The sequence below is a fragment of the Lytechinus pictus genome, chromosome 9, assembly GCF_037042905.1.
Source record: "Lytechinus pictus isolate F3 Inbred chromosome 9, Lp3.0, whole genome shotgun sequence".
Classification (NCBI taxonomy): Eukaryota; Metazoa; Echinodermata; class Echinoidea; order Temnopleuroida; family Toxopneustidae; genus Lytechinus; species Lytechinus pictus.
The window spans coordinates 14952612-15024700 of NC_087253.1; positions in this window are offsets into that span (position 1 = coordinate 14952612).

Here is a 72089-nt window from a genome sequence, read left to right on the forward strand (position 1 = left end):
CTTCTTTAAAAAAAACCTACATCATCCGTCATCTTCACAAGTAGTCTTCTGAGGCAGAAGGATGTACTTTGAAACCAAGTCCAGTTTAAAATCTTTAGAGTTTTTGTCTTCATCCCTCTGTCTGTCTCTGTTCCTTTCTCTTACGCCCTCTCTATCTTTCACCCTCTCTTCACTACATTTATCTGCATCTTTGCATTCTCCGCACATACACTTTGTCGGTACCGTGCAATAAGGACTTTGTATTCCTGGGGAGCGCTCCATCAACATTTTTCTCCGACAAGAAGCTAGACCTGACAACTTTCCTTGATTGTGATTGGCCGAGAAGCACTGTTACTATGGTAACTGTCGGATGAAATTGGACGTGTTGGATCAAACGTCGACGAGTCCTTTCATGAAACGCTCCCCTGTATATCTTCCCCTCTGCCACCAAGCACGCGATAATAAGCTTTTTTCTCCCCATGTCCCCTACGTATACTTTCTGCCTGTTTTAGCGCTGTGAATGCCTCATTACGTTTCGTTAATAATACAAGTATTCCGTACGCATGTCTGCCCACCTATTGCCCATTAATTCTGCCTCTCTTTCCTTTTGTCATTCCTATCTTATTAGGATATTGCACTTCTTTTTCCTTTTCCACTCCAAATATATCTCTCACACACGAACACAAGGTGCTCTCTTTACAAATGTTTTTTCCATCCAACCTATCCTAAATTGAGAGAATACTCGCGTCTTTTGCTTTACATTTGTGCAGAAAAATGTTAGACGCAACAGTTCACCCCGTCTCTTTTTCTGTATTATGTTAGTGCATTAAGAACTTGAATTAAATTCTCTCCCATAATTGAAAGTACGTTCATCTCTTTTTAATTTGCACAAGAACACCAATCCATGTGCATATCTCTGTCTGTCACTCACTCTCTCCCACACACACACTTGAACATATTCTCTTTCTTGCTAAACGCTCTCCTCCCTCTCTTTCTCGCTGTCTCTTTCTCTCTTACACAGACAAAAACACAAACTTAGTCTTTCTCTTTTTCGCTATATACACGCGACCTACCACCCTCTCTAGCTCACTCTCCCACACACACATAATAAAAAAAATTCTTTTTCTTTTTAACTTAAAGCTCACCTACTTCCTTCCCTCCCTCCACTCTCTCTCTCTCTCTTTTAATTTCTCTGTCTTGCTCTCAAACACACACAGTCGTTCTCTTTCTTGGTATACACTCACTCCCCTCCCTATCCCCCTCTCGTGCACACACACACACACACCAACCCACACAAAAGGTTATTTTCTTTCTTGGTATATGCTCACCTCTTCCCTCTTTCCCTCCATCCCCCACTCTTTTTCTCTCACACTTTACACACAGTCTTTTTCCTACTTCCTATACACTCATCCCCCTTCTCCCCACCTCCCTCTTTCTCTTGCACACACACACACACACACACACACAGAGTCTTTCTCCTACTTGCAATACACTCATCTCCCTTCTCCCCGCCTCTCTCTTTCTCTCGCGCACACACACACACCCTCACACAATATTTCTTTCTCTTGCTTCACACCAGCCCATCTTTTTCTCTTAAACACACACACACACACACACACGGTATTTCTGTCTCTTGCTTCACACAGCCTATCTCTCTCTCTCTTTCACACACACAATACCTCACACACACTGTCCATCTCCCCTCCACTCTCCATCCATCCACCGTCCCCTCCACCCCGAAAGTGCTTTCATCTTTATCTAATTCGTGCTGAGCACGTCAAACGAGACCCCTTCCATTATTGATCTTCGGATGTCCACTCGACAAAAAAACACGCTTTCAGGTCAGTTTAACCCTCTCCGCGCCAGACACGCTGTACATCCCACACGCTCATCCCCAGAGCCCGCATCCTCTTGTCTGCTAATTGGCCTGCGGGCAAGCGTGATACAGCCAGCCTCTTCTCAAATTACTCCCGAGTCTTTCACCTAGTCCTATATTGTCATCGGCCATCGGTCAAACTGACCCCCATTAAGTAACCCAGAACTAGTTCTTATCTTAACCCTTTGTTTCAGAAACAAGTGACCTCATAATGATGATGATATATCCAACAGAATCAATTTGCTTCAATTGAAATGCTGATGATAAACAACTTTATATACAATAGCGTTAATTGAGTTTCCACTATTCTGCATTGGATAGCATTAGGTTGCCATGAAATTTGTATTCACATCAGTATGTAAGAAAGGCATATGTTGAATTCACAATGTCAATTTTATACAACATAAGAATATCTAATGATATAATCTCTCTTTGGTCAAAAATTGTGTGTAATTACAACATTGTGATGAGTATTACCCCCCCCCCCTCCCCTGAATGTGAGGATGAAAATATATCCCTCTATGGAGTGAAAACACTTATTCTTTTTCTTTCCAATTTATAATATTTTGAGTGAGAAAACAATTGTTGTTCAATTCTTTTTCTTTTTCATGTCTTTTTTGCATATCAAAAAACTAAATAAAATAAGCTTCATAAAAAGGTTCTATTCTCAGTCGCCCTACCCACTATAAAATTCTGGAGCAGCCTCGGACTACATTCATGTGGATAAAATACTTATCTTTGCAAAGTCCCCCCCTGAAAAAATAACAATAACATTAATAATTATGGAATATGAACCTGTATGCTATCGCCACTACACTGCTATCTAATACAGATATGAACGTAGGATAACACTGAATGCCGAAAATATGTTCTTAGAATGAATAATCAACATTAAGTAATAAATGACAGTGTACTGTTGGAAGACATCATGGATCTAAAACGTAGAAGATAAAATTTATTTTACATTTGAATGTAACGGCAAACCTGACATAAGCCATGTGTGTAAATTTATAATTGATTATGTAAAGTGTAAAAGCTATGGTGTTATGAACCATACCAATTGGTGTTCCAAGAGCACCACGCCCCATGTGTTTAAAATACACCACAGAGTTTGATTTGAACACAAAACAGTGATAGTATAACTGCATCCATCCAGGTATCAAACTGAAATTCATTATTAATAAAAATTGTTGTGCAAAAGCCAGGAGTAGGCAAACTCTACTCCACATAACACTTAATTGGAATAGAAATGCAATCCTTAGGTCAAGGATTTTAATCCATAAGGACTGAAATAATGTATAGGCCTACTCTATGATTGATTGTCTACCATTAAAAGTATACATCAGGTCAAAATACTAATTGCATTTTTACAAGCGTTCGTAATTATTTTACACTCTTGATTGATGTATTTTTTTCATCAGTTATTAATGTTGGTTCACTACTACTAACAGTTAAAACTGATCGTAAGTCAATTACTTATTTAATATGCAATAAAATAAGATGAAAAATAGCAAAGCTTTTCAAAGGTCTAGACAAGACTAAAACATCACTTGGTCAATGAAAGAAAAAGTTACGTCATTGTGACTACATCCAGGGGAGCATTTCATAAAATGACTCCTCAGACTTTTTATCCGACAAGTCCTGTGTTATCAGACCGTTACCATAGGAACAGTGCTTCTCAGCCAATCAAAATCAAGGAAAGTTGTCAGAACTTGTCAAGATAAAAACTTGGTTGCTCCAATACCTATTTCTGATTCATTCATTGACTAAGAAAGTTTATAAATCTTGTGGTTGGAAAAGACAAAAAGAGAAGAGAACGAAAGAAGATTAAATGGAAAGAGGATGACAGGAGAGGGGAGAGGAGAAAGGAAAAAAAAGAAGGATGGAGGAGAGAGGATGAAAGAGCAGAGAATAAAGAAAAAGAGAAGAGAATGGATGAAAGACAAGGATGGGGAAAGAGGGTGAAAGAGAGAGAGAGGATAAAGCAAAGGAGAGCAGAAAGGATAAAAGAGAAGGATGGAGGAGAGAGGATGAAAAATGAGAGAATAAAGAAAATGAGAGGAGAAAGGACAAACAAGTGGAATGCCTCTGGCCGTCTCACCTGCATCACGCGATTCAATATAGCAGCAGTGCTGATTTTGAAAACTACTATAACTCGCACAAGATGTTCAGTGATACTTGGTTACTCTTATTTCCACGTTTTATGAACTAGACCAATACACTTATAGAGATATGATGGCAATTCAACAAATACCCCCAACGTGGCCAAAGTTCTTTGACCTTACATGACCTTTGACCTTGATCATGTGACCTGAAACTCGCACAGGATGTTCAGTGATACTTGATTACTATTATGTCCAAGTTTTATGAACTAGACCAACACACTTTCAAATTTATGGCTGTAATTCAACAAATACCCCAATTTGGCCAAAGTTCATTGACCCTAAATGACCTTTGACCTTGATCATGTGACCTGAAACTTGCACAGGATGTTCAGTAATACTTGATTACTATTATGTCCAAGTTTCATGAATCAGATCCATAAACTTTCAAAGTTATGATGGTAATTCAACAGATACCCCCAATTCGGCCAAAGTTCATTGACCCTAAATGACCTTTGACCTTGGTCATGTGACGTGAAACTCATGCAGGATGTTCAGTGATACTTGATTAACCTTATGTATAAGTTTCATGAACTAGGTCCATATATTTTCTAAGTTATGATGACATTTCAAAAACTTAACCTTAGGTTAAGATTTTGATGTTGATTCCCCCAACATGGTCTAAGTTCATTGACCCTAAATGACCTTTGACCTTGGTCATGTGACATGAAACTCAGGCAGGATGTTCAGTAATACTTGATTAACCTTATGGCCAAGTTTCATGAACTAGGTCCATATACTTTCTAAGTTATGCTGTCATTTCAAAAACTTAACCTCAGGTTAAGATTTGGTGTTGACGCCGCCGCCGCCGTCGCCGACCCCGTCGGAAAAGCGGCGCCTATAGTCTCACTCTGCTATGCAGGTGAGACAAAAAGAAGGATAAAGAAAATGAGAGGAGAGGAGAAAGGGGAAAAGGGAGGAGAGAGAATGACAGAAGGAGAAAAGGGTAAAGAGGAGAGATGGTTAAAAGGGGAGAGCATGGAAGAAGAGAGAAAGAATGAAGATAAAGAGATATTGGAAGGATCTTGAAAATATATATATATATAATTTTGGGGTGAAATATCTTGCTCCTTTGACATTTTTATCCCTCTGCAGCTCTAAATAGTTTTCAAGATTGATGGCATGATATAAAATGCTGTATTTTCATTCTCATATTTTTGCCTTCTTCATTCTCCGGTCAAGGATAAAAAGATGAAGCAAGAAAAGCTCTTGATCCAGTCTCAAAACTGACAGAGAAAGACGAGAGTGACCAAGATATAGAAAGATAGGGCAAGTTCAAGAAAAGGACTGTATCACACTAAAAACAACTTTAAAAAAATCGAAAGCAGGTTGCAAGCCAAAACGTATCTAGGTAGGAAATAATTTCAATAAAGGGGGGGGGGGCTGGGGTGATTGAAATTGCCCTTATATATTTCCTACACCAAATGAATGCAGAGGACCAGATGACAAGATCAAAACGCAGGAAAAGGCATGACATTACATTCATCATTTCAAAAAAGCAATTATACAAGGTCTAAATGGGGTATCAGTTACTAGAAAATCTGGACGAAAAGAAATTAATCACTTGGTCATTCAAGAAGATTTGTCCGGATTGTTCATGGACTCTGATTAATTGCAGGGTCATTTTACCAAGAAATTTTATCGCTGATGCTTAATCCCTCCCTATTCATTATTCATCTTGCTGTGCTACTTTGTTACCCATTTACACTATGAAATTTCTTTATAATTTGGGAATTTTATTATCAAAGTTATACGTTATCAGTGCTAAAATTAATCAATGGCACCAAGCGTAGTCATTGGCATTAACTTAATGCCCCTCTTATTTGGCTTGGACATTCTAGGACATCTTTATTTTTTTCATTTCTGCTGTAATATAGAAATGAGCCTTCTGAACAAGTGGACTTGTCCTTAAAAATACATAAATTTAGGGCCTGAGTTGTAATTTTATCCTATGCTGAATGCAGTGTTATGAGACATTATTTGAAGAAACATAGAAGTATACCGCTGGTGTAGATCAAATGTATCACAATTTCAGAACACTTATAAAACACAGACTTTTGGACTAGTGAAAGCAATTCTAGCATATTGGATGGTTAGAACACTTGGTGAAAGAATTAAAAAGAAACATTGATAAAGCTTTATTCTTTTTATTTAATTATTAGTCTGTGAACAACACATCATGGAACATATTATCGTTCGTACGAATTTCACATAAATATTGCGGTTGTCTGAACAGGTTTATTAGTGATTTATCTTCGGACCCTACTTGACCCGAGAAATAGGATATCAAGACACCTATTATAGCTGGTATCTTTACCTATAAATAATATTTTGCTTTTAGGCAGGTTGGTGCACTGCACAGGATACTAACATCACGTTCATGAACACTAACAAAAATAGCTTCTTGAAGATGAAAATAATACATGATTATGTATCCACTGTAATAATAATAAAACGTTTTGCAATTAATAAAAATAAAAATAAGTACCTAGCACTGATGCCCAGCGCATACAATGCAATTTGTTGCGACCCAAATTTCAAAGAAATTGTATTAACATTTGATATGAACATTCCAACAAATAAAATCTTAGCAATCAGAGTGGTAGGACTACTGAAATCAAAATTCAGTCTAGTTTAAGCCTCCCTGTAGGAATAAGAGCAAATTCAATTCCAAATCGTAATGACATCATCATCAGCTGCATCTTGAAGTCGATTTGGAATTTACTCCGACCACAGGGCTTGCCGCAAAGCAGAATTATGATTTTATTATTGCTAACATTGTGCCAAACTCAAAATGAAATAATTTACTTCTTGGAACTTTCACATTTGAATGCAAAATATGATTTATTAAAATTGGCGTCGCATCGGATCGCATAGTGCACGCTGGGCTTAAATATGAAAAAGGGGGAAAACTCCACAGAAGTCGAATCCACTATGAAGATATACGCCTAAAATAATACATTGTACTAATGGCTTCAAACTTCAAAGCATTGGCAATGCCTAATATTACCAATATCACTTTCTGCTTTTATTCATCAGCATGTATAGATATAGAGTGAAATAGATGAAAATATGGTTAAACTGCAGTTATGAAAGAATAGGGTGAGGTCCGTGCTGCGATCTTTTGATCTTTGTTGGCTGTAGATGATAAATCTCATGTTTATGCAACAGAGTGTGACAACATATTCTTGGATTTGGAAAAAACGATGCAGCAATGAAATTTTGAGATTAATTGAAAGTAAGTCATCGAGACAACGAATTACAAGGGTCAGGAAAGCTAACGCGGGGGGGGGGGGGGGGGCAGTTCCATAAAACAGATGTTATAAGCTACTGCATGTGCTTCGCTGAGAGCAGGGGGGCAGAGCCAGGTCATTTTGATGGGGGGGGGGGAGGGTAAGATAACCTATTCTTTTTCTCCATTAAAATTGAATTAAAGGGGAAATACATGACCAGTACCTTCTCTTCCCCCAATCTTCCTTTTGAATCCTTTATTTTTTCTTCCATTTGTTTTCACTACTTGAAAAAATCATAGAGGGGGGGGGGTTGCGCCCATCCTACAACCCCCCCCCCCCCCATATAGAGCTACTCCTGTCTGGGGGCAAAGTAGGCAGTGGAGAGTTTTAGGAGCAGTGAACGTGAACGACGTAGCAGTCATCTGATCGTTCGAGTCAACGTCGTCGTCTGCCCTTGTTCACTAGAGATGCGAATACTTTAGATTTCACTCGACTTGTACGTGTACATACGTCCACATGAAACAGCGCGATAACCAGCGGGTCATGACACGCTGCCCGACCCGGAAGATCTGGCGCCCCATCGCTTGGCGACCCGGTCGGGTGATGCGAAGGTGCAACTTGTGCACATGTGCCCTTTCATTTGCTTTGATTCCTTTTTACGCGAGTTAGGATATATATATCGATGTATATTTTGGAGATCAGAAAGCAATTTCAAAGTTGATAAACATAGTGCATCGTACAACTTACATTAATTTTGTGAAAAGTCACTGAAAACTGTGTTTTAAAAGGGAAAGGTTGATCTTCATGCTGGGTTTGAACGGTCAAAATGACGTCACTCACGTACACGTCCACTATGATTTAGGAGAACCGCAAAATGGATGTGGCGAGGTTCTCGATTCTGATAGTGGACGTGTGTGAGGACCTGATGCATATAGCAGGCCAAAAAATGACGTCATCACGTACCAGTCCACTATGTGGACGTACATTTCTAAAAGTGCTCAGTGAAACACCCTGACAAAACATGTGATGAAATGCTCCCCATCAAAGTGTTACATGAAACAAAAGGTGATTTTCACTTTGTTAGTTATGATTTACAAACTCCATGTGAGACAGTTTCTTTGAATATTTTCAATATATACAGGGGCTCATGAAAAGTTGTATCATGAAATAATAACAACTGTTACATCCTAAAACTTATTAAAACTTCCATGGAAACCTTGAATGTGATTGGCTGCTGAGCCCTGTTACCACGGTAGTTACCATATATGGCACAGTTACAGTTGTAATTCTTTATGAATCAGGGCCCCAGATCTTGAATTTATCTTTAATCCAGAGATTTGCCCTCAACCTTGAACGTTTTACACAAAGGTCATCGTATCTACCTGGCAATGTAAACACACCTGGGTCAACACCCTGGTCAAGCTGGTCTGAGCAAGGAAACTGACCATTATCAAACCATGCGCCGGTCATGAGATTCCAGAGAGACTGACTACCCCCCCCCCTCTTTTTCATTCACCCATTTACACGAAGAGATTTCCTGTATAGCTGTATGTAAAATTCAAATGACAAAACAATTCTTCATATCCAGTCTGAATGATGAATGTCTGAAAGACGTTCCATGACATTTGCTCGGGCGACAATTGCTCCGCTCTAAAACCCACACACTAATGGAATGAGTTATGACCAAACTTCAACCCTGCATTTAACACTAACCCTAAGCCTTAACCACTGCCCTAAACCTTAACCACTACCCTAAACCCTAACCCTAAACCTTAACCACTAAACCTTAACCCTATTGCAACCCTGACCCTACATCTAGATGAAATAAAGCCTGGAGTATTTTTTGCAAGAGCATATGTCGTCACACCCTGAATGACTTTGTAATTGTATTCCATAAAGGGCGAATGATGAAATGACATTCTATTTCATTTATCAAACAAAAACATAAAATTCTATGTTAGGTATCCACTATTCAATCCATGAATGAGCATTGTCTACTTACAGAAAATTAACAAAATGAGTGCTAGAATTTCCCCTCTCTTCCTTCTGATGGAGGCAATTCTAACTGGCATCAGAATGACAAATGCCAAAGTGAGACTTATGCAATACAAAATAGATGATGATACACCAGAATGGAAGTCAGTTGATTTAAAATAATGGGAAAAGAATGAACTGAGCCGATCTCTAAGTTGGGTGAAAAGGTTTTGTTTGTTTGGTTTCTGTTTGAAGTTCACCTTTCACAATCTTTTAGCATTTTCTACAGAATTTGTATCCTAGTGTAAACAGGCCATGGCTGAATACCAAGTGTGTGACATTGGGCATCATGGTTATGGTCAGTTCATTGGTCTTGATTGACCGAATGAAACACATCCTTTTTGGTCATCCCAACTTGGTCGTAGTCTGCAGGCACAGACCCTTCGTTTTTGCAAATCACACCATGCAAAATCCAGAGTCTGAAGTAGTGAGACTAGGTTCACCATGTACTGTGGCTGCCCTGCTGACAGAGAGGTTGAAGACTAGTCTTCATTCTAGACAGTGTATCATTGGTTAAAGTGTCAAATTTGAGTCTGTGCTTGCAGACTACCCTGGTCAGAGTCTTAAAATGCAGACTAGCATCTGACTCTCAATTTCTTCTATTTACTAGGGCACACGCTTTTCTAAGATGAGTACTGTATTGCGCCATTACATGTAGGTTGTGATTAGTCTGCTGTGCAAACCCTTCACTTGAGTTAAGGGTCTGAATTGCAGCCTACTCATGCCTTGTGTACTGAAGGCCCTCTCGCGTGCTAGTCTTTGCGTGGAGACACACTTGTTGATCAAAGTTTCAATCAGGGTCTGTGCCTGCAGACTAGGCTGTGATCTCTATCAAACTTTGATTATGCTAATGGTAACACCATACATATTAATAATTGTTGTTGTGTTAATGGTTTCCCATAAACCATCTTTTAGGATGAAAGCTGATTGTTAACACAACTTTTTTGTTATCTATCAGCATATAAATGAAAATGTGAAATAATGCACCTGTGTTTTGAACGACATGCATAACAAAAACCTGATTTTGGCTTGTAATGTACCTTAACTAAAAAGAGAGAAAGGTGGCATGGCATAAACAGAGAGAGAGAGACTAAAAAAGAAAGAAAGACAAAGCGAGATGGATAGTGGGGGAGAGTGAAATAAAGAGAGAATGGAGGGGGGGGGCAATTAAATATCTATTTTGAAAGATATTTAGAAATATCCAATTAAAGTTTGAAATTTGAGAACAGGTCATACAAACCTGATCAAAGCATACAAATATTTGTATATCAACTGACCTTACTCCATTAATTAAATATGAATAAGATTACAGGTCACTACAGTTTGGAAATCCCTGAAAAACAATTTACAAACAAATAGTTGATGAGTTTCTCATGGAGTCCGATGTAAACTAGAATACAATGTAGCAAATTTGAGCTAGTGAGCCAGAAAAGAAACAAGCCATGGAAAAAAATAATTCATTTTTCTTTATAAGAGAAGATGGAGAAAATGCAGACAAAGGGAATAAGGGGGGGGGGGTCACTACATTCAACAAGACAAGATCAGTATATTAATAATGATAATATTCAGTTCTTGTATAGTGCATAACACATTATGAATAACGTCTCTATGTGCTTCCAAAGGACTTGGATATTATTACCCTGGCTGTAGCTCAAGCAGCTTTTACGCGCTCGGCATTTCAAGGAATAAATTCCTGCCAGGTACCCATTCACCTCACCTGGGTCGAGTGCAGCACAATGTGGATTAATTTCTTGCTGAAGGAAACGACACCATGGCTGGGATTAAGGTGAGATAACAAACCATATTGAAGAAAACAAATAAAGACAACTTTCATTGTAACAAAAATGTTTTTGGGGAAAAAAATGAACAAACATAACGAACTTAAATGGTCTACAGTCATATCAGCCTGAGATATTTTTCTCACCTCAAAACGACGAGCAGAAAATTATGCCCCTCTTGGGGAATGGTATGATCATCTGGGAAGGAGGGCTTCATAAATTATGTACAATACTATTCAGCAAGGACTAGCTTTAAAACTACTGACCCAAGGCAGTGTCTTGGAGAAAACCTTGAAACAGACAAGTCTGGTATATATTATTATTACTAACTTCATTAGTACATCATTATCATTATCATCGTCATCTTCATCATCACGATCATCACCATCATCATCATCACCATCACCATTATCGCCATCATCATCATTATCATCATCACCATCACCACCATCATCATCGTCGTCAACATCACTATCATCATCATCATCACCATCATCATCACCATTATCGCCATCATCACCATCATCATCACCACCATCATCACCATTATCCTCACCATCATCATCACCATCACCATCACCATCATCATCACCATCATCACCATTATCGCCATCATCATCATTATCATCATCACTATCACCACCATCATCATCATCGTCACCATCACTATCATCATCATCATCACCATCATCATCATCATCATCATAATCATCACCATTATCATCATCTTCACCATCATCATCACCATCATCATCATCATCATAATCATCACCATCATCATCGTCATCATCAACATCATCATCATCACCATCATCACCACCATTATCATCACCATCATCATCATCATCACCATCATCACCATTATCATCACCATCACCATAATCACCACCACCATCATCATCATCATCACCATCATGATCGCCATCATCACCATCACCATCATCATCATCATCATCATCACCATCATGATCGCCATCACCATCATCATCATCATCATCATCATCACTACCAAGTACCATCAGCATCAGTATTAAGTGCCTTTCTGCACCCCCCTCCCCCTTCCACACCTGTCTGCATCAATGTAAGAATCCTGAGTAATGTAATCTAATGAAAATAAAGATTTTATTCCGTCTGATTCCAGGAATAGGAATGGGGAGGAGTAGGACCTTCGTCTTAATCAGTTTTCATTACTTGATGGACACACTAAAGCATATGTCAGTTCCAATGCTTCAATCCATTAAGAAATCCATCCTTGATAATATATTCATACTTACCCGCAAAAAGAACCGTACTCTAAATTTTGATTTATGAAATTCTAGATATTCCTGGCCAGACATGACCCAGACATATACAGCAAAGGATTTTTTTTTTACCTAAACTGACCAGCAGGCCTAGAAAGGAATATTTTTCCCATTTCATTAATTCCTTCCAACTCCCTCTCTTTCTCCCCATCCCTCTCACCCTCCTTTCCCTCTATCTCTCTCTCTTTCCTTCTTTCTCTCCATCTCTCTCTGCCTCTCCCCTTTTCATTTTACCAATCTCCTTGTTCTCTCTACCTTTCTCTCAATCTCTCTCCCTTTCTCTCCATCTCTCTCAAGTTCTCTACCCAATGAAGTGGGTCAGAGATTTCAGCCTCCAGGGCCCAGGAGAGGCAGCGACCGACAATGGCAGGCGCTTGGCCATCGGTCACTTATAATGAAATTCAGTGACGCATGCATACCAATGTCCAGCGGCTTTGCAGGTCAATTCTCCGGCCAGTCCAGAGTCCATTCTGACCTCGCCCTCTCTCATCTACGTCAAAGCAATATAACGTTAATGGAAGAGCTGCTTTCAAGGAGGCATTACGAAAATTAGCTGGACATAGTCATATATCAGGATACGCATCAATGATAAGTCTTTTCCTTGTATATGAGATCAAAAATGAATCCAGACAGTCTTCATTTCAAGGTCAGAAGGAATGGAGACGGATCATGATTTCTATAATTAGTTTGTCTCAATAAAACTCATAATGGGTTTCTCCTCTTCAAACAAAATGGACAATGCATATTAGAGTGCTTTCAGTCTTCTATGACACCCATGAGCCACATTACCAAAGAGCTGGACACCAATACGAAATGAGAAAAAGGGCCCCAAAACCTAATATAGATTACACTGACTTTAAAGTAGCTCCTTGCCTAGATATCGCTCATTACTCTTGGATACCAAATAGTCATAGGCTAAATCCGAGATACAAAGCGATCTCTTGAGATTTTTGTTGTCACTTAAGGAGAAAACAAGATAACTTTCTCTCATATGCTGCAATACAGAATTTGAAATTCAAATGAGGGGGGGGGGGGGACTAGTCCACCAACCAACCCTTCCCACCCCTCCCCTACAGTCCCCTTGAGAATGCCACCCATGGGAGACACAGTCAATTTGGGGGGGGGGGACGGAAAATATACAAGACTCAGGGCCCCATTGCATAAAAGTTACCATTGTGGTAACTTAGCCATCCAATGATAACTTGCATGGAATCTGTGATTCTGATTGGCTGTTGATCAGCGTTACCATGGTAGTTACCATTGGATGGCAGAGTTACCATAATAGTAACTTTTATGCAACGGGCCCACAATGTATAATCACATGACCTACCCCTTCTTAAAAACAGATCCCTTTCATTTCTTAACAGGGAGTTTGTTGAGGTGAGCCATAACCTAAAAATAATTTAAGACTGTCTAAACATTTGCAATGATCAATGAAATCTGTATATTGCAAAATCAGCAGTAAACAGAGTCAGTATGGTACACTTTTAGGTCACTTCAGGGCGGTCAACAAAATGTTACAAATATACATTTATTTTCTCTGTAGTACCGCCGTTGTCTATATACCTAGTCAATACGGTATACTGTTGGATTTCTGTAGAATTCAAGGAGGTTAACAAAATGTTATTTGCAAATATCTTTTAATACCTTTGACACAATGGTAACTTGACAAGTCACATGGTGTTTCGTTGTTCCATTCTAATCATTGCAAGGATCGATAAGACACAAGTCTTGTTCAATTCTCATAAAACATTTCCTTACGGAGCTGGAAAAGGAAGCGTTAATTCTCCCCTAAAAATTGTTTGTCTGGGAAATAGGAATTTAGAACTAGGCTTCAAAGGTCACAGCCAAATCAAATTCGGGGTCAATTTTGAAGCCCGAGTGTAATTCTCTTTTGTCATAATTCTTTCGAAGGGTTAAAGGCTGTCCTCATATCCCTAATCTTCATCATCTTCTTATTAAATCTCTTACATCTTCAGTTTTTTTTTCCAAGTAGAATACCCCCCCCCCATTAATTCAATTTTTGGTCCTGCTTGCATTCTTCCAAAAAATTCTATAAATTTAACAGAATTAAATATATCTCTAAAAAGTGCAGAATGCACTATACCATATTGTTTCAATCATTCTTGGTCACAGAGTTTGTATAATATTGTGATCAAAATATGTCCTAACATGACCTATTTTTTATTCATGCTCAAATGTAGGCCACCCCACCATCAAAAATAGTATATTTTGCCTCTCTCAAGTGTATGTTTAGGTACTTGTAAATTGTACTGGTCAAGCCTCCGAGCTGGGCTTTAATGGCTAGAGAAGTTGGTCAAGGCAGCATCAACAGACTGCCTTTTATTTGAAAACTTTCATCTGGGTCGAACGTCCGGCAGGCCGGAGCACGGTCAGAAGAAAAGTAGGCAGTTCGTATTGTTGTTGTGCCACAGACTGACCAGAGGGGGTCCACTAAACAAGGGGCTTACACGTTAAAACAGGCGATGACTTGCTACTGAAAAAGACGTTCTTGTTTTGCGAGAAGGAAGTAATTACGCCGTGGATTTGAGGTCTGCTAACATGCCCTCCCTCTAAAAAAAATATAATTACAGATATGAGGCTTTTCTGAAATTATATAAAATTATTTGATAAAAAGGACAGGATCTGCAATAGATTTCTTGACATGAAAGTGGAGACTTACTAGATCCGTAAAATTTCAAGGCAAGAATGTGTTTCATCTGAAGAAGAAATTGGACTGAGACCAAAGCTTAGAACAATGAATACACAGGGAGCATATCATGAAACAAATTATCAGTGATCTTTACTGAATATTTGTAAAAGCTACCCCTTCTGATAGGCTGAAACAAATTAAGTTAATGATAATCACTGACTAAGTTTTGCATGATCTCAGGACAATAAACCCTACTTCATATTTTCTATGGTCCAATGATCTTCTTCTTCTCTTTCCCTCTGCTATTTCCATCTATATTTATCAATCTTTCTACTTGCCAATCTCTCTCTCTCTTTCTATGTGTTTGTGTCTCTCTCTTTCCATCTGTATGTATGCCTTGCTTGCCAAGCTTTTGCTATTTTGGTTGTTTCATTCATCCTTACATGGAGTCAAAAGTCATTTTGACTTAACAATACACCTTGCCTAAACTAAACCCACTCATATCCCCTATCACAACAATTCCGCTGAGAAATACAATCTCTCTACGTAATCAAAAACAAAATAACAATCCACCTCCCACATACATAGATAACTATAGACAAGAAGAGCTGACTCAAATATCCAAACTTTCCTTTATATAAAACACCAACACAAATACATGCAGTTAGGGACTACATGCCGTGCTTGTATATCATGGAATGGACACGCTTGACCTCGATGTAAACAGGCTCAGGTCAAGTGGGAACTGATATCACAATTGGGTGAATTTTTTTATGTTTTTCATTTTGCTTTGGACAATGGATATTTGAATGGCAGGGTTATAAATAAGGGAGATATGAGGAGAGGATAGGAAAATGGACAGAGTGGGTGTCAGAAAGTGAAAGACCCATAAAAGAGAAGAGAGAAAGAGAGAAAGACAGAAGAGGAGGAAGAAGAAGAAGAGGAGGAGATGGAGAAGAAGAAGAAGGAGAAGAAGAAGAAGAAGAAGGAGAAAAAGAAGAACTAGAAGAAGAAGAAAAAGAAGAAGAAGAAGAAGAGAAAAGTAGAGAAAGAGAAAAAGATGCAGAGAGGGAGATATGAGGGGGATAATAAGTGATAGACAAGACAATAAGACAGGGGAGGGATAGAAAAAGAAAGAGTGGGAGTGAGAGATGGACAGTGACACAGAGACGCAGATAGAGAGCAAGAGACAGAGAGGAAGACACAAAGACTGAGAGACAGAAAAAGACAGACACACAGAAACAGAGAGCGTATGAGAGATAAAGAGAGAGAGAGATGCAAAAACAGATAAAGAGAACAAGAGATAGAGATAGACAGATGCAAAGACAGAAAGAGAGAGATAGAATATGAGACAAAGTAACTTTAGGAACCAATATTCCCTTAACACATAATCCTATATGTTGGCTTGACTAGTTATGATCTTCCTTAGATATTAACCAATTGGGCTGGCCCTATGTCAGATATATCTCAAGCAGACAAATAATTGTGATGCTGAAATAAAAATTTACAAAATCATGTTTAGCATATCAAAATGTTGGTACTTCATACTTTCAAAGGCAAGAAGTAATTTCTTCATATCTTGATAATACAAAGCCTCACCCACCCCTATTAACTCTTTGGGGGTGCAGTCACCATGCAGTGGTATCTTAACAGCAAAACTTTTATTTTTAAGATTTGATAAACATACCCTTTTATCAGATATCCTGAATAGCCTAATGGCACATGTGACCTGGATCTTATTTAAACTGGAGGCTTCTTTTTTTTTGCTGTACTGTGGATGTCCAGTTATGATTTGATTTATAGAATGACACATGTATGATATTACATGCCTGAGAGGAGAGAGAGAAGAAGCTGTGAAGGTCGGTATCTTGTGTCATTCACCTTAGGAAATAGTAGTCAATGATGAGAAAGAGATAAGATGATTTTTTTTTTGGAGGGGGGGGCGGTAGCAAAAGTTTCCCAATATTAGCTATCTAGCTATAGGATGAAATATAGATAAAATGCTCTATAAATCCTGGAATTTTAAGGAATAAAATTGGTTATGAAAGAAATAGCGCTAATGATCATTTTTTAGAAAAAAGAAAAAAAATCCATTGCACTACCATATCCCTAGAATAGCTGTACAGCCCTCAAATGTAGTAAACCAAACAAGCAAAAAAATATATTGACCGAGACATATTTTGCAGCTATACACAATTGAATACTGGATAGTTTCAATTGCACACACAACAATAACAAATATAAATTTCAATCTCAAGAAAGGAAATACAGCTTTGCAAAAAACATGCAAAGCATTAAAGAAATGAAACCTATTGGCCTATACATTGTATTTCATTACAAAAGGAGGAAAGCTAAAAAAAAAAACACATTATAAAGCAATAAAAAATAGGCCTATTCTTTTACAAGGCTGTGGGTCAGTTAATTGCATATAACATACAAAGCAATACACAGTAAACATGCTGTTAAAATTTTTCTCTACAACACTGTTCATTATATGAAAATTACACTAGTTGTTTAAACAGTTTAAACAAGTTTATTATATCTTATACAACAAAATTAAATTTTTGATACTTAATGATCAATGAAGCATGGTTGTTAAAACTGTTAAACCACTGTCAAGTTCAAACCATGTTGCGTAAAATTTTAAACAGCATTTTTACTGTGTAAATAGCACATAGACCTACATACATATCACCAAAGGAACACTATAATCTATATAATAACAAATCTCACATCATGCAATAAACAACTAATATTATTTTACACACGACACTGCAATTTAAACATTGAAAACAAAGCAACGCACAAACATTTATGGCACAGCAGGACGTTATAAAAATACAATGAATTCAACCAACACCAAAAATGGAAAGAAAGAAAAGAAAAACATAAAACTGTCCAGTGAAAAAGAAAATGGAGGTCAGTTGAAGTGACCTGAAAGCCGAAGGAGTGACCTCATCGTAGCACAAAGCACCTGGACACGGATTGAATTCCACAAACGAAAGGAGATATTGAAATAACAAAAGATGGGTGAAAATAGGAATGACGAGCGGGGATGAAAGAAAGAGAGAAGGAAGGAAAGGGATGAAGAGAAAGAGAGACCCAGAATGGAAGTCAAATACCAGTTTTGGCATGCTTATTCAACTGTTGTCAGTATTAAATAAGGACATAGACATGGACGTAGATGTGGAGAGTGGATCATTGAAAAGAAGAGGGAATGAAAGAAAGATGGAAGGAGAAGGAATGAGAAAAGGGAGATGAAGTCACACACATCTTTCATTTTTGGAAAGCTTATCAATACCAAACATAAACTTGTTTTACTAACACTTGACACAGATGTAGACACAGACGATGGTTGGGAGAAAATAGGGACAAGAGAAAATTAAAGAAATAAAAAGAGAGGAGAGACAGAGAGGGAAATACACCTATAGTTTTTGGCAGAGCTAGGCTAACATAAGGCTATTTTCGTAAACTTGACACAGACAGTCACAGTGGTGAGGGATGATTCCAGAGTCAAGTTTGTGACAGGTATTAGACCAAAACAACATTGGGTTATTTACCCATTTTTGAATAAACATGATCTTAAACTTCTAGATTTATTTATCATTTACATTTCAAAACTTTAATTCTGTCTTTCAAAGCGCACCTTTTTGCTCTCTCTCTGCTCAAGAATAGATTCCTCCTCAAAGCCATTCCCTTAAACAAGAGTCTGTATACTAGTCTACACCATTTGTCATCTAAGCTGGCTTTGACCCAAGGGCTTGACCATTACTGCTTTCGCTGTCCATCCAAGGAATGTATGGGTCAAGGATGCTACCTAGATTACAGGCCGAAATTCAAGTTGAACGGAAATTGAAAAAGTGGTCAGAGGCGAGCCTTCTGTATTGATTCAGCCATGCACTTTTTTTATTAATTCCTACTCTTTATTATTTCTCTCTAGAGTCGACAGTAGAAACTACATTGTCTGATTCAGGAAAGAGACGATTTCCTTTCATTGCAAGCAAAATCTCATTTCTAACACAACTGCAACACTATCAAAAAGCCAAACTAAAGTAGAAGCAATGCACCCCACTTCTATATAGGATGGGTGCTCATAAACCAAACTTGATCATTTCCAAATTGTATAGAGGCAGTATTACAAGGGGTTATTTATTTATTTCATTTTTTTTCTCTCTCTAATATTAATATTAACTGATGTTGAAATTGAGCTGTTGATTACACCCAATGGTGCCTGTCTGCACACTTTGCACCTTTTTACAGTGCACAGTTACATCCAAAGAGGTGTAAATTTGATCCTGGTCTGTAAAGGGCGCAATTCTGCACTCATTAGGGTGAAAACGTACCCAACTGTACACTTAAAGACTTCTTTCACTGAAAAGTTGCACACTGAAAGGAGGTTGCAATGGAAAAGTGCAAGATTGCACCTTTTCTTCCCTCCATGATTATACATAATATATGCAGAAAAAGAAAATTAAAAATTTATGAATAAAAAGTAACACTATATACATGTTTTCAGAATACCTTATTAAGAAATCTTTTCCCACAATATTTTTAAATTTAAACAATTATATAAACGTCTCCAATCTTCATAAAAATACACTGTCGATATCCCTACCTTGCCCACCCCCCCCCCTCTCCCAAGACAAAACCAAGACAAGGTGACCAGTCCACTCTAATCCTAAGGGACAGAATATGAGAGATGATTGAAAATGACCACATATGGTCACTTGGACATTGGTCAAGCAAGCTGGCCTATAAAGTGACCATCTGGATGCTGCATCTCAGGTATTTCTTCTTGGTACCCCAAGGCAGATGGATCTCCATCAGCCTGAGTTGGCTTAAAGATTATGATTTCAAATGAGTTCAAACTGAATCTAATAAAACGAACAACTTACAATGTCTATATCTACAATGTCTACAATGTCTCTAACTATATTAAATAAACAAAATATATTAGCCAAAGGATTCTAGAAGAAATAGTGTAATTGCCGGGAAAAATATCATGATAGACATGGCATCGTAACCAGATGTAGGGTCTTTTCCAAACAATTATGATACACTGTCCCACATATGATTATCTGTGTAGGCGATCATCAGTGTGATTTTTTTTCTCAGCTTATTATTATAAATACCAAGTATTCTGCCATAGTGGAAGAAAAGTCCTTCTAATATCCTCAAAGGAATATATACATTCTACAAGTAAGTAGCTCCTTTATGAAAGATACAAGAACTTATGAAGGAATTTCTAAGAATCATCAAAATCAGAAGCACATCCCAGGATGGCAGACTTTATACAAAGAATTGTATTTTGAGGGATGAAAATAGTATTGTGGGTGGAAAACGTGGTTTTTCAAGTCTTCAATAGACATGCTTATAGTCTAATGTGGTTTTTTGTATGTACTTTCCATGAAAATCTGCAGTATGCTTATTATTTATGAAACCATTGGCATCTCTGCAAATTTCTACATCAAAAATTAGAAATCAGCGTCATGCTTTGGCAGGTGGTGACTTTATGTCAACAACAACAAAATGGTGCAATTATATTTATTCTTGTAACCTCAAAATAGTTGAACCTCTACGCTAAAGTACACCCATAATGAACATTACGAAAAAATTATTGAAGTGAACTGAATGAAAATTGACTAGAATATGCAATATTATTGATATTCAGTTGGATTTATCACAAAAGCTTTTTACTCTTCTTTGTTTAAATCTTGCTTAGATAGGTATTAGTCTTGTCAAGTTTGAATGATGATGGGATTTATGAAGTCATGATTTGAAGATTACAGAATGATCACTAGAGAAACTTGAGGAAACAGAAGGCATGAAATTCATGCAACTTTTTGAGAGAAAAAAGGTCCATGTGCACTTTCAAAGAGGGGTTTAAAAACTGACTCCAGTTGGTGTTCCTTGAGGAATACACCCTGAGGTGTTAAATTACACCGTAGAGGTTGAACATAACACCATAGAGAGCAAAAATAACAACTAAGTGTGTAATGATATCATCCATAGGTGTTGATCTAAACCAAAAAATTAACACTGGAGTAGAATGTATGGCGTGGTTCTTGGTGTCCACCAATCAAATATCAACACCAAGGTCTTTTGCTGTGTAACTGCAAGGGAATAGATGGGCCATGTGGTCTATAGTGGTTAGGGCACTGGACTTTAAGTCGCAAGGTTGTGAGTTCAAATCCCTGCTCTGCCATTGTCTCCACTTTGATTTATTAAAAAAACGGGAGTTACCATAAACAGAAACAGAAAGAGAATTTCAGGGCCCCTGTCTCAAAAGGAATTGAGATTGATCTGATCAATCTCAAATCCATCAAAGTTATAATTCTTCATGAAGGAAACGTACTTATAGGAGTATTATCACTTTGGAGACAAAGAGAAGATCACTGATTGATCAAAATAAATGATGCATGCATGAGTAAACATTACTTTGAGAAAACGATTTGGATTGACACATGAAGGCTTTCCATACTTGTGAATGATCAGATCAATTATTGATTTGGATTGACACATGAAGGCTTTCCATAGTTATGAATGATCAGATCAATTATTGATTTGAATTAACACATGAAGGCTTTCCATAGTTGTGAATGATCGGATCAATAAGATCAATCACAGGTCTTTGGGAAACGGGCTCAGGCTCATCTCCATCCCTCAGTTTACTGCCACGGATAATCATAGTCACTATGTTCAATATACTGTTTAGAAGTGAGGGCTCCCTCTCGAGTCATGTAAAGGAGAACAACATTCTCAAACCAACCAGCACGTAGCTCACGTTGAGAGGTCAACAGCCAGCATTGATAAATGCGAGAACCGTTAAAAGCCCTCAAAACGCGAATTGCCGGCTTCATTTTCATGACGGAAAACGTTTAAGCATCGGTCATTCTGATTGCGGTACCAAAGCTATTTATAAAAGACAGAGAGTGAATAAATAAAAGCTTTAATAGACCTCAATTAGGTTTTCACTTCCGGTTTTTCTTTCTCTCTCTCTCTCTCCTTCTCCCCTCTACTGTTTCATTAATCACTGTCCTGTATTTTAAGCTCTTTGGTATCCTGTTTCCATGTCTTTGCTGATGTTCCCTCACCCCTCCCTCTTTCTCTCTGTATCCCCATCACACTCTCCCTCTGTATACTTCAAACACACACACACACACACACACACTCCCTCTGTCTCTCTCTCTCCATCTCTTGCACCTCTATCTATGCTCCCCTATCTCATCTCTTCCTGTACCATATATTTCATATGTGACCTACCACCCCGAAACCACCAATAAGTCGCCAGGTAAGGTTGTCTGTAAATAGTCAAAATTGTAATTTAGTCTTCAAAAACCCAAAATTTGAAGAAAAAAAATTGTTTATCTGTAAGAGCAATTCTTCTTCTTCAAACTGTAAAAATTTGAAGTCGTGAAGTTGAATAAAAAAAGATACAAGAGTTTCTTGGACACTACTTTTTCAGACTGCTTGGAAGTTTCACTGAGATTACACAGTATGCACATCTCATGCTTGAGTGAACCCCAAACTTCAAACCTTGTATTCTCTTTATTTATCAAGCTCTTGCTTAATTTCCTCTGCATTCCATCAAGTACTTGTAATGGTTATTGTTGGTCAATTTTAACATATCATTTTAAAGCTTAGGAAATGAATTTTTAAGCTCGATAAAAATCTCAATATTCATTTGGGTCGACTTATTGTTGGTTTGAATGTGGCAGGTCACATATATCCTTTCTTCCTTATTCTTGCACTACATCTATCTCTTTCATCACATTCCTTTCTCTCTTTCTTTCTCTTTCCTTCCCAAATGTTTCTTCCTTCCCTCTCTGTATTTATCATCATCTCTACTTCCACTTCTTCCCAAATGTTAACTATTCATTTCTATGAAAGTGGACATAAGCTCTCTGTAAAAAAAAGGTGAAGTAATGTTGACCTGAAACTGACCACTTTCTAGGGAAAAACAATTACTTGAGGCAACTTAGCCCTGAATTGCTCAAAAGAGCCCTGAAAAATAATCATTCAGTGCAATGTTAATCTTCTCCAATGTTGCTGATTCAGCCGCTAGGTTGGGAAAGGTATCTGAAATTTTTTTTTTGCCTGATACGTTCATATCTAACAGAGATATCATAACCCCCCTCCCCTTCCTCTTCCCCTCCCCTTCTCCCCCCTCTTCCCCCTCCTTCTCCCCTTCCCCCTCCTTCTCCCCCTTCCCTCCCTCTCCCTCCTCCTCATTAATGACAAGACACCCAAATAATGAGATTGTAGTCCTGCGAGACCTTTTGCACTCCCTGTCTCCTTGAATGCAAAATTTCCTGTAATTTTCTGACCAACACTCTCTCCAGAAGATCATTTTCAGTCTGACCCCTCAACGACCCATCCGACCATCTCCTGCACTAATCCTTCAAAACCAAAGTCATTAACATCACTTTCTATTTGGGTAGCATTACATGACACATTATAGTCAGTGAATTTCACCGACAAGCGTTATAAGCTACTGATATCCTTGCACCCGATTGGCTCATAGCAACTTTGTCGGTGAAAGTTAGTGAGAAGCTCCTTCATGAAATGCTCACCTGACTTTACTTTTCATCTTTCCTTCATCAGCTTGAGACAGTATGTCTCACTTTCTCTATCACTGCGACTGTAGGGGGTATTGCAAGAACATGTGCAATCAATTGCAAATTTCTGTTGATAGATCAATTTTATCTGTAGCAAATCAAGAATACAATCCTTGTAGCAAGAAGCAGATCAGGGGCCCGTCTTACAAAGAGTTGCGATTGATCAGATCAATCGTAACTCTTTGTAAGATTGATTTGAGGACCCCAAATAGTCTTGCAATTAATTGTAGGCTTCCTCCAATGCCCGGATAGTTTACATTCCTTGTTGCAAGAAGCAGATCTGTAATCAATCGCATATTTGCAATTGATTGCAGACATGTAATTGAATTGAGGACCCCGAATAGACTTGCACTTGATTTCACAATTGATAGATTAATTTAAGCTGTAGCAAATCTGGGGAGCGTTTCATGAAAGGACTCGTCGGACGTTTCATCCGACAAATCCTGATTTAACCGACAGTTACCATAGTAACAGTGCCTTTCAGCCAATCAAAATCAAGGAAAGATGTCAGATCTGACAACTTGTCGGACAAAAAATATTGATGAAACGCTGCCCAGATCACACTTTTTGTTACAAGAAGCAAGAAGCCTGTCTTACAAAGAGTTAAGATTGATCTGATCAATCACAACTATGGAAAGCCAGCAACGTCAACATCTAAAATACATGCTTGTTCAAAATATTTTCCAGAAATGATGTATATTCATACATTCATTGTTTCTTTTAATAGAGAATTCAGAGTGCTTCTCTTTGTTTATAAAGGACATTGTGTAAATTTCTTGAAGAACAAAATTATGTATGGATGGACTTCCATACAGTTGGGTTTCATTGGATCAAATGTTACTCTTTGTAAGATGGGGCCCAGAAATCAATCACAAATTTTCAATTGATTGCAGACATTATTGATTTGAGGACCCCAAATAGACTTGCAATTAATTGTAGGCTTCCTCCAATGCCCGGATAGTCTTGGGAAGACCTTAAAAGCAACTGAATTCATGTCAAAATCAATAAAAAAATCTGGTGTATTCTCATCATTTAATTGGTTGACTTTGACCATTCTTTTTTTGGTCAGAAAAAATATTCAGACACATATTCAGAAAGAGATATACAGCGAGAACATCAATCCAATAAACTTTCACCACAAAGGTATTTTGAAACAATCATGATCCCTCGCTGTCTTACATCACATTACAAATCGCAAGCTTGAAAACGACTACAGTAAAAATAGATTTATCAATTCAATTACAGGGGGATGTACCATACACTGAGTGCTAAAAGGGGCTTCAGGTCAACCTCACTGTAAAAACAATGGGAGAGATAAAACACGTTGCAAATCCATGCGCTATCGTAGCAAGGGTATGTAATTCAATTAAGAGGGGATGTACCGTCGGTAGAGTGCTGAAAGGGCCTTACAATTGACCTCTACGTTGAAATAGCAGAGCAATATCGCCCTTTCGGCTTTGACCGTTAACGCATCGCAAGACCAGCCCCGATATCGTACGACCTTAATTGAATTATGAAGGGATATGTGACAGGAGTAATTATGCCGCGATCTGGTAGAGGGTTGAGCTAATTTCCAGGACAGACAAAAGGAGTTTGATTATTTCATTAGGGACTGTCAGCGGGGGTCAAGGTCAGTGGGGATTAGAAGAGGTCATCTGGAGAGTGACCATAGGATGACCATCGCTTGATTAGGAGGATTGACAGGGGAAGGTGGAGAGGATCGGGTGGGAAGGATGTCTTACTATGGGTTAAATGATTCGAGATAACAAACCGCTGATGGGTCTAAACCGGTTTCATCTACTGGCCGTTCGGACTCATCCCACAGGATCTAATCCTTGATCCTCTACAAACCAGTTTGTCTAGTTTGCAGAGCGCTGTGGCCCAGTGGAGTAGTCTCTAGACTCTGAAATAGAGGGTCTAGGGTTTGAATACCAGCCATGGCACAATGTGCTGCACTCAACCCAGGTGAGGTGAATGAGTACCGGCAGGGAGTAGTTCCCTCAAAAAGCTGTGAGCATCGGATTTGGAAGATAAGCAGAGTCAGAGTTGCCAACCTTAATTTTGGGAAGAAAAAAAACGTATTCTTTTTTTTTCTCTTATCCTATTTTCATTCGCATAAGAGCGTTGCTTCCACACTGTTAAAATGCCAGTGTTGATTTAACACCAGAGAGGTGTTGAAACAACACCGGTTTGGCATTAGGCTAACACCAATTTGGCATCTAAGCAACACCAATTAGTGTTAAACCAATATCGGTTTGATTCTTAAACGGTGTTGTTTCAACACCTCTCTGGTATGGACCGATATTTGTACCAGGCTGGTGTTAAATTAACACCGGTGTTATTGCAGTGATCAATGGAGAATTATTTACATATGTACCTTTTACGAGGCCGCCATCACCATCAAGCCTAATCACTCACGATGGCGGTCTCCTGCATTCCTTTAATCCAATACAGCTTGTCTATATTTATTTTCACTGCTTATATTACAACTATTATTCATTTTCTCATATACTGCCTTTGAATATTTTATTTTTTGAATACTGATGTGAATGCAGAAATCTAATCAAAATCCTCAGATCAGGTCGTTTGAGAGCTTTCACATGTAAAAAATGCAACAAAATATATCAAAAGCACCATTAAAGCATAAATGCTACCCTGCCCCCTCCTCTTTAATTGCAATTTCACACGTGAAATGTCATTTCCCTATACAATTCTTTATTCCATCAGCAAAAGATCTGTAATTTCTCACTCATGAGAAATCTTCTGTCAAAGGTTTCTCATTTAAGTGTCTGGCTCTTGACAGCCGTACAAATATTTCTGCAAAGAACGCAAATATCATACAATAATAAATCGTCATAACCAAGGCTAAATACAACCAAACAGATTCATGTTATCGGGCAAAGTTGTTCCTGTACAGAAATCTCATGTTACATTATCCAAGATAGAAGCATATAATGCTAAGGATCAATTCGTCTGTCAATTGTAATGTTTGAAATATAGGAGTGCAAATATTAGAGAACTATCAAAAATGATATACTTGCCAAGGAAACATATCCAGGCCATTAAATAGTTATCTTCCCACAGACAGGTATCAACAGTACGATTTTGGATCATTTAATGAAAATTAACAATAACATGTATTTGAGAAAGCGGTGAAATGGGCATAAAACTGTCATGCACATCGGAAAAGAGAAAATGAAATGAGCAATGTGAGTATTATATGAGCAATCGCAAATGACATAAATAAAATCAAGGGGTAGAATACTTTAATTGTGATAATTGCAAGTGACAAGAGATAAATTTTTCCTTTCATTCTATTATGGTATGCCCTAATCTGTTAAGGAAGCTAGCATTCAAGCATGAATATTGCTCATTAAGATTATTGCGCTTACATCTCTCAAGAACTTCTGTTCCATCATTCTGTCTCGGTAACATCATTAGAACAAATTAAATGTGCAACTCTTTACTTGAATTTGTACAAAAGGAGTAGAGATGTTTATCCTGTGAGAGGCCTGCCATTATCAATATTTCTTCTCAAATTTCACAAGTGTTTGAAGTGAGGAGAGAGTTGATTTTTGTTCTCTTCAGGTTTTGGACATCAGTGAAAAGCTTTTGCATGCCTAAAATCTAATATTACAGAAACCAAGTAATGTATTGAAGAGTCTTTTATCAGTAATACCTTTCAACTATGTAAGAAAGCTGGAAGAGGAGAATTAATGTTTATTGTTACTTGAGATTGACAAATTATTTTTCAAGCTTAAAAAAAAAACCAGTGCAACAGACTCTGATAGCTCAGCTGTACATTTACTCATAAGCGCATCATACTGGTTTCGCTGATGTCATAACAGAAAGTAGACATTTTTTCTTGTTATGCAATCCAAGAAAATCTGAATACTGCCAACCTGTTTTATAAAACAAATAATGCACAGAGTCAAAGATGTGCTGTGAATGGCAATGTAAGCATCTCGGTTATCCATAATGATATGCAAAAACTTATAATAATGGATCTTTAGTGCGCTGAATTGCCACTTAACACACTCACACCTGTGCATTATTTGCACATTAGTGCACAAAAACTGTACAAACCATGGCGTCCAGCCAAAACTTCAAAACCACCTCTGCAAATTTGAACCTGAATGTTTACACCAAGCCAAAAGGGAATCTCTTCACACAGACCCTGCTCAGGACAAGAATTGGATCTGTCAATGGACGGTTTGGATTTAGATGAAACCAGCTCGGATGACTCCGGGGTCTCGATCTACAACTTCCTGCCGGGTCACCGTATACCTTGAGGGTTTGCCGGCTTCCAAGGGGCGTTGACGGACGACAATGAGTGGGGAGGGGAAGGGGAGGAGGGATGGTGATATGGACGATCCATTAGGTGATTCATAGATTGTCCTCGAAGTTCTAGAAATCAATGACCAGACAAACCGGCAATGTCCACTTGAAGCCAAGGAGGCAAGGAAGCCGACAGTATTTTTAGGGTACAACACCATCAACAGGATGAATAGAATCCGAAGAATTACTGCACAAAAGTATAGATCAATGAATTATTGCAGCACAAATCTCTCTTAATGAGAGCAATGTTTGTACTAAACGTAGATCTAGAAACTGTCCTTTGGGAGCTTGAAGACATCTGGGCCCGTAACACAAAGCTTAGCGATTAATCACTAAATAAAGTGGCAAATCAAGATCATTGTTGCATGCGCATTTTGCTCAGTAGACTGACTAGGAACCAATCAGAATTGTTCTTTCAGCAATTAATCGCTAACCTTTGTGTCACGGGGCACCTTTGACCAAAAGAAAAGCCCACCCAGTTATATCCCATACACTACTGACCAGGGGTCTTTGGTAGAAAGAGTAGCATTTCAAATGCAACTCAAGAAAACAAGCCCAATTCCCTGATATAGTGATTTCATTGGTTAAAAATCAAGTTCAGATTAATTTTGGTTGAGTTGCAATTGATCGCAACTCCTTCTGCAACAGGCCCAAGGTCAAGTTTTGTCTCCAGATGCATTGTTGATTTACAATACATCACTGCATCACTACATCACTCCATATAGGCCTATACTACTTCTTGGATGAATACACAAGGGTGTTCTCTCTTAGTTCACATCAAATGAAGATCATATCACAGGGAATCATTTTCCTGGTGTCGCATCGCAATTTGCTCCACATGTTTGAAAGACTGCTATGCATGGAGTCTTTTGTATAGCATATTTTTACATAGGACTGCACAATACTTAGTTGAGAGCTTTTCTCTTATGACCAAAAATGCTGTTCACATTTGTAAAGCAATATTATTCCCTGTATCATGTCCCGAGGAGTACCAAGAACAATTCATAGTGCAATGTGGATCCTGTGACACAAAGTGCAATAACCGATCATACGATTGATTTTCATGATTGATTGTACATTGTTGTACAACGCCTACTTAGCTTGTTGTACGCGAGCAAATGGGAGGCTAAATATCAAACATTCGTACCGTTGCACACACGATGTACCATCCAAAATGTACCGTCCGAAATGTACCGTTGCACGGCTTTAGGAGGTGACGTCACAATACGATTCAATTCATTGCGCTCAGTAAAAATGCAGGTGCAATACGCGTATAGCCTGCTGGCTAAATGCGCAATGCTGCTCGAGGTTTTCGCTTGTGGGATTTTGCTTTTCGCTTTCCAAATTTTTGCTCCCTTTTCATAGATTACTGCAGGTAAAACCCTTTGTTTTTTCATAAATTCGCTAAACTCCGAGGCGTTGTACAACACAAATAGCGAATATTCTTATTCGTGCGATGGTGCGAGATTTCGCATTCGGTGAAAGAAAGAAACACTCTATTCAACGAGGCGTTAGCCGAGTTGAATAGAGCATCTTTCTTTCACCTCATGCGAAATCTCGCACCATTGCACGAATAAGAATATTCGCTATTTGTATACTGTCAATGCAATCATTGTAGGGATTTGTTCTATGATCATTTGCTTTAATAGCTTTGTGTATAAGAGCCCTTGGGAAAATGTGTTTTAAGATACAAACATGAAAAATCAAGTAACACGATTTCTACATTATATATCGCCTCATTTGTTAACTCATTTCCTTTGTAAATATTTGTATATGTTATGCAAAAGTGAAAGGCTAATTTCCTGAAAGGGAATGATAAGTTCAATTCAATTCAATTTTATCACGACTACCTTCTTCTGAAGTATCATTAGGGACCTGCAGATTTGGAGATTTCCTCGATCGATTCTGCAGATGCAATGTTTTCCACAAAGATATTGGTGATTAACGTTTCTCTTCCAACATATCACAAATATCTCTATGAGCTTCAATGCCACCCCCTCGCTCTGCACACAGCCCAGACAGAGCAAATCCTGAAGATTTGAGAGACATATGGTTATCGAATATCAAGTTAAATCTCCCCTTAGGGGAAAATTACAGATTATTCTTCTTAATCATATAGAGCTTGAGTCTTGAGGGTTATTTAATCATAATTTTCTCAGTGGATTAAATCTGACTACTTTGTCTCTAAAGAGGCAGTATTTCTGAAGATTTGGCATTTTGTCGCGTAAAAGCTTTTACCAAGGCTAGGGTGCATGTATCTTTGCCATCTGATGATATTTCCATAATGCTCATTCATCACAGTCTATTTCAAAATCCCATGGTTAAATCAGTATGGAACCATCGAAACATATCGGAAGCAGGGATACGCCTCAGAAAAACAACATTGTTCAGTGAACTTCAGTCGTTCCCAAAATACATTTTCTTGAAGACAACAGGGACCAATACCTCCCTGTGAGCATCAGGGTCCCTTGAAGACTTCAACTAGACAAGATGACCGTTTCCTATTCTGATGAAATCATGTAGGAAATAAATGACGGATTTATGTTTTGAGGGGTCTTAATTATCAAGCTTCTCGGCTTTCCAGGAAGACAAGTTCTTGAAGACAACAGGCCCTGAAGCACAAAGGTTTGTGATGGATTGCAAATATGAAAGCATAATTTTGATCGGTTAATAGTCAGTGTTTTGAGCAAAATCCACATATACGACCGATCTTGATTGGCTATCGCTAGAGATTGATCGCATCTCTTTATGTGACAGAACCCACAACTTTTTCAATTGGATTGTCCCTCATGACAAGATATATTAATGATCAGTCCCAGGTGTCAAGACACACTACGATTGATAGATATTTATTGAACATAAATAGAGTCGTATCTCCCTTGCTAACTTTAAGTGCAGTCACAGGGCAATGACCTGGACCCTGTATCATAAACCTTAGTTATTGATCGTAGGATTGATTTCAACAACTGATTGCATTGAATATTGTGCATGACCAATCATAAACATCACCTCTATGATCAATCGCTAAGCTTCATGTTGCAGGGCCAATACTTTATTTGGGGCAGATGAGGATTGATTTCTCCATCTTGGAAAGGAAAAACAAACACTTCTTCTTCTGTCTATTCTACTTGGACATGGGTTCTGTTAACCATGCATACGGCACTTCGACAGAGTATATACATGTAAGGCCTGCTTTTACAAAATTTGCTCATTCTCCTGAGGACGACAAGAACACACTTGTCGAAACGTCGAGATTGGGTGGTCCATTTCAGGACCAACACTTGCCCAAGAAAGATACATGGTGTACCGTGAGACCTACTACACTATTCTTCTTCGCCATGGAAACCTTCAGAAGTTACATCTTTTAATCTTGGCGGATTTTTCATAGATGGTAGATCAAGAAGTTGTGGATCAGTGTCGGGGTGTGGCAGTTTAGACTTTTGTCTTGTAATCAGAAAGTCCTGTGTTTCAATCCAACCCAGGTATTATGGGTGCTTCAAGGAAGACAAAAGCGCCCTCATGCATTAGGTGAATGCATGAGGCTAAGGGCATTTTACTCTTATTTTTATACAACAAAATGATAGGCCTATGTGCTTTTTAAGGGGTTATCATCATGCTCCTCCTACTTCATTTTTTCCTTCTCCTTCTCCAACTTTTCCTACCTTTTCTTATGCTTCTTGTTCTCTTCTTCCTCCCCCACCTCCTCCTCTTTCTTAGTTTACCACACAATTTATGAATAACATATTTTCTCTTCAGAATTTCATTTGGAAAGATGATGTGGACAAGTATTTGGGATAAGAATAACACAGAGGAACCAATAGTTCTTCTCCTGCAGTTATTTTTATCCCACTATCTCTGAATAAGATCTTTCTGTTTCAGAATTCAATCCGGGAAGATGTAAGTTGTAATTATTTCATTGGTAACAATTGTAAGTTTAAATATTAAGTAATGCTGTAATTTCTAGGTCTATTTCTTGTTTATATTATGATATGTATTTATTGTTTCCTCTATTGTAAAGCGCATAGAGAAACCTTCTCTTTATTATGCGCTATATAAGTGATGTATTATTATTATTATTAATGCTTGTTCTAAACCCTGCTACAACTTATTTACAACTGCTCTCGATGATGTAGACAAGATTTTAAAGTGAGCAACATAAAGAACAGATGGTCCATTTCCTGAGAGGAAGGATTCCACCATTGACCAACATTATGAAAAAATCAAATGCATCCACATCCTCCTCCACCTCTGGGGGACAGTATCTCCAGGGCGAACGGAGGCGGTGTACCCTCTAAGGAGGGGAAGTTTCTCCATCTATGGCAGACTCATCATCATCATCACCACGGGTGTAAGATGCTGAGGGAATGAGAGTGAAAGATGGCACTTCTTGGGGGTCACTTCTGAAGCAATGGAATATCCTTGACCGCCAAGGTAGACAAAGAAAGGCATGCATCATCTTGACCTTCAGGTCACCTTAAGGGGACAGTCAACTAAAAATGGTGGAAGTTTATTGATATTCAATGGCTGCTGCCCGGCAAGCTTGCAGGGCATCTGTATTACAGGCAAGGTGTTTAAATGTTGAAGGTTGGTGTGATCTTGTAAGATCTAATGTCTTGGCACTTGATTCACTGGACCGCCCAAAGTTTACAAGACCAAGGAAAATAGTCACAGATAGAAAAATTAAAGAAAAAAAATGGTAAAATACAGTAATGTCTGAATGTTACCCCAAAAATATCACAAAATGAAATTATCACTTTATAATATAAAGATAAAAATTTATGTTTGTTTGATTTGTAAGCTTGTAACTTTTCAGAAATTTGGGCCGAAACATTATATTTGGCTCCTTCATTTTTTCTGCTCATTGTGTTGTTGTTGTTGTCTTCCATCTGAGATTAAGATCATTTATTTTATGACATGACTGCATTTATTCAGTGAACTCACACTTCACCACACCTTTTGATTTGGAAATCACTAATTGCTCCTGAAATTGGCAGCCTTTTAAGATCACATACATGTTCATGACATAACCGCTGCATTCAGCAGACCAGAGTCAAGAATTTCATCCAATAACATTTGCCATCGTGAGATCATTTATCACTCTCGAAATGAACAACACGTGGAGATTATTGAATGTTCATATTTGCTTGTTGCACCGACTCCGCCGATGAGTCTACGCGAATCACATTCACACGCACAGACGGCAACAATTATCCCCGAAGATTAATACGCAACGTGGCAGGGAAATTAATGAACTTGGTTGTAAAAAGACTCGAAGATGAAATAAGCGTTTCTTGCATGATTGCAGTTGTCATAGAAACGGCACTCTTTTATGGGTGAAGTAAAGTATTCATTACATCACCGCTTGAAAATGGAAGAGCATTCCTCATAAATGAGAGGTAAATGCTATTTCCAGAACATCAAACATTCTGGTTGATAAATGAATGATCTTGAATGAATTAAAATAAATATTTTCCTGTTCAGGTAAAGTTGAAAGTATGCGGAAGAAAGAAAGATAAGGTTCAAGGAAAGAGGAAAAAGAGAAATAAAGAGAGAAGGGGAGAAAAGGTTAAAGATGTTGTAAAATAATTAAAAGAGAGAAAGAAAAGGAAGAAAATGTTGGAGATAAAGCAAAAAATAGAGAAGAAAGAGGGGAAAAAGATAAAAGATAGACAAGAGGGTGAACAGGTGAAAGAGAGAGGGAGGCAAATGGAAATATAGAAAGATACATGTTACAAGTGACTAAGGGGGTGTCGCAAGAAAATATTTGTATCAATTGTACATTTCAGATGCAAACATACGATCGATTTATTAATTGTAACTAAAGCAAATTCATTTTTACTGCTTGTTGCAAGAGGCAAATCAACAATCAAATGCAAATTTACAATTAATTGCCCGATTTGAGATTGATCTTTTTAAACCAAATATTGACTAGCAATTGATTGCAAGTTTATTACAACATGCCTGAGGAAAGTATCTGGAAGGGGGTGTAAAGTATTGGGAAACATCAGGGGGAGAGAGAACAAACACATTAAAATCATTTTTTTTTTCAATGTTAATCAACTGTAAAAATGAACAATGATCGTCTCTGAAAAGATGAGCAAGTCTGAGGGAAATATTGCAAAACTCGTTACCACATCGGATCATGATGAAAAAGCCACATTGCAGAACACATTAAAAAGCCATAATACAGAACATTCCCCTTATCGTATTCAAAATCCATCCATAAAACTCAAATCTTGGAGAAAAAGGGAAGACGTGCCAAATCACACAAAAAATCGCACGCCTACACTACAGAATAAAATATGACCACAGGCTTATATAAGAAAGTGTCTAAAACAGAGCAATCTTCATAATAAAAAAAAAACATCTTGAAATTCAAATAGGGAAAACCCCTATTGAATGTGAAGGACTCTGCAATGTCTCACTTAACAATGGCAAAGTTAAGTAAATTACATTAGAAAAGAAACATTTTAGTAAAAAAACAATGCGCAATTGAGGTATTTGATAACGTCAACTGGTTCTTTTCTGGGTATCTTCACCTACTTTTTTTATTCGGAATGTGTAGTAAAATTGAGGGAGGGTGGATGGTGCTCCATTTATTTTGACATCAGAAAAATTGAATTTTGTTAAAATGTAAACATTTTCTGGTGCCTGCCTGCACCAATGTGGAAATTTTCACTCTGCAATTACTTTCACGTCATATCAATGAGTTGCACATTAAACAAATTCATGTCACTTCCGAGGGAGGCAAGTCATTTGATGAATATGAAATCAAAATTAAAGTACACGCCAAAGAAATCTCTCTTTTTCTTCTTCTTCTGTGCAGTCTGCTTCCTTCAGTCCTGAAGATTCTTGCAGAACTGTTTTTTTTTCCTTGTTCCCTCTCATTCTCTATCTCTTCACATCTTTGAATAGGTTCTGCAAAATAACACTTTCTCCAAGAAAGTGGAAATGCCCTGGCTTGAATGAAGATGATTTTATTTCTGTTTCTATAGAAAATAATCTAAGAAATTAAGTGTTGCTCAATCGAGGCACTGCACCATCTATACATGACAGACTAAAGGCGTGTTGCAACAAAATATTTGTTATCAATTGCAAGTTTACAATTAATAGATCAATTTTAACCGTAGCAAATCAGATTACACTCCTTGCTTCAAAAAGCAGATTAGCAATCAAACGCAAATTCGCAATTGATTTCAAGACTTATGATTAATTCAGGGACCAAAAATAGACTTGCAATTGATGGCAAATATCTTGCAACACCCCATTAGATGACAATATGTGACAAAATACAGATCTATGAGGGGAAAAATCTTCAACACCATACTCACCAATGCGTTGCAATTTCATCGGCATCATCATGGTTTATTTTTTTATCTCGCTCCTTACGTTAAAAAATTCTGCTTAAATGTCAAATTTGGTTGTGTATCTTGGAGCTCTATCGAATCTATTCGACCTATTCATACGCTGTGCCTCCTTACACTCAAGTCCAGTAGAAACGCAGAATTCGGGAAATGTAGTTTACAAGGTGTCAACTTGTATATTAATAGTAAAATGTCAGCTTGCTCTTCAGAATGTAAGAAACAACCCAAGTGAAATGCCACAAGATTATAAGCATTCTCTATGCAACTATTCAATGAGTATTGTAGGTTTCTTGTAAATTGTAGATGCTTTCGAAAACCACAACCAATGTCCGTTTCTAATTCTTAATAGATGCTTGGCATTTTATCTCTGGTAAATTTCATGAGAAGAAGTAAAGGCAACGGTACTTGGTGTCCTTTCACTGAAATGCACTTTTTGCTTTCAAATATCCCCCTGAAAAATGTACTTTTGAACAGTAGATGGCTTTAATTTTGATGAAATTCCATACGGTACGTTTTTAGAATCAGATAATCTTTTCGTAGAAGCTAAATGATCACGCTCATATTGTATGACCAGTTAATGTATCGGGATCATACAGTCGGTGGAGACCATAAAGAATGTAAGTGTCTTGTTAGCATTTCCAGCACACGATAATTGAAGTATTATTCGAGGTGTACATTCATAGATATTATTCCACAAATGGTGAGAAAGTTTGGATCCAATGTCCGTGGGGGAAAAAAAGCAGACATATGATATCAAGCTTTATGGTTTTATAACACCTTCTCACTCCGTAATAGAATCGAAGCGGATGTTCCGATCTTTTACAGACACCTTTTTCTTAGGGTTCAGAATCCTAAAACACTGTCAGAACGAATCCGAAATCGATTCCTTAAGAGGCTTCCTTCAAGGTTGATGGCGTAGAATTATCTTTGAACTTTGAAGTACTGTTGATCCAGAGGTTTTAAAAATCACGAAAAAATTGAAAAAAAAATCAAGTTTTGTGGTAAATAATTCTGTAGATTTCACAAAATGATGCGATTCAATCTAATGATCCTTATAAAAATAATCTTCAATTTAGCTGTATTTGGTGACTGCTTTTTTGACAAAAAGAGGAGTGGCTATGGTCTTCTACAATATGTGGCATATTCGAGTTGACCGGCTTCATGATCTAATGCTTGACCACTGTATGAAAGGCCAAAGTAGCTGACCAATTCACTAAACTATGCTGGCAGGCAGGCAGGCAGGCTTGACCATTGGAAGCAACGTCCCTTTGACCACAGTCATCAGCGTGTGAGCACGAATGAGTCTGGAAAACTACCATTGGTCATGTATGTATTTTTTTCCCCATTCCATACACAGAACCGAATCAACACAGAAGTGACTGGGCACACATGCAAAGCATTCTGGGTAAAAACACACTTTTGACCAAGACAATGACCACTGCTAGCATATTTGGTCAGAACCTTGATGACCACAAAAGGCCAAATCTTATCCTTGGCTCTTCTCTCTCCTTCTCTCTCTCTCTCTCCCTATCTGTTTCTCTATTATATCTTTCCTTCACATATAATAGGGTTTCACAAGAATATGATTTTCATTCTGCTATTGTAACAGTTCGCTGTATTCCAAACTAGTTTGCTTATCTCATTCTTCTGCGCAATAATCCTTGACCGCCAGGGTATTGTATCAATTTTCTGAATTTTTATTCCCTTTCAACATTTTCTAGTTATTTGGACAAAATAGTAAGAATTCCATGATTGTTCGACTCTTCAGTCTTTATATGCCATTTTTATTTGTAATAACTCTTCAAAAAATGTTAAATTTCTCTCACCCACATACAGAAGGCATTGAATTTCATTCTGTAAATTTAGTTAGGTCAAATTTGGTAAATCTATTTATCTTTCTTATACCCCTTTCATGTATTTATATTTTTAATAACCATTTAAAACAAGGTTAAATTTCTTTTAATTGCCCAACTACAATAGGCCTATATTTTCATTTTACATTTAATTTGGTCAAAGTTGGTAGTTCTATTTATCTTTTTATACCCTTTTCATGAATTTGTGGATATGAATCAGAAGCGGCTTCTATTGAAGAAAGGTCCAGGGGCCCGTTGCAGAAAGAGTTGCAATCAATCGCAACTCTAAAAATCATGCGTAACTTGATTTCCAACCAATTAACAGCGCCCATTTGGGACTTGCGATTGATTTTTTGACTTGCGTTTAAATGCAACTCTTTCTGCAACGGGCCCCAGGACCAGTATAGGCCCTAATCCAGATTACTTGAGTACTGCTATTAGGAGGATGTGATCCGCATTAGGCCCCGGTTTCATTAAACTTATTATAACATCAAATTTGCACTAACAGTTAAAAGCTACTGAAATCCTTCAATCTGATTGGCTGATAGTGAATTTGTTATAGAAATCTGCAATTGTTGTCATAACAAGTCTTTATGAATCAGGGCCCTGATCTCAATCTTGGAACTCATGAACGGGATTCTGAAACAATATGGCTTGTTGGTTGAGGATCTGAACTGCACTGTGTCCATACGGTCCGATCGAACCACAGATCCCCACACTTTTATCAGTAGCATCTACAATGATGTTAATCCGCACTATTTCCTTGCTCTGCTCTTAAGATATAATGCAAAGTATTTCTGAATTCACGATCACCATTTTTATTGCTGGATCCGCATATTCTTGGTTCTGTTTCATTAGGACTCGTGTTCATAACAAATGCATCATTTCTATTACAAGTTTACCATCAGCCAATCAAATTGAATGATTTCAGTAGCTTTAAACTGTTATTAAAAATCTGTTATTGTGACAAGTTTTATGAAACGGGCCCCTGATCTGGCATTCTATCCAAACTTTTTAAAAATTGGGGGTGAATTCATGAAGGGGGTATCATTCCACCCCTCTCTTTTTCCCCTTCTTTCTGTCTGTCTCTTTCTTTCTCTCTCTCTCTCTCTCTGCTCTGCCCCTGTGCATTTCATGCTCCCATTCCTCCATATACACCCACCATGCTCCATTGCCAATGGACAGGGTCAGATTTTGGCCTGAGCCAGGTCAAGTTCTAGCCCCGCATTGTTGACATTTGACGCCCACAAACTGGGGCAAATGAGGAAGAAAAGGAGACCAGAGGGGGGAAAATCCATCACCCACAAAGGACGACCTTGAAAGGGAGGGGTGCTTAAAGAGAAACCACACCCTATTGTGCCCATGTTGTTAGTCAATGGAATACTTTTTACAAATACCCCCATTTAACACTGAAAATCAAAGACATCACCAATAGGAGGAAAAGACTCAATGTAATCTCATAAGTGATCATGCTTTTGATTTTACTTGATACCATTCTAGTTGATACGAGCATTTTGCACAAATTGAAGAAAAAAATTCACATAATTCATTCCTTTGATTCCATTTTATCTCTTACAAGCTTTCTTTGAAAAAAATACCTACTTAAAAATTTGAATGCAAGAAAAATGTCACCCACCCTCTCCATAATTCCATGATTTATTTGTTTTCATTCAAATTTTGGTAATTACTTTTTTTGTCTTTCTATTCCCTTTATTCATTCATCTATTTTGACATGTCAGCTGACCAACTTTTCGTGGAATGGCCTTTTTATTTTACTTCTCTTTTTACTATTCCTGCATGGCATTTTATATTTGTTCCTACCACTTTCAATCTCTTCTCAGTCTCCTCTACCTCACATATCTCACCCCCACGACATTGTAAGCACATCTTCCTAATACAATTGCAGATCTATATTTACTTGTCTTGTGAGACACAGTAATTAGATTAGTGGGGTAATCTCAAAAGAAGACTTTGAAATGGGTTTAAAAGAGCATCGATACCAGACACATATCGCTCCAAGATTACCTCAAATTGAGAGAGAAGTTGAAGAGGGACTTTACGGTGGAAGCATGTCCCAATTTCTCCCAGGAAATGGGTCTTTATAATTTCTAAAAGTTGGGGGTCCAGTCTAGATCCCGAGCCATGTGCTGCCAATTTACTCGGTCCACCTTGAGTGTCCAAAATAGAAAACTGGACATTCCCCTATTCCTGTCCACTCTAATCAGGCCATGGCCACAGGAAGCCGGCCCTGAGCATGAATAACTGACCGCTCACATGAAAAAATTGTATCAATATGGATAGACTACTATATTTCATGAAAAACTGCATTAATCTGGATGGACTAGTCTTTTTTATCTAGATAAGGCAACAAAATTTTAGCATTTCTCATTGAATTACTTAACCTTCATATGCCTCTCCTGGTTGTTGCTTCAACTTAGTTCAAGCAGTTTTCTGCGTGTAATAGCTGGCCCAGGCATTTTACCCAACTTGATATCTTATATGCTTTATGTAGATGTAATCCTTGACCTTTGTCCATATTATCTAAATTGTCATATTTAAATGTATTCAATGACATCATTGTTATATGAAAATGTTAATTTATTATTGATTCATAAAATAGAACGCAGAAACTCCTGCAAAAAAAAATATTCAAAATATGTCTCATTGCATGGGTAGAGAAACACATGACGAGATGTTTGTGTAACTACGCAGTTTCTGATAAAAAGTTCATGATGAAACTGATAACTCCATTCAGTAACTTAGGTAGCACCTGTTTTAAGTCACATCAAGTTCAAACATAGATATCAACATTTTCAGTTCAGGTTTGAGGACACAAAGTTTCAAATGTCATCAAGATTACTTTGGTTGAACATTGAAAGAATGAGCCAATAAATAGGACTGATATTATACACGAGTAAACAGATCATTCCTGCTTCATTAATGCTCATACAAATTAAAACCACAGTTCAAGACACTCTTATTATTTGGCAACGAGTCACTTTGACATTTTCGCCATCATAAATATTCTTTGATTGTGTCTTATTTTGAATAACCAAAGTCGACACTTTTGATAGGCTTCTGCCAAGACAAATTTGATTACATTAAAGTGCCAATTAGGGTCTGTGGCCACAGACTAAATTCCATGCCCGAGTATGTCTGAATGCGTCACCTGATTATGTAAAGGACGTCTACAGATAGCTGGACCAAAGTCCGTGGGAGCATATCATGAGACAAATAGCGATGGCTATTTGTTATAAGCTACTTAAATCCAAGCATCTGATTGGCTGAGAGAAAATTAGTCAGTGAAAATCACCAACACAACCTTTCGTGAAACCCTCCCCTGGACTTATAACGCGTTTACACAGTGATTCAGCTCAGGGGTTTGACAAGCAACATGTGATCAATGCGACAATCTTATGTCACGTGAACGTGATCGTCGGCATCCTTGAGCCCTGTCGCATTAGTCTCATCTACTTTTTTGCATTTAAACTGAAAGCCATGTCCAATATGCAAGACCTAGCTCCGGTTTAAACGTGGCAAGCGTGATGCGGCCTTTAATGTGCCCCTCCCTTCACTAGGTTCACTATCAGTACATATACTCTTTCTCATCTACAACCATTGGCCCGTATTCTGAAGTCCGGTTTAACTAAAACTCAGGTTTAAAGTTGTAGTTTAAGTATGGAGAGCCAATTGTTACATAAATCACTAACAGTAGAGATTTCATATTTCAGCTCATTAGGCTCTCAAATCATTCATAATTGTCTAGGAAGTATAAAAAGATGATTGTCTTCACCATCAACGAATCAGGAAAGAGCACAGTAAACATAAGAAACATACAACTTAATACAAATTTTGACACTTTTGGCTTCCCATAATTTTAGCATAGATTTAGACCATGGTCTAAGTTAAACCTGACTTCAGAATACAGGCCATTGAGTCTAATTGCTATTTAGCCTTCTTACCTTTTTCTCTAAATTCTAGTTAGGCTATACCCATTTGGTCTAAAATTAACATATGGTCTTATCCCATGATGTGGGATGGAACCAAACGGGTAGTAGACGAAGTGGGTGTAGACCAATTGGCGATTTACCGACCACATGAATATAAGGTTCCATGACACTTGCTCCGGCGACAATTGCTCTGCTGTAAATTCCACACACTAATGGAACTACTAACTTCAACCCTGGATTAAATACAGTATCCTATCATAACCTAACTGTAATGTCATCTTAACTCTAACCATATATCTAGGGCGAAATAAAGCCCCGAGCAATAGTCGCCGGAGCAGATGTGGTGTCACTGAATATAAACCTTTATGATAAGGGTACAATCAGTATTAGAATAGATTTGAGATCACATAAGGGGAGCACTACATCAACATTTCTGTACGACAAGTTGTCAGATCTGACGACTTTCTTCAATAACATTGGCCGAGAAGCACCGTTACTATGGTAACTGTCCGATAAAACAGGACTTGTCGGGACTCTTTTCATGAAACGCTCCCCTGGTTTTTATCTTTTACTGTGAGGGGATTCGAATTTTCTCCTCCATAATTATATTTCATCAGCAAGTGTACTTTGAATTTCTTACAGTAGTTATAGTTTCAGAGACAACTTGAACTTTTTATTTTATATTATTCATTTTCTATTTTTCTTACTAATCAATTTATTTAGTTTTATTATTTTACATTTATTTGTTTACTTTTTACAATTTTTTTTTTTGGGGGGGGGATTCAGAATACTACCGACCGTAATAAAATGAGGGTTCGAGGGTTTGAGCATCGTTCAAACCAAACAGTAATCAACGTAACCATAGTCCCATGTGTGTCTCAACACTGGCAACCACAGAATACTCAAAATGCAGAGGTAAACGATCGTGAGGGCACAGCGTAGGTATGACCCAACCAGAGCTGCGTTCAATCATCCTTTTTACCCTTATAATACGATTTTCAAGACGTTTGTTTTAATGTCTCATAAAAAAATAGACATTCAGCCGATTATTCCATAAGATACTAGGGGAGAAAACCCAGCAAAATTTCAAGTTTTTCACTGATAAGAAACTCCAAAAGTGGTCTCAACGTAAAGTGAAGATGCTTAACAAATGAAGGGTAAATAAAACTTCCTGATATTGGTCCAAGTAAAAAGGATGGAAATGGATTCAGAATTGGTCGCAGAAGAAAGGCTGTGATAAGCACCATGCTATGATCACAACTTGATAGTGGATGCACTTCATGCGCATGCAGTGATCATCTACATCATCTCCTGATCAGAAATTTCATAATAAGTCTTTGAAAAAAAAAATTAAATCATGAATAGGTAAATTTTGAAAATAAATCCTTAGAACTTGTCATTCAAGATCACTTGAATGCACATTATAACACATTTGCTCGTCACTTTTGTCACTTTATTTCCATTCTTTTTCTGAATCTTGATGATGCTTTGGGGAAATGGGAGCAGTTTGGGGTCTTCATTTTACATCATATCATACATCACAAGTGAATATATTTTAAGTTTGGTCAATTTATAACAAGCAACGCAATTATTATCTGCCATACCATTCAAACCCAGCTTCTCTCTGCACACAGAACAATCAAATCAAACAATTTATGACTTGGCAATAATTCTTAGCCACTATACTTCTTAATTTCCATATCAATTGGTTGGGAATTGCAGTCACAATTCTATCACAAAAGAACCATTATAAAAGCAAGGACCATTTTGCATGTATAAAACTAGGCGACAAGAGTTAGGTTGGTTCACCCACAGCCTACAGAACATACAGGTTTTTTTTTTAATTCCATATTGTCCATGTAAATTATTATTTTTTCTGTTCCCTGTGTAATTTCTATCTTGTTTGCATTCTCAAATTCTCATCAAGTCTAGGTCATGGCCAACCAAAAATAAAGTTTTGTTTCCCTTAAAGGGGCAATGAACTGACAGACACCATGTGTTGTTCCTCATTGAGTGTGGGTTATGAACCGCTAGTCTTAAAATGTAAATTTTGAGATAACTATGGGTGTGCTCAATGTCGGTTTCAATATTTAAACAGCGACCTGAATCATGATTGAAAACGTGATTACAAAATACAATATAATGACAAGTAAAGGGTTTGTTCAATGTCCTTTCCCGGTCGTAAAAGTAAACGTCTTTCAAATCGCAATTCGGACGAAAATATAAACGTTGAAAAGATGCATTTATCAAGGCGTACACCTCAGATTTTACGACCTTCAGCATCGCGAATGCCACATTGAACACGATGGAGTTTAGAAACGTCTTTAAATTTGTTCTTGCAGTAGAAACCTACACAAGAAAGTGCCATATTGACCTTTCTTGTGATGGGTCAAACTGTGCAATAAAGCTGTGCTAACGAAAGCGGGAAATTTAAAGACGATCAACATACAAACAGCATTGTGTTCTGTAATTGAGTTTTCAATCATGATTCATGTTGCTGTTTAAATTTCGAACTCAACATTGAACACACACTATTAGTATTAGAGAGAGGAGAAATATTGTCTATAGTAATTTTACTTCATGTCAAGAAACTATATTGTTTGAGAGGAAAGGTTCCAGTTTCGCTATTTGTTAACATAATTATTGCAGTATGAATGCATTGAGTTGCAAATTGTGTGTTATCATTCAAGTGGGCCTATACTACAAGACTACACTGTTCAGAATGTTGCATTATGGTTAATGAACTTGGCCAGATAGGAGTAGTTGAGGACATAAGGTGGAGCAAATAAGGCTTTTTCTAATACCCTTTAAAATGATAAGCTAGATTCCAGAGGGCCAGTTTCCAAATCCGAAACCGACCTGTCAAATTTTAAAAGGATCAGATTTTTTTATTTATTCTCCTTTTTTCTAGTGACAGGTCTTTCTACATGTTCGACCAAACATGTTTGCATTTGAGACTTTTGGGGTGACTATTGCAGCGTCGCATTGGAATGTGACATCCTCTCTGTTTATATAGCATGGCAAATTTTGTATGTCACAATTCTTTCGTTTTCTAGCCTTGATGATCCCCTTCTTTGACAACTAGTTCTATTTTGTAACTACTGTAGTTTGTTTAAAATTACTATGAATATGTTTTAAAACTGTGCAAATACATTGTAATTTGTAAGAGTTTTGAATATTGAAAGAAATAAATGAGAGCTGTGTGCTCTCTCTTAAATCCAAAGATTCACAACAAAAAGGTGAAAGAGTACGCATTCATTGTTTTTTTTAATATGTTTTAAATTGTGCAAATGTATTTGCAATTTGCATGAGTATTAAATAATACTGAAAAAAATTTAATGATAATGAAAGAAGTAAATGAGAGTTGTGTGCTTTCTCTCCAATCAAAAGATTCACAACAAAAAGGTGACAAGACTACTTCACGTGAAGTGGTTCTAGAAACCTGGAGCCCGTAACACAAAGCTTAGCAATGATCGTAAAACATATTTCTGTGATTGATTCTATCGACTTCAAAGGGAGGTGCCGTGGCCGAGTGGTCTAAGGTGCCTGGCTATACATGGAAAGTCTGGGGTTCGATCCCCGGCCGTGGCACCTATGCCCGTGAGCAAGGCATTTAATCTACAATGCTCTTTTATCCTGCTTTCAAATAAAATGGAAATGCTATGGTATGGTAACTAGGTGTGCACTAGTTACTGGACCCAGATCAGGAGATTGTGATGTGGGTTTTCTACCCTGGTTTAAGTGAAACTCGTTCAAGAAAGTAAAGGAGTATGGGATCTAAGACTAAGTACTAGTACCCCAACCCACCCTTTCGATTCAAATGTAAACAATAAGTAAGGTCACATTCTGAGTAATGCTTGACCCACACAATATTTCTCAGAATTCAAAGATTTTGACTTTTGAAAAAGGGATAGAAAACTGGTCCAGATGGACAAAGAAGTTGTTTTGGACTTTTTTTAAGTTTTCTTATGCACCCCCTCACTTCAAAATCATTGACGTAGAGTGTAATAATTCCTAGAATATTCTTTGCTCTAAAATATGACTTTATTGAGTCAAATATTTTGTTTATACCACAGTCAATGGTGCAAAGGATGATGGGATTGGCAAACAATGAAATAGGGTTTACAGGAAAGAAAGAACAAAGAAAAATATCTTATAGGTTGGCATTAATTCAAAGAAGTAAAAAAAATGAGAAAATCACAATGTTCTTTTTTTTTTGGGGGGGGGGTACAATGATTACAAATAAGAAAAACTTAAAAAACATTAGGAGTGGCTCCAAGCTTCTAATTTCTACTATCACCAAGAACCCCCCATCCCATTGAAAGATCCTCTCACCAATTTTCCATTTAATTAGCAACTTTATATGTGTTTTTATCTTAACATTAACAAATAAGATTTAACTTTCATGTTATAATAAATCTAGAGTAGATCTGAATATGTTTTATTTTTTTCTCTACAAAGGGGTATATCCAACTGAACAGGAATCTGGACAAGTTTATAGCCAGTGAATATAAAATGCTCACTAACAGTCGCTAGCACAATCCAGACACCGGTAAGCTGAATATTTTCTTCTTCAATATTAATTTGGCTTGTACAGTCAATAAGTAATGGTCATAAACGTTGTCAATGGCAACTTTGGCTAATAAAACACTGATCATCTGACAAATGTCAGCCAATCATTATATTACAATTCATATTGCCAGTTTATCGTAATAACTAATGCCTGGTCAAATTGTCTCTAGGGTGTAGTTTCACTAGAATTGTATGGATAATACATACTAATGACCACAAGTATGAAGATAAAAAAATGAAGATGATTTTTGTCTTGAATTTCTAAGGCTGAACACCTACAGTTTGACAGACACAAAGAGCTTTACAAGCTTCTGTATTCATTAATGAGCAAAATACAAATTAAATCACCCAAGAAAAATAACGCCTCCAACACAACATCAACAGAGTGATAAACTACCTACATGAACACAAATGACTCATTTTGTGCCATTCATGGTAAATGATATTCATCTGCAGACCGATTTCTCAGAATACAGAGGTCAAACTCCTGAAGTGCAGAGAAAGTCAGAGTTTTTCTTTTTGCTTCTGTATTCTTGTTTTGGTTTGTATTGTTTTGTGCAAAGGATAAGTATGAGGAGGAATGCAGACTTGTGTAAGATTTGATGATAGGTATGCAAAAACTCATGTGTTAGAATATATCAGATAAAGTATTCTTTTATGTCAGATCTAAATTATATGCTTTACTGCTATTCAGAGAGCGGGTAGTTAGTCTGCTTTGCAAACCCTTCACTCAAGTTAAATAGTCTGAACATGCAGCCTAAGGTCCCTGCCAGTGACTTTTACACAGAAGGCCCCTCTCACATTGAAACAACAAAGTTGTATTTGTGCTAGTCTTGTCTGAAGACCCACTTGTTGATCAAAGTTTCAATCAGGGTCTGTGCCTGCCAACCAGGGGAAAATAGAGGAAATGTCAATTATAGAGTATTTCATATTATGTAACAGGAAAAAGGGTTTACAAAACATGTGAACAATTAGAAATATTCTTGTAAATTACTCCAGAGAAGTCAACGTGAAACGTCAAGTTCAGATAAGTTAGACTCCGATGGGCAAACAAGTGCTTGGTTCTTAGAAAATGCAGGTCAAGGATTTTTTTCAGTTGATCACTACAGGAGGACTAAACAGTTCCCTTTGCACCATGTGCTGGACCCGATATGGGATCACAAATATTTCCAAGAAATACAGTCAATGGAAGTTTTGAATAATGATTATTTCCTTTTTCTATGGAAATTTGATTTCAAATTATTTTCTAAATATTATCCATTGATTCCACTCTCAAAACAATGAGCACTGCAGGGCTGTGATTCAAAGGCAAGAGAAGTCATATTGTGGAACACTTATGATCTTCTGATATGGTAAAAAGTACAGAATAATTAATAAGGGCATATAATGATAATAATAGCTGTATTTATAAAGCGCTTTTTGCCTGAGGATACAAAGCGCTGCTATTATTACCCCGGCTGTAGCTCGAGCTACCATCACCGGCGCTCAGTGCATGCAAGGAATTAATCCTGCCGGGTACCCATTCACCTCACCTGGGTCGAGTGCAGCACAGTGCGGATAAATTTCTTGCTGAAGGAAAACACGCCATGGTTAGGATTCGAACCCACGACCCTCTGTTTAAAAGGCGAGAGTCAGAACCACTAGACCACGACGCGCCCGCGTATATATACAGTACATGAGGGGGTAGAGAGAGAGAGAAAGGAGAGAGGGGAGGGGAGAAGGAGAGGGGCTGCTAAAAAGACATAGGCCCTACAAATTTAGGCCAAGATACTATTATGCTAGGTTGGGGGGTTGAGGGTAACTTGAAACAAATGGAGGAGGAAAATTGACTGTAATTATATCATAAATTGAAAAAATATATACTAAAAAAAAAGTATTTCCTCAAACAATAAATGACAAATGTATAGGTCTTGAACACGATTCACTTCTAAATGCAAACACACACAAACAAGTCTCATGTGTACAACTCTTGTTGAATTGGCGGAAACAGGAAACAAACTTTCAGACTGGCATTGCCAAGTTGTGACCAGAGTGACCACTGCATGGAAATGGACATTGGCTGGACAATAGTCATAGCAATGGCCTTGGCCTAGCTCCTTACGACTGACCAATCAGAGAGGAGGTTGCTAAACAGGACTCAGATGCAGGGTTGGTGGGCTCTTTCACACTTGGCATAATGTTCAAGGAAGTTTGGGAGGGTGTCAAACTGATACCCATTCACACCAAGAATATTTCATGCACACTTCTTCAGTAAAGGGATTAATTTTTATGTTCACTTGGACCACAAGTAGTTGGTATACTTCTCACATGGTCTCATGCCACATGGACTAGATCCACCTGATCTAATATTAATTCTACGATACATTTGGTCTCATACCCACTTAGTTTGGTTTTTATTTAGTCTCATGTCAAGTTGGTCCAATATCCACTTCATCTCCTTCTTTATTTCTGTCATATGAACATAAACAGTTCAAAAGGAGGCGCGATAGCTCAGTCGGTAGAGCGGGGGACTCGTATTCCGGTGACCCGGGTTCGATTCTCACTTGGTGCGCTAGTGCCCTTTGGTAAGGCATTAATCCTCAGTACCAGGTCCTTCGGAGAGGACCTTAAGCCGTCGGTCCTCTGGTTGCTTGCTTACAAGCATTCATGCTTTCTTAGCAATCAGGTAAAAAATCACCACCAATATCTTACAATATGGACTAAATAGTATTAAACCAAGTGGATATTAGACAAAATGGAAAGAGCTTTACATAAAAATGAAAATAAGCTACATGTCGATTAGGCAGAATTGTTAGTAGACAATGTGGTTAGAGACATACTAAGATTAGACAAAGAGGCATGGGCAGAAATGTAAATTAGAATTCAAGAAATTGAAAGTAGACAAATATGCTTTTCACACTGCACTTTTTTTCCTCAACCCCGGAAAATTGGTAGGGGGTGGTCTTAGCCCCACCAATTTCCCGGGGTTAGGCTTAGCCCACTTCGTTTCACACTACGTTTTTAGCAAAGTGGGCTAGCACGGTAAATAGTACGGTACTATCTTACTATCTAAATCGTCAAAAATATTTTCGTAAGATACATTAAGTACTGTCTCCACTGTACAAGAAAATGAGAAAATCATCTGATAAATTGGTTGCATAAAACACACAATACAAAAGCAAACGCAACAAACACAAAATCATCACTATTTGCCAATTCTTTTTCATATGAAAAATTTAGTTCTTGTAAGATTAATCATTTTTTTCTGGTCTGGAAGGAAAAGGGTATGGTGTTCAAGGGGCCTATATAACCTTCTTAGGTGGTATCAAAAGACTGCTCATTTCATCACTGTATTGTGTGGTAAGTATGAAATCAACAGGGGGCTTTTCCCACAAAAAAATAAAAAGAAACCTACAATGGATTTTTTCTATTAATAATAATATTCCGCATTTATATAGCGCTTAACACATTATAACGATGTCTCTAAGCGCTTTACAGATATATTATTACCCCGGTCATCGGATCCTTGCATGCCCACCTTCTCCACTCCTGGGGAGCATTCCAACAAGAGTTCCAAGACTCAATTTCTAGGCATACTACATAGGCTTTCGCATCCTACCGGGTACCCATTTAACACCTGGATGGAGAGTGGCAAATTGTGGATTAACGCCTTGCCAAAGGACGCTAGGCCATAGTTGGATTCAAACATCCGACCCTCTGATTACCAGGCGAGAGTCAGAACCGCTACACCACGACGCTTCCACATCATCAATAATTTTAAATAATTCATGAAGAGGTGTTGTGGCCAAGTGGAAAAGTCTCCGGGCTTTGAACCACAAGGTCTGGGGTTCAAACCCCACCGCAGCACTCGCGTCCTTTGGCAAGGCGTTTATCTACATTTGCCACTCTCCATCCAGGTGTAGTAAATGGGTACCCGTTAAGAAATAATTCCTTGAATGCTCGTGCGCCCGATCAGGATAGCCAAGCTGAAGCCAGAGTAATAGTACGCAGCGCTTAGAAACATTTGTATTAAGCACTCTATAAATGTTGCATATTATTATTATTAATGCAATATTTCTCTAATCCGCATGACCCTGCCCTTGAAAATAAATTCAGTTCATTTTTCTTTCCTCCCATTTTTGTTTTTATTTTATGTGAAAATTGATCAAAAGTAGATCTGAATGTATTTTGTTCTCCAAGATTCCACTTTTTTCCCCAATTTTCAACGGGACAGGGCAATGTTTATGAATTCTAGATCTGATTCTCATAAATTTTTATCAAAATATTTGTTGTGATTATTCAACTTTTACTTTCAATGATGAAAGACATCGAAAAATGTAAAGTAATTTGTTGAAATGGTACGATTTTCAAGGACGAGGGATATAGCCTTATGACTGCAGATTTAGAATTTCAATACCCCTTGGGCACTCTGCAGGGGGGAAATGACAATTAGAACAGAATAATGATAAGTGTGGGTTTCTTTTTTTATTACAATTAAATGAATTGGTCAAGTTTTCAAGAACACAAAACATGATACCTAATTGAAGAAGCAAGAAGACAAAGGGGGAATCCCACACAGACTTAACTCGTAAAACATTGTCATCAACTTTCTGGAAGGGAAGAATTAGGAAAGGATAATTTTTTCAAAAGACATCTTAACCAGTAAACTACTGGATTCTACGATTCCCATAGGTTTTGAACAGACACCTCATAGTACTAGTAAAGCGCAGAAAAGAATTCCTGAAATTGTCAAACTTTCAAGAGGAAAGATGTGATCGATGATAATATGAAGAAAAACACAAGACACATGAACATGATATAGACAGAGGGAGAATCCCTTTTGAATATGAACAAGTGGAGCGCCTCTGGCAGTCTCGCCTGCATTGCACGATTCAATATAGCAGTAGTGCTGACTTAATAAATAATTATTCACAAAACACCATTCATATATGCTATTACGTTCATTGACCCTAAATGACATTTGACCTTGATCAAGTGACCTACGACCTGTGCAAGATGAGCAATGATACTGGATTAACCCTATGTCCACATTTCATTAACTATATCCATAAACTTTCAAAGTTGTGATGGCAATTCTACAATTACCTACAACATGGCCAAAGTTCATTGACCTTCAATGACCTTCCACCTTGGTCATGTGACCTGAAACTAACACAGGATGTTTAGTGATACTTGATTACTCTTATGTCCAAGTTTTATGAACTAGCTCCATAAACATTATAAGTTATGATGGAAATTTAACAAATACCCCCAACATGCCTAAAGTACATTGACCTTGGTCATGTGACCTGAAACTCGGGCAGGATGTTCAGTAATACTTCATTACCCTTATGTGTAAGTTTCATGAACTAGGTCCATATACTTTTTAAGTTATGATGACATTTCAAAAACTTAACTTTAGGTTAAGTTTTCAATATTGATTCCCCCAACATGGTCTTAGTTCATTGACCCTACATGACCTTTGACCTTGGTCATGTGACCTGAAACCAATGCAGAATGTTCAGTAACACTTAATTACCCTTATGTCCAAGTTTCATGAACTAGGTCCATATACTTTCTAAGTTATGATGTCATTTAAAAAACTTGACCTTAGATTAAGATTTGATGTTGACGACGCTGCCGCCGCCGTCGGAAAAACGGCGCCTATAGTCTTGCTCAGCTATAGTTTTCTGTTATGGCACCTACAATGTGAGTCTCTCTATAACTTTTCATTTTGCAAATGCATCAAAGATTCCACATCTACATCACTGATTCTTAAATTGAAAGAAACTTCTCGGATTCCAGGAAATCTAGATCTTTATACGGTTATAAAATTCTGGGGAAATGCGAAAATGGAAATGACCACATTATCTTAACAAAATAACAAGTTTCAATATCTGCATAATTATTTGCCTCCTTTGTCAATATTTCAAGAGGTAAGAACGAAATCCTGAAAATGTCAAACTTTCAAGAGGAAAGATGTGATTGATAATTTGAAAAAAAAAGACTTTATAACATGAATATAATGGAGACAAAAGGGGAAAATACCTTTTTAAAAAAACAATTTTAGTTACCCTGTTGATATAAGCTTTTAGTTAAAAGTTTTGTATTATAGGACCAAGAAAGTGAGTCTGTCTGTAACCTTTTCATTTTGCAAATGCATGCAAATGCATCAAAGATTCTACGTCCACATCAGTGTTTCTAATTTAACAGAAATTACTCAGATTCCAGGAAATCTCAATCTTTTACTAGTAATTTCCAGGGAATTAAACTCCAAGAAATTCTTGAATTATCCAAAAACGAAAACGAACATACTATTTGGATATAACAAGTTTCAATATCTTTGTTATGATTTGTTTCATTGGCCCATATTTCAGGAGGTGCTTTGAAAAAAAATATTGGAAGTTCCTCATAATGTCAGTCGTAATTGTTTGTTTCATATTCATATTGAACAGGAAAAAGCTTCATAGTTTTGATTCCCTCGCCAGAGAAAACCTGAGGAATTCGAGCCAACAGTAAATGACAGCGTGCCAAATCGTTAATACACCCTTCACTCATTGCTATTTGGAGAAACACTGATAGTGTGAAAGAACCCTCAAGAGCTGTCTCCTTTCATTACTTCAATATGTGGTCATTCGCGTTCAGTCCTAGGGTGATTCAGCCCATGCGCGGTAGTAGAATATAAGTATTCATACATTTGTATTCTGTGTAAAACCAGGGAGTATCGATCTATTCATACATACAAGTTTTCCACTGTAATCAACAGGTATGAGCTTTTACTGCAATATGTTTATTATGTAGAATCAAAGGTAAACATATGGTAATTTTCACACCATATCAGATTCAGGTTGGTAGGTTTTTTCACACTTGGCACAATGTTCAAGTTTGGGAAGGTGTCAAACTGAGCCGTTTACACCGAGAATACTTTGTGCAATGTCGATTTTCAAATTTAAACAGAAACATGAATCATGATTGAAAACTCATTACAAAACACAGACCACAAACATGACCAGCTGTGCACTGTTCAGTGTCGAAGATATAAAGCTGATTATTTAGATCTTAAAATTTCCCACTTGCATTAGTTTGACCCATCACAAGAAAGGTCAGTTCTGGCACCTGCTTGTGTAGGCTTCCACTGCAAGAGCAAATTTAAAGACGTTTGAAAACTCAATCGTGTTCAATGTCGCATTCGCAACGCTGATGATCGTAAAATCTGAGATAATCACGTTTACAAACACATCTTTTTCAACGCTTAAATTTTCCTCCTAATCATGATTTAAAATCTGAGATAATCACGTTTACAAACACATCTTTTTCAACGCTTAAATTTTCCTCCTAATCATGATTTAAAATCTGAGATAATCACGTTTACAAACACATCTTTTTCAACGCTTAAATTTTCCTCCTAATCATGATTTGAAAGACGTTTACTTTTAAGACCAAGAATGGAAGACATTGAACACATGATTTGTTTCTCATTAGGTGGTTTCAAACCGCCTCGATCACAAGAATCCCCATTAAATTACGAGAACTTTTTTAGGCTGAAAAATACCCATTAATTATTCCTGCATTCACACCGCCCTGAAACATACCCTTCGGGATAAGTTCCTGAAGTTACGAGCATGCGCAGTATGGTCTGATAAGCAGGCAAAGCGCGAGATTCAAAATCACTAGCCCAGCAGCCACCCACGGCGCCGCACCCAACGACACGCTGGGCTAAAAGTTCCCGTAATTTGCTTTCACATCGCCAAAATACCTGCGACCTTGGAAAAATCCCTGCGAAAGTTCTCGTAATTTCGCCAAGTACCTACTATTTAGCGGGTATTTTCTTTCGGGGAAATTACGCGTAGTTTGCTTTCACATTACCAAAATACCTGGTATTTTCTGATCGGGGTAAATTTCCCGATCAGAGAATACCTGGAACTGACGAACTTCGAGGCGGTCTGAAACCACCTATTATATATGCATTTTGTAATCACGTTTTCGATCATGATTCATGTTGCCATTTAAATTTGGAACCTTAGTGGCTTGGAGGACATCAATTCCCCTTCGTGCCCTCTTCCTCTCCTTCCTTCCTCCCAACCCCCCCCCCCCCCCTCTCTCTCTCTCTCTCTCTCTACAACTTACATTTACTTTGCAGAGCTGGCAAACCTGAATTGTGAAAAAATTATATTCTTTATTTCATTTTATTCTATTGTCAAGCCTAAAATCCTATTTTTCTTTCACATTTTGAAAAAAGACATAACAAAATCATAATTCTTACGAGTTTAAAAATCCTTTTTCTACAGGCAAAATCATATTTAGTATCAGTTTCCCTTTGAAAATCCTACTAAATAGGATAAAAATCCTATTAATAGGCAGCTATGAATATTTGATTCAAATAGGTATATAGTTTTCCAAAGCTATAATTTCTTATTTGTAATGGAGCAAAGCAAGAAACATAATCTCTTGCAAATTTATTTTGAGTACCCAAATCATTCATATGTCTTGAAATTAATCAAAAATTTGCAATCGATAATAGCCAACTCCTTTTTGTAACAAGGAGATAAAAACTAGTTTGCCACATATGATCAATTTAAGAATTGCAACTAAAATCTGCAATTAATTGCAAATATTTTCTTGACCCTTATATCTCATTTTTTCTCTTGTTTGTTTTCTTTTATTTCTGCAATACAATCCATAGTATACAATGTGTTTACATACAAGATGATCCATAAACAATAGTCATTACATAAATACAAAATAATGATGTGAGTGAAACTTTTCTTCAAACTTTGATCTGAATAACTTTAAACCAGAGCGACCAGACCGAGTGTGAACACACCCGGTCCCCAGATGGTCAATTTGCCAGGCAGTGCCAAGCAATGACCATCCACTGACCAACCTATATCCTATTCATCACTGCCACTGACCTGTATTATGATTATGACCACTTCAGAATTACAAGAACCACTGTACAATTACGATGACCACGTTTGCTGAAACGATTACAAACCATATTGGTGACACAAAAAACTTGTATATAGTCCAACCGTCATGCTATTGAGGCCACATTGCTTGCATTTTTATCAAATTACATCAATTGAAGAACGTTTAGTTTTCTAATTCCATAAATCTTTTCTTTTGAATCAATTCAAAGTGCAAGGACGAGGGTGTCCAAATGTTCAAGCCAAAATTACCTTTGAGTCATGTTCCAGCTAGCATATTGGTCCAAAAATGCCCCTGTATGACACCGTTCTCACTACCTTCCTACAAATAGTTTACTTGAAACTAGTTTAGTTGAAAGTAGTTTAACGTGTAATGAGAACGGTCGAAGCGGTCTTGGAAGAGATTTTCCAAACCGATTCAAGAAACCACCTCGCGATGTAGTTTTGAAGATCGCTTTGCCTCGTTGAACTGGTTTTAGCATAAGCGAGGACACAACCGGTTCCTCGGGAAGCGATCTTAGCACATTGAGCGCGCTTCTCCGTACACTGTGTGTAGAATGCCTACGCTGTGGTTTCAAATTTCGCGCAAAACATATCACCCCACTGACAGCATTCCCATAGCAACAAAATCACTTTACGTGAAGTGATTTTGAAAACCACTTTCGGGTGATCAAATGGGAACGCTAGCAAAGCGATCTTCCAAACTGGTTTCCTGAACCGATTTCCAGTAAACTAGTTTTAGAAAGCATAATGAGAACGGGGTCTAAGTTTACATACACCTAAATTTTTACTGAGACACAGTGTCCCATTTGCAGTTTTAAAATGTTTCTAATGTGCTCCATAAACTGTCACTCATCATTAGGATTCTTAAGGGATAGAAAAATTAAAGAAAAATAATATAAAATAAGAAGATGACTGCTGGCATTATAGATTACTTTTAAACCTAGATAATCTTCAAATAAATTAGGTCTTTATCCAAATGAATCCATAAGGCCTGAATAATTTCTGAATAATTTGATGGTTTCAACACCCACACAGGAAAACAGAACTGTATATTTCAAGATAATTGCAAATAAATGATGTTCTTGCGTATGTAACTTTGCAGCATGTTCGAGTTTGTGTTATAGTCACTAATAAGCAGTTGGTCTACTTCTATAATAATAATAATAATACTAATAAACATAAAAGTGATAATGATATTATTAATAATAATAATGATAAAGATAATAATGATAATAATAATAATGATTATAATAATAATAGTAATAATAATAATAATAATAATAATATTAATAATGATAGGCAACATGTATAGCCCTTAATAGAATGTTTGTGAGCATTGCATACTTTTACCCTGCCTTTAGCACAGTTACTCTGATTGGGCACTTGCGTATCAAAATACTGAATTTTAATAAACCTATTAAAAGTAATCCTGAACTTTGATGTGTTTGTATTTAGTAGCATTCAATGGATTAAAAAACACCTAGGAACAAAAAAAAATCAAAACTTGAGTAGACACTTTCATGATGTCTGGAAGTGTATGAATGACATATTCCCATTAACAAAAATAGGCTGTGACTTTCAGGGGGGGCACACTGTGTAAGAACACCATATTTACAATAAAAATTTAGATTATTATTAGATTATTATTGAATTTGCCAGCGCCATAATGAGGCTGCGATGAATGCTCCCCAGGGAGTGGAAATCGTGCACTTTTCGTGCGGGATTGAAATGAATCCAATGACCGGGGTAATAATATGCTGTAACACGCTTTGAGCCATTCTGGGAAAAGCGCTTTATAAAAATTGGCTATTATTATTATTATTATGGTTCTCAAAAGGGGGAGGGGACAGGCTGGATGTGCCCCCCCCCCCCCTGGATCCGCAAGTGATAGTAACACATTTAGTCGGTAGAATAGAATTGGGATAGTGTGTCTGGTTACTTTGAAGCAATAAATTATGATTTCCAGATGCATTTCTTTCAGGGTTTAATTTTTATGATATTTAATTCCAATTCTACGGATTCTAAGAATAATAATTCTAAGGATAATCTAATAAATACGCTTGAAAATATATTTTTGTGCCAATGCATAGGCTAAAGGATATCACACAATTGGACTGGATTTTCTTGCATGAGTGTGCTTAAAAAACACGGTAGGATTTCAAAACAATTCATGCTCTAAAATTCTTTGAATTCTACCTTGATAACAAAATGCAGAGAAAATTAAAAGAGAGTCTAGTCTATAATCTTACCAATGAAACTTGAGAATTTCACTTTGAAAACGTATGTTTAGTCGTGGAATGCAAATGCCTTTAGGTACCAGAGCAGCGCCTTCAAGGCATGAATTCTTCAAATGTCTTTTCATTACAAATCCTAACATTAAAAGGAGGTAACATAATGGGGATAGGGGGGGGGGTTGTAGGGAAATGCGGCTACGAAAGATGAATAGCCCTTTACAAATCCACTACAAATGCGGTAAGCGTCCTTCAAAACTGCTTTCCTGCAATCCCCCATTGTTTATCAATTATGTACGCGAGGGTTTGTGACAAACAGCTGATTGCGGGATTCCTGTGCAAAAGGCCCTCCTCTGGCTGTCACCTTATCTTCATTAGATATGAAACAAGGAGGTGGGATTTGGGCGAAATTTTCTAAATCTACTCGTCAAAACGAAGGAAAACATTTGTCAATCCTTTCGGAAGTTATTGCCACTTGCATTAGATATCACAAGCCAATCAGTATGTTGTTAAAATATCTCTGGGCTAGTGAGAATGCACCAATTGTAATCTAAACTCACAGGGTTAATGATAAACTAGTCCTTTGGAAATCACTATTCTAAATCTTCAGAATCACTGGTTTTTATCTACTTGGTCTAATAGAAGATGGTCTAACTCTCAGACCCTCTAACGCCAACATGGCTAAACACACTTGGTCTACTAGCAGATGGTCCAACTCTCCAACAATCTAACATCATGGCTAAACCCACTTGGTCTACTAGCAGATAGTCTAATTCTCTGATCGTCTAAATCCATCATGGCTAAATCCAGTTGGGTCTACTTTCAATTTGGTCCCGTTTGCATTTGGTCCAACCAAAACTTGGTCTTAATTTCACGTGGGCTAATTGTAATTTAGTCTAATGCCTAGATGGTCTAATTCCACTCCATCTACTTTCTGCACTTCTACCAAATAAAATTTAGTTACATTACGATTCATCTAATAATATAGACAAGCGGTGTCGGACCAGGTAATATAAAAAACCAAATAAAAAATTAAAAAATGGGTATAGCAAAAATGGATATCAAACAAAATGGAAAAAGGGCAAAATGGCAATTATACCAAATGGTTTAAGGACGTTCCACAGTTAAAGTAAAATCCATGTCATTTTCACCAAACTTTGCACATAGATACTTAAGAACTTTAATATTCGAAATATGCAAAAATTAACATAGGTCCATGTGCTTGATTTTTTGCTATAGAGCTTCAAAGTTCACCCAAATTGATGTTCTTAAGAATTGCGCATTCAAAAGAATTTGACATTTTTAGACCTCCCAAGATTACTACAATGAGTTTAAACCTCTATTACTCAGTCAAAATACATGAAAAAGTCATCAAATTTCGCAAGAGAGTTAATAATTGTATCGTTATAATGGAGAATCTATTTATAGTGCTATTTGTTTGCAATTTTAAGTTTAACAGCGCTGTCATTTCTTTAAAAATGCGTAAACGATAACAAAATCCCAATCTAAAAAATGTAAAATTTCAGTAACAAACTACAAACGTACAATAAATGCTGCACTTTATTCAAAATCCATGTCATTTTCACCAAAATTTGCAGAGTTGTAGAGGAAGGTATACCTAAGAGGTACAAACATTAATAAATAGGGGTTCATGTGCTTGTTTTTAAACTATCAGCATTTTTATTAGAGCAAATGTGCTTTTTAAAACACCAAAAATGCGCCGAATGTTTTGTATCTATGTGAAGAAAAAAATCAAAACCACTCTACCATGTATTCAAACTTGGGGTAATATTCGTGATTCTTGGCAGCAATGCAGAGTAAAGTATTTTGAAATTGTATACATTTTTTTTAATGGTCCATGGAACAATTCAATTTTTTAGCTTCATGAAATGACACATCGGATCTGCAGTTAAAGTGCAGAAGATGAGAAAAATCAGCTCATACCCGCAGCTAATTAATCACCTGTTCATCCATTGTGACGTCAGCGCGCAGAGTGTAAACTATGCACAGATCATAATGCGCACAAACATAACTGTGGAACGTCCTTTAACAAACGGGTTGTATATTAAGGAGGGTAACAATTACACCATGTGGGATATGAGACTTATCAGAGCTGACATGATTTTTGCTCCTGCGACATTTGCTCTGGTCTTAATATCGCACAGGGCATAGGGTTAGAGTTAGCATTGCAATAGAGTTTTTGGTTCAGAATAATGTAAAGAATGGGATCAGTGTTTATTTAGTTTTGGAGGTTAGATTTTATGTTTGGCTCAACATGCAGATTTTCCATCGGAGCTATTGTCACCAGAGCAATTGTCATGGAACCCTAACGGAAGTAGAAAAGTGGGTGTAGGCCACATGGTAAACTAATAATAGTAACAATGATAACTGGGCCCTGTCTTACAAAGAGTTGCGATTGATCCGATCAATCGCAACTATGGAAAGCCAGCAAAGTCAACATACGAAATGCCTGTTTGTTCAAAAACATTTCTAGAAATGAATTTATATCCATAAAGTCATTGATTTCTTGATAATTTGTGTGTTTTGCTTTGTTTTTAGAAAGGACATTTTACAAATTTCCTGTAGAAAAAATTAAGAAACTGATGGATTTCCATAGAGTTATGATTGATTGGATCAATCATAACTTCTTTGTAAGACGGGGCCCTGGATTTCATAAGTGCATTTTGCCTGAGGATGCAAACCACTGCTATTATTACCCCGGCTTTAGCTGCGCTGCCATAAAGCATTCAAGGAATTTCTTCTTACAGGGTACCCATTCACCACACCTGGGGTGGGTGCAGCACGATGTGGGTAAATTTCTTGCTGTTCAAAGGAAAACACGCCATGGCTGGGATTCGAACCCACGTCCCTCAGATTGAAAGACAAGAGTCATAACTACTAGACCACAACACCCCCACAAAATTACAGAATTAATGGTAAGCTCGATCCACTGAGCATGATCAATGTTTGAATAGTAATGACCAATTCTTTGTCTTCCCACAGATGCATCTAATTATTTATTTGTTTATTTTCTTTTTTATTCATCAATCTGCCGTTACACAGGATGTTCAGTTTAACTTTTTTCAGCATAATGCTTTATATAAAATCAAGTAGACGAACTGGTTGTGGAATATGGTTAGACCGTGAGGGATAAGTCCAAACAGACAGAAGAATAAAGCAGGGCCGGTATTCAATTGAAAGTATTTTAGTAGCATTTTACTTGGCTAAGCAAAATGCTTAAACTCACATTCAGATTACATCTACATTGTAAGTATTTTACTTTATCAAGCAAAATTTAAGCAAAATACTTCCTAATAACCATTGTGATGTGATGAAGTTTGAGCCAAATAGAGCGCAATCTGTGTATCATGTTTGTAAACTGCAAACAAGCCAGACATAAGTCTGGTAGGTGGATAAATAGATTTAAGCAAAATATTGATTAAAAAATGCCATTGAATACCAAAGATGGATAAGTGTTTTACTTAAGCAAAATACTTGAAATTCTGGATTGAGTATCAAACTGAATACTGGCCAAGGTGTATAGACCCATGGGCAATTTACCGAATCACTGATCAGTTTAATCCAGTGAGCACTACCATTTCTCAGACTAGTGATGACGAGTCCTTTGTCTTTGCTTGAGTTGCAAATTGGGTGTAACACAACACTTTCCGTCAAAATTCCTGCTGATTGGAAGTTGTAGCGCGATATGTTCAGCATTAACCTCAAAACGATTTGTTACGGAAATCAGATTCACAATTTCCCTCACAGCCTGCGCATAAATTTAGACAATGTTGCGCTTATTTTAAAGGTCAGGAATGTCGTGATCGAAAAAAGAAATGTGGAGGTTTATAATCATGATTGCATCGGGGAAATCCCTACAATATCTTTGATTGCGCCTGATAAATTGAAGATTACATAGGATGGGAAATTGTAGATATTAAGAAGAAAAGGTACAGAGGTCATAACCTGACAAGATTCTGTGCCGTAAAATAAACCAGAAAATAAAACACATCCAAGTGGAGGATCCAGGATTTCAAAATAGATGGGGTGCAGATATGAAAATAGAAGGGGAAGTAGACGGCATTTTTTTTCAGATTCAGCTACATTGGTATGTACATGTATGTTCATATTCTCAAAATAAATACGGGCATGTGTCCCTGCCCCCCCTACACCCTAACCCCCCCTCCCCCTAACCACTCCTCCTCCAACCTAACCCCTCCCCCTAAATCCATCACTGTATTAAAAAAACAATCCAATCATGCATTTGGAGATATGGAAATAACCTCATGTAAAGAATTACAATATGACTATTAAAAAAGGGCACTATTGCTTATGCAAATAGCATGTGAGGGGGAGGGGGCACCCCCACTCCAACAACCCACCCCTCTCCCCTTAGCCCACTCTCTTGGCAGATAACCGGGGAATTCATACCCACAAAAGCAGATGACAGGAGACAAACCAGTGGCCTGTAACACTAAGCTTAGCAATGATCGTAGAACATTTTTTCTACGATTGATTGCATTGACTACAACGTGCAGTCAATCGTAAAACTAAGCGTACGATTAATCACCAACCTTTGTGTTACGGGACTTTGATTGAAAATGTTATACATTCAAGACTGTCAGTAACCAGTCTCACATATCGACTTGGGAATAATGTATTTTTCTTTTTTTTTCTTAAAATGGAATGATAAGGAGATTATCATTCTCATCCCTGTAGGCACATAAGCCTCCTTTTTAGATGGCGGATCATCGGTAAAATGTCAGGTTACAATGTTTCTCGTTCACTTAAAATGATTATCCGTGACGTTGTTCAAAGAGATGTTTCTATCGGCAGTGGTCACATGATTATAAACACTGTCGATATCCAGAGTACTTGAATATAAAGGCGGAGATGAAATTTTACTTTAACAAATTAACAATTTACGTTTTACTCTACTGATACTCTATTTTGGGTATTGGGAGCCTAATTATTCAGACTCCATATGCTTGATAGTGTATTTTAACAAATTAACAATATAACTAATAAGGATTAAAAGGGTATTATGAACGATGACCCATGAAGAAATTTATTATTCTATCAAAAAGAATTTCAGGGGGTATTGGATATTGATGCATCTTACACTTCTCTTATATAAAAAATATTTTTGCATTTTTTTGACTTTGTCAAAATATTGATTTTCAAGTCAAATTTTAAATAATATTCATGGGAGAGTATAACAGAATGTTGAAGTAGGACTTCAAAAACTTTGAATTTCAATGAGCTTTGTAACTATTTGTTTCAGAAAAAGCAGCATTTATGAAGCGGTTGATGTTTCAAGTGTCAGTAATATTCTTACCACGACTTAAGCATGGCCAAGGTGATCAAGGTGCTCTACTACTAAAAGAAATAAACTAAAATAGGATATTTGAAAGCAACATATTTCTGCAATATCGCTAATTAATAGGGTATTGTTGCTGTATGAATACTCAGTGTCTGATGAAATAGGCTCATTTCCGTTTTAATGACGCCAGAGTTGGCTCCACCGAATTGAATACTTTTCTTGCCTTTGTGAGTTCTAAATTTATTAAAGGACAAGTCCAACCAGACAAAAAGTTGATTTGAATAAAAAGAGAAAAATCCTACAAGCATAACACTGAAAATTTCACCAAAATCAGATGTAAAATAAGAAAGATATGATATTTCAAAGTTTCGCTTAATTTCACAAAACAGTTATATGCACATCCCGGTCGTTATGCACATAAGGGAATTGATGACATCACTCACTCACTATTTCTTTTGTATTTTGTTATATGAAATATTCTAATTTTATTTTCATTGTCCTGAGAAACAAAGTTTCATTTCTCCCTGAACATGTTGAATTACCATTGTTTAACAATTTATGGTTCAGTCAAGTCAGTCCTTATTGTCGAGTCTGTAAAAAAACGAAATAATGTATAATTCAAACAATAGAAAACGAAAGAAATAGTGAGGGTCTTCATTGATTCTCAGTTTGCATTTGACTAAATTGTGCATACAACTATTTTGAGAAAAATAAGCAAACCTTTAAAATGTCATAACTGTCTTAATTTATTTCCGATTTTGATGAAATTTTCAGCGTTGTTTCTTTGATTCTTCTCTATTGATTCAAATCAATATTTTTTTGAGGTGGACTTGACCTTTAAATAAATTGTGTATATTAAAGGTTCATGGTGAATAAATGAATACATTCAGCAAACCAAATAACATTCAATCCTTAATCACATACCTGTATCCATGGCAACGGGGGAGGAAATGGATTCCGGAGTGAGATGGATGACGGCCGTAATGAAGAATGTAACAAAGCGTATAATCGTGACGTAAGGGTGAGGGAGAGAATGAGGGGGAGAGGAGGGAGGAAAAGAAGAGAGAAAGAGGTTAAGAATTGCAGGTTAAAAATAATCTATTCATTCTACGCTTCTTCAACCGTATGAAATGTAACACATTTTCACAGCTTGTTGAAGCTGAAGAACATACAATCATCTTTTCCTCATGTGAAAGTTTGAGTCAAACCCATCAAAGCTTTCAAAAGCAATGAGAATTTTATTATTTTTATTTGTGACATCATATGAGAGCTGTTTCCCATGTATCATGAATTACAAATATCAATGAAATGTCATTTTCTAAAAAACTTGAAAATTGGTCAAAATACAAATTATTTCAGAACTGCTCCTGAAAGAAGATAATTTTTTGTCATCATGAACCATTAAAAAATAAAAATTTATGCATTCTATATTACATAACATATGAGACAGCTGCTCGTATGTGACGTCCCAAATCAAACGCTTGAAATTATAATAACTTTCTTAATCTTTAATGAATTTTCCTTAAACTTTCACAAATTTTTTTTTGGTTTTTCTATTATTTTTGTAACAAACTTTTTGTCAGAGTGAACTTCCCCTTTAATATCTTTGATCCGAGACAACCAGGCCTCTGTAAGTAAGACGGGAGAAGTTTATTAATTAAAGTTGAATCAATGCCCATCTATCTTGATATATCACCCTTCATTTAACACATCCTACTCAGATAACTTGCCCGGAATCTTAAAGTGGTGTTCCAACCTAAATGAAGTTGATGTTTCAATGTATTTCAGCAGTTTTTAACAGTTGTCAGTGAACGTAATATTCAAACTACTCAATGACATCACTCCTGCAGATATTTGATTTTCCAATCCTTTGGGGGTTCACTGAGAGTTATATTCCTACACTCAAAATACATTCTACCTCTTTAGAGTAGTGTTCAAGCACTCTTTTGTTTTAAAGATGGTATAGCTTAATACATTTTTTTCTTGAAAAGAGCAGGACCAGCGGGTAATGTACAGTTGTATACCGAGAGCATGTTCAGACAAAAAAAAATTTGACACTATTTAACAATCATCCCAAATTAACACATTCAGCACAAGACTTGGTTTAAGCAACACACCATTTCGTACTGCTGATTGCTAATTTCTAGTAGTCTGAATGCAGAGAAAGATCATTACATTTAGATTAACTCTGAAGATGGAGAACTTGACACAGGACAGAGATCAACGAAATTGCTTGCAACTATTTTCATCTGCCTAGAACAACAGCAGAGAAAGCATACACCATAGGGCTAAATAGACACATGTTCATTATCAGAGATGGCGAGTAAAGGAAATTGTTTGGAAGATTTGGTTGAATATGCACTTGAGATTTACTCTGCAAAAGGGTAATTCAACTTCTTCTGCGTTGTGGTGTAGTGGTTCCTCCTCTCGTCGTGTATTCAGAAGGTTGTGTCTCCTCATCCTAACGCAGCCTAGCGTCCTTTGGCAAAGACCATTTGCCACTAACCACCCGGGTGTAGCATGCAAAAGCCTATGAAGTGTGCCTAGCAATTCTCGCTACCCTAAATAGCGATTTCGCCGAGATCCGGGAAAAATCCCTGTAACGCGCATTGCATTATGGGATAGTTTTTCGGTATTACAACTTCCTGTTCGGAAGTCCAATGCACTGTTTTGCCATTCAGATCAACAGTGCCGTCATCCACAACAACACAACGTCGCTTTCGCTCGGAAAGTTCGTGATCACAGCCCTCTCTTTCACGATACAGTTTAACGGCCTTTTCGGCTAAAGTCACTAATTCTGCCCGACGCTTTCCATTGCACGGTATTCCTCTGTCAGTTAAGATTTTTTTAAGTTCCGAAACTGATTTTTTATCCATTTTGTGGTCGACGAAAAATTGAACGGAATGAATGCTGTAGTGTATATATTTAGCATCTAGTCGAATACGATCGTGATGTCAGGCCGGTCGCTAAATGCAAATTTTTAAGATATTTATTTTTTGTTTTATTTTTTATAACCAAATAAAAACTGAATAAAATTATTTTCACGTGAAATATATTTTTTATTCATAATTGAAATGTAATCAAAACTGACCAAATTAAATAAAAAGTAATATAATCTGTACATATTACGCTGATTGGCATCGATTTCAGCGTGGTGGAAAACTCAGTATCGCAAACCCACTAGTTCAGTGCGCAAACCTCGCGCGAGCATGACTCTGAACCGGAAGTGGTGATGACGACCCGACGGAGTGAAAATTATCTCGTCTCGCGCAATATGAGATTTTTGTTCCTATTTGGGGTAGCGAGAATTGAATTGCTGGAATGCTCCCCAGGGAGTGGAGAAAAAGCTTGCATTGTGTGCAGGCATGGCAGAATCTGATGACCGGGGTAATAATTTTTCTTTATAGCTCTCAGCAGTCCTAAGAAATAGAGATGTTGTTCCAACATTTTAAATACTATACATGCATTTAAAGTAGAATTGAAAATAAAAAGGCATAATCCATTAACAAAATAATTATGACACTGCCAACTCCTCTTCATTTTTGAAAGGTAATAAAGCATTTACATCTCTGACAAACACTGTATTGTATATGTATTTTTTCATGTTTTTTATTATTTCATATTCCTGTTGTTACAATTCATTATTCATTTATTTGGCTTTCAACAATGTTTCAAGAAGAAACAAGAAGCCAAAATAGATCCAGAGTAGATTATAAATACATTTCCTCCTCTTTATAACAAAAGTAATAATACACCATAAATCATCTAGATACTCAAAGACTAAAAGAAGACAGAAAGATGTGCAATGCGTCACAGAAAGATGTACAGTGCGTCCCACAAAAAGGGAAACCCATATTCAGGGACAACCACCTATGGTAGCCTAACCATTTTGTTTGATGCTAGAAGAATTATATCTTGATATATTCTATTGTGTGTTAGAGAGAAATTTGGATTTGAAATTGAATCTGCCCACATACTCATTTACAGATTCACTAAAAGATAGATACATGACAAAAAATAATAAAAAGGAAATGCTAAAAAGCCATCCGTTTTCGGTGCAAGGTAGTTGCACGGTACGCCAATCTAGACAAATTTTTCTTTGCAACTTGACATTGTCCTTAAATATTCAAACCCTTCATCGTTATGAGTACATAATTTTTAATATCATATTAGGTATCAAAATCAAGAAGATAAACTGAATTTAATGAAGGGGTAGATGAAAAAATAATTTATCATTAGATTATGCAAGAAAAATAACTGAGAATCTCTGACTCCCTTTTTTCTAGGACGCACTGTATATCGAAATACACAAACAATCCTCTTCTTATAAATGACCAGTACAAGTATAAGTGCACTAATAACAATCTCTTTCTATATCTATATATATACAGATAGGCCTATATATAATTGACATGATTCTTGCTACTGAACATCACGCCATCATCAAAAGTTCAAGAAAAGTTCATTTGCAAGGCAAATGGGAGAAAAATTCTTACAAAACATCAAAGCCTTGGCTGTCTTTGAATGATTAATCACAAGTTACAAATTTATAACTTTTCTTCAAGTTTCATAACATGCATATGAACTTTTCCCACTTCTATATAATTATTGGCTTGATGTCGTAAGGGGATGACCACTGTACAGAGTCAATGGAGTTATGACCATATAGCGTAACGCTGAAGGTATATTTTTTCACTTAAATGTTGGAATGATTTCTTTGGATATCTTTTTGTTGAATCTTTTTCTTAATTTTTCTTATTCAAAAATAGTATTAAACTTTTAAAATACACAGTAAAAATGCAGTTTAAACTCTGAGACAACATTGTTTACTACATGAACCTTACAAATGCTTAAACAGTTTTGAAAGGGTATAAAATGTTAAACAACAAAGTTTAATTTTGCATACTTAATCCTAAATAAAAATCTAAAAAGCATGGTTGTTCAAACTCTTCAACAACTTCTGTTAGTTTCATGTAGTAAACACCATTGTGTAAAATCATAAAGTGTTACTGTGTAATTCCAGATGGCAAGCAGGCTAAGGCTCTGAACACTTAACCCAATACTATGAACATAACAAGAAACTATGTATTAGCAAAAATGAATGTTCAAGCAAAAGTCCTAGGACCGTAGTATGAATTCCTGTTGAACTTAAATGGTCTACTCCGACTATGGTCCACGTCTGGGCTAAACTTATGGGAAGCTATGAGTGCAAAAAGTGCAGTGAAGCTGTGATGCTTATTATGTTCACTGAGGTCCTTCCAATGATTTAATATTGAAGAAAAAATATATATTTATAATGGTATGAATGCCAAATGTAATTGTAAATTGATCGTCTAATTCTAAACCCCTCAAAAAAAGTTTGGAAATCTGAGTTTGGCCATTAATTTGTCCCAACTCCCAATTAATACACAATGCATATTTAAGATCATTCAAAAGATCACTTAATTCTCTTTAAAATGATACCATGCTTGTTATGATCATGCCATCACGAAAAGAGTAGGATTCAAAAGTGTTGGATGAGGTCTGAATTGAAAAGCTGCAAAACGAGCAGAAATAGTCATGAAGGGTCAATAAAGAACATGATTCTTTTGTCTGTGCCAACAGAGATGAAAATCCATTCAAATCAAGACCCTGCTTCTTCATTTTTGATGTTTTATTGTGGTTTATGTAGAGATGGTTCTGTGAGATAACATGGTTTGAGTCGTGGTTTGAAATACCCATGCATGTCTGTCTGTTTGTTTGTTATGTGTTTGCTCGTGCAGAGGTGTGGTTGATTCCATGTTAATGTTGATGTTAATGTGCATGAAAACAAAAGAAACCTCTGAGAAACACACTCATCACCGCGGAAAAAAGAACAGTGACTTTCAATATTGTGTCATTTTGCAGCTTTTGAATTTTGACCTTGCCCCACATTTCAAGGCACTGCACCTCCATGTGAACCATAATCATATCATGTAGTGTATCATTTTAAAGAGAATTAAATGATCTATTCATTGGTATCAATGACACATTAATATTCACTAAAACCGAGGAGTAATTATTAAAGCTCGTGGATAGTGTTGGTAAAGGATACAAAAATTCCAGTTGAATGGATCTTTCCTATTGAATAACGATTGCTGATGATGATTCAATGCGAAATTGACAGAATTTCTTCTTGGAAATATTAAATTTTAAATAAACTCCGAGAAATAAAATCATTCTCCTCGGCTGAATTTCAAAGACAGTTCGCTGAATTTATGCGCACTTATATAGCGCCCACTAGCCGTTCCACTTTTAGCAAACCGAAATATCCCTGCGAGCGTAGTCTGCTAATTCCGTGTACGTCGCTCGTCGATCATTGTTCCTTAGTTTTAGCATGGCCTCCGTCGAGTTTCTCCCCCAGCGAGTTCGGCGAGGAGCACAGGAAACCGTTGAATTTTTGTTAGATGGGTTAGATAATTATTTAAAAAAATGTGGACTAACTTACCCCTTATGCTGTCCCTCCAACCTGTAGTTCACATGTTACAGTAGTTTATTTTGACGTTCATGAAAACGTACTATTAGAGATGAGTCTGTCAAAATTTTGGCTACAAATTTCCACGTGCGACAAGATTGGTTCATGGTTCTTGAAACTGCGAGATACATTATACTGCATGCTGCATGCGATGCGATGCGATGGACATTGGTCACGCTCGCTCAGCTCGGCGCTTCGGCCTGCATTCTCTCACGCTTTATCCAACTCTATGCATTCTGTTCATACACAGTTTTGCGTGTACGATGTGTTCATGTCTTTCACGTCATATTTCAGCGCATGCATTGGGGAAGGGAAATTAATTTGGAAGTGGGAAAAGGGAGAAAAGAAGAAAGGGAAAGGTAAAAAAAAGAGGATAACAAGTAAAGGAAAAGAAAGAACAAATGAGGCAAGGGAAACAGGAAATAAGAATGGAACGAGCTAACATGAGGCAGATCAATTTCGCGGCCAATATCACGAATATGGGGGGGGGGGGGGAATTTTTCACCCATTATTTTCCACGATCGACCGCTCTGAGTTGATTTTTGTTTGTTTCTTTCTTTGAAGGTGTAGACCTAACAGTCAGCTTTATTCTTATAAAACAACATAAATGCAGGGACGGCAGAATGGTTTTCAAAGTGAGGGGGGGCTGAGTCAAATGTTTTTTTTTTTGGGGGGGGGGTGACCATGCAAAAAATCACAATCAAATGGTCATTTTTACTTTTTTGAACACGGTTATGGAAAAAAGCAGGGGCTGGAGCCCCCCCCCCCTCGCTTCCGCGACCCCTGAAATGTATAATCCTATACGTACTAGTCAATATAGTGCGAGTGATGCGCGAGTTAAAATTTTTCGTAAATGTCATATTTTGTCCTGAAAATAAAACATCTAACTAATAACTATACTGCAAATACGAAGCACAAGCAGATTTTTTTTTCATATATATTCTGGCCTGATAAACAAGGGACCTGTTCTGATTGTAGTAGCCATGAAGACGATACATAGGCCTATATAATTATGATGGCCTATTTCAAGAATGGAATAATGCGAGCGCGAAGTGCGGGCTGAACATTTTTTGACATTCCAACAAGAAAATTGACATTCTAAGCATTAATCCTGAACTGAATAGGTATATAACTAGACAATACGAGCGATAAGCGCGATGGGGAAAATTAAGATTTAGAGCTAAAAACGGGACACTAGTTCATGTTTTGTAAGGCGTGAAGATGGGTAATTAGGCATCTTCCTACGTAATGCGAGCGGGAAGTGCGAGCAGAATTCTAATCTGAAAACTATTTCAAACACTGAAAATGAAACTGACTGGATGTGGATCGCACTCAATAAATGATTCAAGCGCGAAGCTCGAGCGGATATTTTTCGGAAATTATTCTGACCTAGGACGGGAACATTCTAAGGACATTTTGTCATATGAAAATAGAAATTATCTACCTATTAAGTGTCCCCAAGCGCGAGATGAAAATTCTTTCAATTATAAAAAAAGACAATATAGTTATTAGCAATTCATGAAATGTTATTGTTATTATCTTATTTACTACTCTAATAAGCCCAATAAGAGCGAGAAATTTGTTAATATCAATTTCTGAAAACTGGATATTCTAAGTATTTTTCTATTTATGAATAGAAGGCATTGGTTGATATATCTTTAACAATTAATGCGAGCGCAAATCACGAACCGATTTTTTTTAAATAAATTGTCATGAAAAGGGATTTTAAATAGTTTGTTATAGAGATAAATAACTAACCAATCGAAATGTGAGCGCGCAGCGCTAGCTGATAGGTTTTGACAATCAGAGCTGATATGTTTTGACAATCAGACCTGAATAAGAATATTTTGAGAATTTATTGTAAATACGAAGACTAGAGATTGGGTACTTGACAAATAATGCGAGCGCGTAGCGCGAGCTGCATTGATACTCGATCAGACCATAAACGGACTACGGCTGCACATTAAAAAAATCAATTTGTAAATCAAGCAACGTGATATTTTAAGCTCCATATCAGCCCATTGAGGATTATTTGTATCTCGATATCAAACATGCAAGTGCGAGCGAAAAATTCATATAGTGATATGAAAGATTCTTATTTTTTTTGTATTTTCCAAGTCTTCTTCTCACCTTATTTTTTTCATTTGTCTTCCTCCTCTTTTCCTCCTTTTTTTCTCCTCTCTTTTCCCTTTTTTTATTTTCCCCACTCCTAGAGGGACCCGGGAACTTCGCCCTGGATCCGCGCTCGCATTATTCATGTTATTAATCTAGAAAGATCCCAAATTACTCATCCTTTTCATTATTTACAAAACATGAATGATGTGTCCCGTTTTAGTCTAAATCTCTTTTTTTTACGCTCGCGCTTCGCCCTCGCATCAATAGTTCAGTGATATACATATCCTGTTTACGTTTACAAAAAAGCTTAGAATTTCCCTTCTTTAGGTAAAAATGTACTTCTATTTGATTGTTGAAATATGCAACGCATTCATGGCTAACTGCAAGACGTCCTTGACAGGTGCATGGTTCCTTTTCGATCAGATCAAAACGTATATTTAAAATTTCTGTTCACGCTTCGCAGTAATTATTTAGTTGCATATATACACGATTCGTTCAGGCTCACAAACATTGCCCAGAATGTTAAAATTTCAAATACAAAATTAGCTCGCGCTTCGCGCTCGAACTATTTATATAAGGCTTATGAGATTATTAAATATTTATGTTGATTTATAGGAATACAGCTAATGGACTACCCCTTCAAATAAACATACATAAATCAACTTCGAGCGGCCGATTGTGGAAAATGTGACTGAAAAATCCCCCCCCCCCCATATCAGCGAAGCTGGATCCGCCCCTGTACCCAACATATCATTTGTAAATATGCCTCTATAAAGGAGCTATATACAGTTCTTTACTTGTGTTTCTGCTCAGACTCATTAGAAAGGTGCAAATTGGAAACTTGAAACTGATCATGCATCCAGTGCCATTTGGCCAGGGTATACCAATCATGGTACAAGAGCGATTTATATAGTTTATGGCAATATCGAATTGGACTGTGTCAGGCAAGGTCGCCAATTATAGTAAAAAGATTCTTATAAAATTTTACGTTGTGAAGAAAGTTCAAAAATGGTCACTCGTTTCGTGTTAGATGTCAAGTAAGATTTTTTATTTATTGGAACGTGGAACAAAAGAAAATGTATCATTTTGGATTTTGAAATAAAAATTGGTGGAAACAGCAAAACAGACGGGCCCATATTTTATAATGGCAATTTTCGTACATTTAGCTCTATTGTGCAAGACTCTCTTACACTGGGGAAATGAAACAGAATATATGATAAATGACCATGCATGAATGAATGAATAAATGCATACAATTATTAAAGTAAATAAATAAAAATGTATGTCTATGAGCAATTTTCAAAATA